The sequence below is a fragment of the Motacilla alba genome, chromosome 5, assembly GCF_015832195.1.
Source record: "Motacilla alba alba isolate MOTALB_02 chromosome 5, Motacilla_alba_V1.0_pri, whole genome shotgun sequence".
NCBI lineage: Eukaryota > Metazoa > Chordata > Aves > Passeriformes > Motacillidae > Motacilla > Motacilla alba.
The window spans coordinates 18,411,754-18,472,701 of record NC_052020.1 but is presented as its reverse complement, the minus strand read 5'-3'; the positions used below and the strand labels follow the sequence as shown (position 1 = coordinate 18,472,701).

Genomic DNA, 60,948 nt, shown 5'->3' with positions numbered 1-60,948 from the left:
ATGCCTTGCGCCTGTCAGAACCCAGGCTCAAAGGAGAAAACTCAAATGAAAGACCCTCCAGCCAGGGCTCCCGAGCAAAAGGAACCAGGAGGGAGAGCTGTTGCTGTCCTTCGCCTTCCTTTGGAAGCTCCTTCACACCCCCATCTGCACTTGCTCTAAGATCTGACCCCGTTCTTGCCGGAGCCCATTCTTGCCTTGGGCTGACGGAGGGGCTGGGGGTTTCGAAATCTCAACTTTCCTTGGCAGTTCCTTCACCACCAAACAGGTGCCTCTCGCGCAATCCTCCTCCAAGGAGCACGTGTCTCCTCGCCTCGTTTACAGCCCCGGATCCTCTCCTCACAGTCCCCGAAGCTTCTTTCCCGCGGACGGTTGCGAGGCCACAAGGACCGCGTTTCCCGGTTCCTGTCGCAACCCCAGGACCGCCACCCACGCCACTTCCCCGCGGCTCTCCCTTCTTGCGTCCCGGTTCCCCGCCGGCCGCCCGCCCAGCCCAGGCCACCCCATCCCTCCCACGGCGGCTCCCCGCCCATCGCTGCTCCGCCTCCGCGGGGCGTGCAGGGGAGCGGCCGCCGTCCCACCGCTGCTTCCCGAGCGGCCGCCGCGGCACTCGGCCCGGTCACCGCCCGTCGCCGCCGGTCTCTGCAGGTGAGCGGCACGGGGCCCGGGCTCCGGGGGCGGGCGGCGGGGCCGTGTGCCCGCCGTGTCCGGCTGATTCACCGCGGGCTGCCGCTCCCCTCCCCCTTCAGCCGGGACGCTCCCGCAGCGCGCCGCCGTCCGCCTGCCTTGGGGCTGAGGAAGGGCAGCATCGGGGACAGGCGGACGGGCTCGCTTGGTCCGGTTTTAGCCTAATTATTGTTTCCATTAGGTCGAGCACGAAGTTCCGTGGTGCCTGTGCGAGTGCGCTGGGTGCTGCTTCCTAAGCGGGGCTCGTCCTTGCTGGAGAAAAGGGTGGAAAGGCAGGGAAGGGTGGTGGGCGCGGTGCTGGCGGGCGCCGGAGAGTCCTGGAAAGGCGCGGTGTCCTTGGCACCGTGCTCGCGGTCTGCCCCGGTGTGAGGGATAGCGCCTCAGCGCTGCAGATAAGGGCGGGGATGGGGGCAGGGGAGCGGTGTGACACAGGTACACCGGGAGATTCGCTGAATCTGTGCCGCCGCCGAAACAAAGGTGACACGGGTGACCCGCAGCTTCGTGGGGTTTGACTCGTAGCCGGGAGGAGTTTCACGTCTGTGGAAGTGTGCATGCGGCGTGGCATCGGCGGTGGGTTTGCGAGTGCGGAAACGAATTTATTGTGTGTGTGTGTATGAGAGAGAGAGAGAGACTAGTCTATATGTTCTTATGATTCCAGCCTGTAAAACCTATAAAAACCGCAGTCACTACAAACTGCTGGAACTACAAACACAGGAAATGTAGTATCTTGTTCAAGGCGTGACAGGTTTACTGCATGAGAATGCTAATTACACTTCTTGTAAAAAGGTGGACCAAGATTCTCGCAGCATCACATATTTCTCGCCTCATATTCCCACAGCTTTGGTCTTTGCTCTGTGTTCTCTGTTCTAAAATAGAAAATTGAACTTAAAATATTACTTGGGCTGTGATTCAGTTATAATAGATGTGTACTAGTGTTGATGAAACTGTAACAGGAAGCACCTTTTTTGGAAAGAGAAAAGTGCAAAGTAGGACCAAGACGTCTCATTCTTCCTCTTAACCTGGCAGTTTGTCAGCGCTTAGAGGACAATCTGCAGTCTAAAGGAAATTACAGTACAGAAAACTGCTCATTTCCTTTTCACGTGTGTGTAGGGGAGTAGCTCTGAAAATGGAGATCTGATTCCTCCGTTCTTCTTTCGTTATGTTTTCCCGAGTGCCTGACGTGTTCGGTTTCCAGATCTGCTAACTCCTTTATGCTTTTTCTGACCATCAGGACTGGATGATGCGTAAAACAAGTGTTGTGGGCTTCCGTGGTAACTAGCAGGTTCTTTTCCTCTTGTAAGCATATCGATATAAACTATTGACTGCCAGTTTACAGTAGCACGGGTGGTGCTGTGTGGATCTTTGTTAGCGCAGGAAATGTCACTTCACATGGGTACGCAGGAATCGGGCTCTGTCACAGCCTTGGCTTAGTTTGAAAGTTAAGTTGACCTGAGTGCTTTTGAAAATTCTGGGGTGTTTCAGCCCTGACTGAAGAGCCTCTTCCAGGAAGAAATCAGTATTCCTTGTTCAGGAAAAGCGTAACCTTGAACTACGGAGGCTTTTCAGCGCTGAGAGCCGGACTGGAAATCGCTGGGCTGCACGAGCCCCCCTTTTCCCCCTGCTCGCTGAGAGGTGCGCTCGGCTGCTCCCACCGCTCGCCGTCCTTTTCTCTGGGAACTTTTGTTTGGCAGCGCCTTCCCGGCGCGCGTGGAAAGGCCTGGAGCGGCCGGGGGCGCGCGGGGCGGGGCCGCGGCGGCGCGACCTTTCACCCACTTCTCGGCAGCCGTCACGTGAGCGCGCCCGCGCGGGGGCGCGCCGGGGGCGGGGGCGCGCCCGCAGCCCGGGGACGGCCCCGCTCGGCGCTGGGAAGCGGCGCTGGGAAGCGGCGGGAGCCGGAGCAGCCAGGGGGTCCCCTGCCCCCCGGGCGACGGTGAATCCCGAGTCTTCTCTCCAAAGTCTGGGATGAAAGGTGACTTAAGCAAATGTTTGTACTAAAAAGGCAAACAAATTACACCCCCGCCCCCCGAAAAAAAAACACAAATAAAACCTCAGCCAGTCAACAAAACTCCTAAACTATGTAATTTTTTTTGTATTTTTTATTTTTTTTTAACATTCCAAACCCATTGTCATTGCCCTGCAGCATGCTTGTGTCGTGGTCGTGAACTCCACGTTTGGAAAAACATGATCTAAAGACGGACCCTTCTTTCTTCGAGTCTGGGTTAAATTTAATGTGAATGTCAATTTAAATATTTTTGCAAATCTTTGGAACCGGTTCAGATTTGGAATCGGTCAGTCTTAGAACCTCATGCAAGCTGAAAGACTTTACTGAGATCTTTCAACCTTATGCAGTAAATGGTCATTGAATTACTGTGAGAGCAATTAACTCAGTTTGCTTCCTCATCACCACGCATGGTTGTCCGTCGTCCAGCATCTCTTAAGTTCTACAATGTGACATCTTTTATGTCTCATAAAAGTCCTGTCACTCCAGAAACATTTGTTGTCATAGGGAAGACAATAATTCTTCTTTACTGCAGGAGCACAGAAGCTCATTAAGTTCAAAGAGAGAGAGAAGGGTTCAGCTTGTATATTCTAAATGTCTGGGTATGGATTTTATAGCAGTTAAAAAGAAATGACCAGGTCTAGAGCCTAGTTTTTATGAGGTGGGGGAGGTTTCTGCATGGTATGATAACTACACAGTGTTTTAGCAGAGTATGCTTCTCTCTTAGATTATTCCAGATTTCTAGAAGGTCAGAGGATGTAGCTTGCTGGGACAATATAACATCTATTGCAATAGAGGCTAGAATGATCTAAGAGGCCTAGGAACAATATAGTATGTCCTGTCTAAGGGAAAAAAAAATCCCTAGAAATAATCCAACAGTCGTAAAAGTTTCTGGTTTGATTTTGGAGAGTTTTGGTGGTTTGTGTTTGTTGGGGTTTTGGGGGGTTGTTTATTTGTTGAAGTGTACATTTTGGAACCATCTTCTAGAGGAGCGTGCTATTGGGAAGAGGAGAGAGATCATATGATCCAGAAACTGTAGGGATTAATATTCCTTAGGGTTAGCCTAGTAATTAATTAACAGATTGTTTGCAAATCTCCTCTGCTTTGCCTCTTTCCAGATCAGGTGAGAAGACAACTTACTAACTATAGCTTTTCTCCTTGAAGTGCTGGTGAAAACAGTCTGCACTCTGAGAAATCTTGATGGCCTCTGTGTTGAGTCTAATGGAAGTTTAAAGCCTGCAGACAAACACTTGGTTAGATGTCTCAAACTGGATACTGAGCCTAGCATTGGAGTCTGGCTCCTGAAATTAACTCGCTTGTCACAGGAGCTGGCAGTCACTACTGGAGCCCTCAGAAATGACTGAGTGGGGAGCACATGAACTTTCTGTCACTCCACAGTTCCTCACCATCCTGGACGTGTTCAGTGTAAACAGTGTCATTCAGTGTAATGGAAAATAGTGTTTCAGAACCACGGTCTGTGACTATTTTCTCCACTGGCATCAGTACTTCTGAAACGGTTCCAATCTGATCCAGCCCCTCTGAGCAGTTGAAAGCTGTGTGTGAATCAAAGCTCACAGTGTTTCTCTTGACTTTCTGTTTGGGAGCTACAAAACTGAATGACTGCCATTGCTGCAGTGTAGGGTCTGTTAGGAGCTAGGAGCATTGGAATGAGTCTGCCTCTTGCTGTGTCCGAACTTATTCAGGATCTCAGGGGCAGTGAGCTTCTGGGATAGAAGGCTTGTGTCTGGCAAATAGATCTCAAGCCTGCTTTTAAGGAAGACAGCTGTTGGGGTATGTTTATGTTGCACTCATTGGCCTCTTTGTCATTATCTCTTTCCATCCATATAGACCTGTTGCTCCAGTTTGCCACCGAGGAAGGGAATAAGAAAATTGGCCCAAGATTCCAAAAGAGATATCTGCAGAGGGTAATGAACATATTCACCCACAGGTGATCTTGGAAAACTGCTGAAGTCAGGACATAAACTGTCTGTGGGGCCACAGGTTACTGAAGCCTTCTTAGCTGTTCTGATTTCAAACTCAGGGTGAGGTTTGCTGTGGGTCCCAGTGTTGCTGTAGCTGGGCTGATACATGTGTTCAGTTCTCTACCTTGGCTTGAGCCACAGCATTTGTTCATCTCTTAGTTGTGAGAAATCCTTAAAGACATTTGCAATTCCAAGAGACCACACCTGTCAGGTGTAGGTGAGGGTGGGAAGGATTGGAGCCAATGATTAGCAATAATCAAATATGAGAACTTGTCCCAACTTAAGTGTCATGAGAACACCTGTCAGGCTAATTTTGTTTTCGTCAGTGCTATGTTAATTCAGCATTTAAAGGAGAGTGACTCTTTGGTTTCTGTTTTATTTGTGTGCCATAGTCATTAGGTTCATCTGAGAAGCCTTGAGTAAACTTAATCCTTGTGGCTAATTTTTGCACAGATATGATATGGCTTCACTCCTCTCATATTTCTCTTAAAGATTTTTTGTCTGTAAAATATGATTAGTCATTGTAAGATAGCTGAGTTATTGGTAAGACTTGAAAGCAGCGAGTATCTGTGTCGTCCTGTATACTGAAGCATGATTAGGCATTATTGAAGGTTAGTAGGCAAAGAAGCAATTTAGAAATAGAAATTCTCAAGCGAATCACTGTGCCTGGTTAATCTTTATAGTAAGTTCAGAAGTGAGCACCCTGTGGAATGTCACATGAGCTAAGTATAAACTCAATAAACTGCTCTTTTTGAGGCTTTGGTATCTTGATACCTTTTTGCATAAGTGCAGTATACAGGAAGGTGCATTACCTGACAGAATATCAAAGAAACATATGAGAGATCAGGCAGTCTTTTTGTTCATGTGTTTCAATGTTTCAGCTACATATTTTATACTGTTTACTGAAGATTCTATAGAACAAGACCTGAATTTCCTTTGAAAGGCATAGAACTCTAGACAAATTTGCTGTTTGTTTAGATTTCTCCTGAACAGAATGCTTTTTCTATAGCTTAAATTTTGTTCAACTATGCATCGAAGGAGCACCATATGCTCACAGGTGAAAGCATTTTTGGCATCCTTTTGGCATTCCCTGGTTAGCTGCATTACCTTATTGATCTTCTTGCAGTAGGGCAGAATTTTGGCATTTATGTGAGTGACTGCCTCCCTGCCACTATCTGACCCAAGAGTGGATGGGACCTTGAGTTACTGGATGCTGCTGTGCAGTGTATATTTCAGTGCCTGAAATGATTGTATTTATAGCAAACCCCATGAAAAACCTCCATATACTTTACTGAAGTCACATCCATTTCATTATTGATGATACAGTGATTTTTAATTTGGTAGGAGCAGTCAGTGTTTTCTCTAGACAGGTGTATATACATGTGACATTGAATTTAAAGCTTCATTTTTTACTAGGAGCTTGTACAGTTTCCCACCATATCACTGCAAAATACGGGGCACTCAAAGTCAGCTCTGGAAATCTACCTGCTGCCTTAAAACTGGCAGACTTTCACTGGGCACGGTAGTGGTGTTTAAAATACCAATATGCATTTGAAAACCTTGTATAATAAAACTGTGGTGCTTTTCAGCGAAGGCAAAGTTACTGGAGTAACGCTGAAAAACTGAGATGAATCATTTTCTAGAGGGTTCATTCTTCAAAGTCCAGCTTCTTTTATCCTCCAAACTACTGGCATATTTTTGTCAGTTACAGAAAACTTGCTCTTTTTAAATATTTGGCTGCTTCTACCCATTTGAATTTCAAGGTATGCTGTTCATTTAAAGCAGTTGAAGCACAAGATTTCTTGTTCAGGCCTTAGTGCTCTGTAAGTTTATTTTTTTGCGGCAGAAGTCTTATGAAAACTCCTACATCAAATTTCTTAAAGCATCTCTGCAGGTTTGATAGTTCAAGCCCTTAATCCTCTTACTGGCTCTTCACTGGACTCTCTCCAGTAGTTTTATTTCTCTCATTGGGGAGCCCAGAATTGCATAGAGTTTTTGAGATGGGACCTCACCAGCACTGAGTCGAAGGGCAGAGTCACTTCCCTCAGCCTGGTGGCAGCAGTGCTCCTAATGCCCCCAGGGTTCTGTCAGCATCCTCTGCAGCCTCGCTGCCAGGGCACCTTCCTGCCCGTGTGCCACTTGCTGAGCTTTGCTTTCCAGCCACTCGGTCGCTGGTGTGTGGGGTCAGCCCTCCCCACCTGCAGCTCTTTGCACTTCTCTTTATTGAACTTCACAAGGTTTCAGCCTGCCTGTTGCTCCAGCCTGTCAAGGTCCATCTGGATGGCACTGGAAACCTTTAATTTATCAGCCGCTGCTCCCAGTTATAGTCCCTGTACTTGTGAATCCATCAGCAGTTTCGGTTTGGCCCTTGTTTTCCTCTGGTGGGTGGGGGTTTCTGTTGGTTTTATTTTTTTTTGGTTTTTTTGCACCCACTTCTGGGATGACTGTATGGGTCAGTTAAACTGTAGCACGTGGCAAAGTGTGGAAATAAATGAACAGGCTAGGAAGTTATTTGAGGATGTTGGCACTGGCTTTGCTGTGCTTCACTGTGTATCATTTCATTGCAAACACACTGTCTGGGCAAAGTCAGCTGCCACAGTTTCGTCTGAATACTTTGTGTAGGTGGCACCGAAGGCTTGGACTGACGGGACCATCAATAACAGAAATCCAAGTGAAACGTGTAATAATGCATGAGGAGATTGGATAAACATCTCAGTGTTTGGAATTCTCTTGCTTTTGATTTAATGCCTGGTATGAAATCAACAGATTTGAGCATACAAAGTTCTTTAGTGATCTGTGAAAAACAAAATACATTCATAGTTTTGGCTTGCTGGGAGATAGAAAATGCAAATTGCCATAGTAATGGCTTACACAGCTGAGAGAAAATACTTGGTCACTGTCTCAGCACAAACACAGCACTGCTGTTTGAGTGTTTAAATACTGACTTTAATTTCATTAAATTAAATGAAGAGTCCTCAGACTCTTAAAATTCAGTGACCTACCCTAAAGTGTCAAAATATGTTATCATTAAACATATAAAATACGGCTTTTGGGTGTCTGTTTTCTTTTAAAAGCTGTAGCAAGCTGACCTCCTGAAGGGAGATTTGGACAGCAAAATACTGGATAAATTTCTACAATATTTTCAATATTTAAAGAGGTTTCAGACTTGAAGTCTTTTACAAAAACTTTTGAGAACTCCAGAATTATTTTCTAGTTTTCTGTGGCTGCTTTTAACATTCAAACAGTAACTCTTACTGATTTGCATGTTAATAGAAATAGATTCCCTCCCCCTCGCTTTTCTCTTTTAAATTAACTGGTTTGGGGTCAGACCAAGACTTTAGGGTACTTGCTTGGTTTTCCAAATTCAAGGTGTCTAGCTTTAACTGGAAATTTTAATATAGTTTTAAGTATGTTTACTAAATAAAATTTGGTTTCATGTACTTTCGTCTGATATTTTTCTCCACTTCTCATCTTGAAAGCTTCCTTAAAACAATGTCATTTTAAATAGTTTAGTATCACACTTTTTTCCTCACCAGACTCAATTTGAAACTGGAGTGCCAAGCTTATCGTAGTAAGTTAGTTTACTGTAAGAAACAAATGAAGAATTCTTCAGGGTCAAGTTTCTGTTGTGGTTCGTTGGATTTTTTGTTTTGTTTTGGGTTGTTTTTTTTTTCCTTCTAAGCTTGCCTAGTAGGAACTTGGCAGGAATCAGAAGACAAAGCCATTGTCATAAAATGCTTCTCATTGCTTGATCGGTGGTGCCTTGTATCTGCCTGAAGTTATGAGGGTTTCTGGGTAATTTTGAATTCAGAAATGCCGTGATACAGGTAATTCTGATTTCAGAATTGCCATCATACCTGTAATGCTGCAAGTCTACCCACCATCTATGAACACTCTGTGCCTTGGGTGCCAAGGATGTCTGTCTGAGAGCTCTGACAGTATCAAACCTGTGTGTGGTGGTACCTAGCCATGTTCTCAGAAAAACTATATGCAGCAGCCATTGCTTTTTGTAGAAAAATGTCAATTTTGGATTATCCGAGTAAAATAATTGGAGAGAATTGTTTTGTGGTCTTGGTTTGGTTACTGACAGTCATATGCCCTGCATATTAAAGCTAATCTATAAATAGGTGTCAGAGACCTGTGAGGAGAAATTCAAACTGAATTATCAATGTACCTTGAAAGTGAGAGTCGTAGAATGAAGTCTTTCATCAAAGCTGTTCAGGATCAAGTGAATGAGCCCTCTTCAGCTTTCCTCTGCATTTGTTAACTTCCTTTGCAGAAAAAGGAGTATTGATGTGAAAACTGTGTTTAAGTAATATGTGTCTTTTTGTTAGATGTTTAGAATCCTGACAAGGAGAAAGGACATGGGTTTTCTATTTAAGAGGAAGAGGAAACAGGGGAAAAGTGAATTGCATGAGCTAAGCAATGTATAGGAAGCAAGTGACATGCTCTTAAAGCCTAAGATTTGCATTTGTTGTGAGGTATAGGTGTGACTTTATTCTTTTTAGCACTGTCACTTTATCCATGTAAAGTGTATGAAATTCACAGAAAGATAAAAAAGATTCATACTCATTAGTGTTTTCAGGAGTAACTGCTTCAAGAATTAATTCCTTGGTTTGTGCAGCTGTAATGCAATTAGCTTTTGTATCGTGGCTTGCTGCTATTTTAAAATGCGTATGGCAGTTCTTTCACTGTGCTTCAGAGAGACATTGCCAACCGCTGGTAACTTCTTGCATGCCTGACTTAAATGGAAGCATCCTGCACATGGGACCTCTCTTAGCCTCAGATTTTCCAGAGCTGAAGCCTTTATCTCCTTCTGTGATTGTAGGAACCTTTAAGTCCCAACACTGACTGTTCAGTGTCTGCAACCTGAAGTCATAAGGTCTGTGAGTTAAACCTCAGTCTTTGTGGTGTAAATGTCCTGAAACTGCAAAAATGACAATGTGAGGATGCTTTTTGCATAGCAGATGTAGCAGCATAGTTTTGCAGACCATCAGCACATAAGCTTTCTAGTGTGTAATGTGTTTTCTTGACTTAAAAGCAACATCCAGCCTAGCAATGCTTGTTTATAACAATGAGGAAAAAATTGTGCTTAGTTTAGTTTGGCTCAAGCGGAGGTACGAAAGAGGAGAAACATCTGCAACTGTTACAGCCTGTTTGAATTTAAATAAAGCCAGATAAGAGCAAGGAACAGGCAGCTTTCTTCTTTAAATAAAAGGAAAAAAACTCGCAAAGAATCAATAAACCAAATTTTAAGGGGCAAAGTCTGTGTTTTTAAGGTACATTAATATTATAAGAGAACACTGCAAGGAACGAAAGCAGCCATTTCAGATGAGTTGTAGAAATTACTGCGCTGAGGGTTTTTTTCCTCCTTTGAGTAAGACTCTGCCAAGCTGCTAGGAAAGTCAAGAGCTGATGTTGATGGCTCTCCGTTGGGAGCGAGGTTAATTAGTGTGTGCTGTGCAGAAATATGCTGCAGACCCGAGTGCCCGCGGTTGGAAGGAGCTATTGTAGCAGTGCTGCTTGAGTGATTGATGTGGGTGCTGCCTCAGGAGCAGTGGCAAGTCAAGTTTAAAAGTCCAAGGCTCCGCCTGTGCCCTTTCCCCTACTTTGCTGGCGAGCACGTGGCAGCGCAGGAATGCAGCGAGGGGAAGTGCACCGCGGCTTATGATTAAATTGGCCTTTAAGGAGGAAAACAAGTGCTCAAAGAGGCGGACTTGGGGAAGCCTTTGGTGTTCCGCCGTCATAATTCAGGGCAGTTTTAAAGGCTTATGGTTTTTAAAAGTAAAGGAAAAGAAAATTAAAAGAAACAAGCTGTTTTATTGTTTCACATCTTAATGCCAAGCAATACAGTCCTAGAACTGGACTGTATTTGTTTTCAGGGCTCGTTTGCTTTATTCAGGACTAATTCTTGGTGGATTTTTTTTTCATTTGAGAATAAGGGATATTTTCCTTAATGAAGCTTATTTATTTTTATGAGAATGCTAAATTTTGGTTCATTAAAATGTCAGGTTGACTGTTAATGCCTGATGCTATTTAGAATATTTTTCTGCCTTGGGCAGTAAAAAAAAGCATGTGCATAAAAACGAAAGGGTTCCTGAAATTCTTTCCATTCAGAAACAAAGAGGAGGTTAATTAAAAATTTCTAGGCTGAGAAGTCACAGTGGAGTTGAAGGGTAAGGGAAACTAGCTGATCTTGTACTTAAGACACTGGCATTCCAGAATACAAAATTCCATGAGTGAACTGAGCAGAACCTGTTGGCCCTTCTTGAGACAAATCCAGGTTCCTCATTCTCTGTATGCAAATACGGTTCTTTGTATGTGTTTGTTGGGGTTTTATCATCCCACTCTTAATAGTGCCACTAAATATATGATAAATTCTTAACTTTGAAAGCTTTTGCAAACCCTGTTGGGTTCAGGTTATAGCGTGTATTACTGCTGCCTCTCCCTGCTTTATTGCTGTCTTGTCAGCTGGTGATGACCAGTTTAAATGAATGAATGGACAGCTGACTTTGACTTCCTCATACTTGCCTACAGCAGAGCCCGTATAAGTAGTTGTTAGTGACAGAGTCATTAAGTACTACAAATTGCAGTTGTTAATCGGGCGCACAGGGCTTGTGTTAAAGCTTTTGAAACTGATGTTCAAAGCTGGTTTGTGTTCTTCTAATTTGCTCTTCCTTGTTATTCTAATCAGACACTACACACACATAAATCAATTGCATACTATCTGTAGGATACTGCGAGCTTTAGGTGCCTTGATTCACCCAGCTTCTAAAACCTGAGCAGTGGCTGATGGATTTGTGAGATCTGTGAGTTACCATCAGGCACTGTAGCAGTAGTTATATTGCAGAGGTGGATCACTGTAGGCTGGTCCAGGAACAAGCACGTTACATATTGCAAAGAATCCATGCCCGTTGGTCAGCAACCTTAGTGGATGATGTGCAACAGCATTTACCTCATTCATCTCTGCCGAGTATTCCTTCTCTTTCTATATTGTGTATTTTTTCCTAAGCCTACGGTTATTGTTGCATCCCAGGCGCCTGGTTGCTCATACACATTGGCACCCATTCTTTGTGTTTCAGGTAACTTTGGTTAAGTAGAGTATTTACAGACTAGAGGAGCAGCACTCTGGTCATAATGAACTGCTTTTGAAATGCCCACCTAAATTGCTCTGGTTAATCCTCATGTGCTGTTCAACAGGCATTAAGAGTCTACCACAAATTAATAACTAGCTTTAGGTTTGCAAACAAAATGCAAATTTTAGCTTTTAGGATTTAAAAAGGGTAAAGTCATTGTACTTTTTTTTGATTTTGCTTACATAGAAATGTCAGTGCAAGGTTAAAACACTTGGTATTGATAATGTGTTTTGTACCAATCTCAATCTAAAACTTACCCTTGAATCCCGACCTATAGATGGGGCAATAAATTCCACTACTATTTAATCATACTTGTAGGAGGATATTGGTTTTGGGGCTATGCATGAAAATTTTGGTAAGCTGATAAATTAGGTTGGACAAGAGACTGACTTTGGAATCATGATGGTCTCCTCAGGAATACATAGTTTTGACCTTTTCAATGTTATACATATATTCTGTCTGCAAAAATCTACTTGCTAATTGTAAGTGCTCAAAAAACATTCGTCTGAATCAATAATTAGTAGGAGTAACTTTCAGGGTGTTTATGTATAAATGCTAGTTACAAGAACTAAGAAAAGCTATGGAATTACCCGCAAATTTAACAAGGACAAGTGCCAGATTCTGCGTTTGTGTTGGGGCAACCCTGGATGTTTGTTCAGACTGGGGAATGAGAGGCTGCAAAGCAGCACCATGGAAAGGGACCTGCGGGTCCTGTTTATGGGAAGCTGGATCTGAGCCAGCAGGGCCCCTTGCAGCCAGGAGGGCCAGCCCTGTCCTGGGGGACATCAGGGACAGTCAGGCAAGGGAGGGGACTGTCCCCTCTACTCTGCACTGGGGCGGCCTCACCTCAAGTGCTGGGGGCAGTTTTGGGTGCCACAACGTGATAAAATATATATAAAGCCCTTAGAGTCCCGAGGAGAGCTGTGGGGATGGTGAAGGGTTAGAGGGGAGAGAGGGCAAAAGGAGCAGCTGAGGTCACTCACTCTGCTGAGCCTGGAGAAGAGGGGACTGAGGGAAATCCTCATTGCAGTTACAACTTCCTTGTGAGGAAAGGAGGAGAGGCAGGCACTGATCTCTTCTCTCTGGTGACCAGTGATAGAACCTGAGGAATGGCCTGAAGCTCTGTTGGGGAAGTTTAGGTTAGATATTTGGAAAAGGCTTTTCACCTAGAGGATGGTTGAATGCTGGAAGAGGGTCCCAAAGGAAGTGGTTGCAGCCCCAGACCTGACAGAATTCAAGAGGTGTTTGCACAACACTCTCAGGCACATGGTGGGATTCTTGGGGCTACATTGGGTTTACATTTCTGTTTTAACTTCCAGTGGGTTTGGTTTGAGTCTTATGTGGCAGCTTGGTATAATTGTCTTCTGTCTATATTGGCATGGTTGTTGATACTTATTTGGGCAGTTAAGCTGAGCTGCAATTCCATGAAATTCCATCATGGTTTCAGATTTCTTTGGGGAGGTAATTTTTCTGACAGTTGTGATTTGTTTTCCTCAACTCTGCATAGTTTTGATTTTTGCAGTTATTTGCCAGTCACAGCACAGAGCCACAGGGACTGTAGTCTCTTATTGCTTTGAGTAATCATCTTGAAATTAGGATATGGAGAAGATATGGCCAGAAGCAGCTTTGTTTTTTTAGCTGAGGTGAAAACTTTCAATACCTTTTGTTTCAAATATAACATTTTCTGAATCTCCTCTGAAATGTAAGATGCTCTGTACCTGTGATATATTTTTTCTAAATGTTTTTGCTTTCACTTTCTGTTCTGCTCTGATTTTTTCTATGTATTGTGTGTATAGGTGATATGCAGCTATCTGTGATGCTGTCAAAATGCCCGAGTTACACAAGTGTTTTCTTTTCATTTGCAGCTGTTTTGTTAAAAGACGTGCCTTAAATTAACCTTCAGGACACTCAGACTGAAGTGCAAACAGAGCCTGTAAGGAAAAGGCAAGTACTATATATGAATTCTTCATACTTGGAAATCATTGCCAAAATCATGGCAAAGATTTGCCATATCTTGCTAGAGATGGACTTGGTCCTAGTTCCTCTGAACAAAAGGGAAATGCTCTTCCTGAACTTTGTTTTTTGACAGATCTCTCACTGAAAATGGCGGAAGCTCATCAGGCAGTAGCTTTTCAGTTTACAGTAACTCCAGATGGGATTGACCTGCGGATGAGCCATGAGGCACTCAAACAGATTTACCTGTCGGGTGTCTATTCATGGAAGAAGAAGTTCATCAGATTTAAGGTATGCTTAAGTAGTCCACTCCACCAAACTTATGGGTTGTTTAATGTTTCATTAATTTATTGAAGTTTTTTTAGGGAAAACTGATTTTTTTTTCCTTTATGGTAAATAAGGTTCCTCATTGTGAAAGATTTAGGGGGTTTTATTTAAGACAAGGGGTGCTGAGGAAGGTGACAGAGGGTGATACTATAAAGACTGAAAGTGTACATATTTTTTATTTATTCTATGGAAGCAAGATGAAGCAGATGTAGAAATTAACTGACTTCATTCTCTTCCTAATGCACCACGTAATAATGTAATCTTTTAGCAGAAGTCAAAAGTACAACTAGTTGCAATCTTTAGCGTCATATGTCTTAGAGGTACAAGGCTACACTCTTTATTATAGCTAAGTAGTATTGTTTCTGATGAGGTATTTGATAAAGATTGTTTTGTTCATGGGATTATAGTTGTAAATATCTGTTTCATTAGTAGCAATCTACATAAACTACAGGTTATCTTCAACATCTCTTTCAAAACCATTAACATATTAACAGAAATCTCACTAAAATTTTCTAAAAAGCCATTAGAAGAACTGTTTAAATTCTATAAAAAAGGTAATTCTGGTTCTCAGGAGGATATTTTTATTTGGTAGGATATTTTTGTCATGTATTCATGTAGAAGGGTCTAACTCAGTGTAAGTTGAAATTATTGAAGTGTCATTTGTTTTAGAGTTGTTAGTTTCGCTATTTGTAGTAAGACTTGCAGCAGGATCAGTGGTGTCTATAAGAGAATGTAAAAGTTCCTTTCATTGTTGATATCATTGTTACAATTTTCTGTAGTAATCAAATTTAGGTAAATCCATTCCCTACTGCTGAGATAATCTCATGTAAGAGAATGTTGGATAATCTTAACTACTTGTTTATAACTAAATGACTTAAATGTGTTGATTTTTTGTTTCTTTCCATGGTTATATGAAGTCAGTCACTTTGGTATGAAAAAATTATGTGAAGGCTTTTCTTTCCAGAACGGAATTATCACCGGTGTTTACCCTGCTAGCCCATCTAGCTGGCTTATTGTAGTTGTGGGTGTGATGTCAACCATGTATGCTAAAATTGATCCTTCCTTAGGGATAATAGCCAAGATCAACCGAACACTTGATACAACGTAAGTAGACTGAAATGTTAATGTTTCTCTAAAGGGAAATCAGCTTTATTTGCAGTTGCTCTTAAAGCTATTTCTGTTAAAATGTATCAGTTTTGGAACAGTATGTTTGTGACGCCATAAGCCAAACAAACGGCTGTATGAGGATATGAAATAGGGAGGTTGTACCAGTATTGCTGCATAATTCTGGGTATTTGGGAGGGACATTTGGGAACTTTTATGGCCTTTGATGTTGCTGCATGAAAAGGTCTTTGGAAAGAAATTTATGAAATCAGGGTAAGCAGGCATAAAGCTTGTGCAAGGCCTGTCCATACTACCATTAGACTTATGTTTGCAATACCAGCTTCTCTTTGTAGCTTAAATGGACACTAACTGGCATATGCTGGCTTTTGTTTTAAATAGTGGCTATATGTCAAACCAAACACAGAACATTGTGAGTGGAGTACTTTTTGGCACAGGGCTTTGGGTTGCCCTTATCGTCACAATGCGCTACTCCCTGAAAATGCTGCTCTCCTACCATGGTTGGATGTTCTCTGAGCATGGCAAGCTTAGTGCTGGCACCAAGTTTTGGATGGTAAGGATATGTTGGCTTCGTTTCATCTTAACTTGTAACTCAAATCAGTACTTGAAGCCTTGAAAGAAAATTCTGTAGTTTTATTTCTTTCTTGTGTTTTTAGTGTCATGGGACAGGAGGCTGTTAGGTAGCTATTTCTGCTGTCACCCTTCTAATGCTGTAATGAAACTATTCATTGTGGCCTTCTAGAAGGAAGAATAAACACTTCAAGAGTAACTTCTAAGTTGTCCAACGCCTTGGGCCTGTGTGACTCAATACCTGCTTTTTCTCTATGTGCAAGTACAGTTAAAGATCTTCAGCTGCAGCACCAAAGAATCTTGTCCTCACAGAAAGGGCTCCCCTAATTATTTGTTGTAATGTTAGGATTTCTAGTCATCCATTATAAAATTATTCTTATGCTTGAAGAACATGTTGCTGATTGTTGTTTCAACTGATTTATTGGCATGCCTCCAAAATTAATTGGGGAAGAAGCATAAGGTGTTGGTAGCATGTTACACAGTTTTCAGATAAGGATGAGGTGAGAGTGGTGTGTCTGCTGTGGATTGTTGTGGTGCTTTGGAAAAGGATTCTTAAAGGATATGATAGGTATAAAGTGAGGAAACATAGATATCAGTGCTGCAAGAGATGAAGTGAGGTTTTGCTACTTGGACTCGGTTGTTTCATCTCATTTTTGCCTGTATTGTGATAGAAATTGCTCAGTTTCTGTACTGTGATAAAATCAGTCTCTGTAGCCTCAAAAATTAACAGATGTGTGTTAAACTAAGCACAGGTCATTGTTAAACTAAGCACAGGTTTAATGATGGGAGCTATTCAAGCATAGGTATCCAGAATGGTATGCACTAAAATTAGGTTTAATGTTTGTCTGGTACAAGTGAAATTTCTAATTGATGGTTTCTCCTGGAAGCAGTAGCAGCCTCATGACCCAAATTGGTACCAGAGTCCAGAGGCTCTGAATGGTAAGGCTTTCTGTCAATTGCTTGGAGCTGTAGCTGCCTTGGTTTTCAGCATGCCCTACCAGATAGATTCTTCAAAGCTCTTAATATTGCCTTATCAACCTTAAAACAGTATGAACTGTAATGCTACTTACCATGCTTTGTTGCATATTGTATTTATCAGTTTTTGTCTACCATATGTGTTGCATATGTATTTTGTTGTGTATTGTATGTGTTTAAAAGTACAGAACACTGAAGGTGTATGCCCAAGTGTCTCATCTATACCTACTATGAAGGGCCATTTAACTAGACCCAGCAAAACTAGTGAAAGAGCTCCAACTACCCTAACTGTCTAGATTTTTATAATACTGTTTTCTCTTCAAATTATCATGCAGATCAAAAACCTGAACTCTGATTTCAGTCACAGTACAAAGTGATTTTTCAGACTGGTTGCTAGTTTTAATCAGCATATTTCACCTTGTAAAATCAAATTTCCTGTATCAGTGTTAGGGGAAAATCCAAATATTAGTTGCCATTTTTAAAAATAAATTAAAAAGTGGTAATTGTATGTGAAGAGGTTCAATATGTGTTAGAATGACATTATTTACTGTGTCTGCATATGAAGTCAGTGATGTAATGAAACGTGTGTGTCTGTCAGAGCACTTTATTGGTCTCAAGCCATTATAATTTCTCTATTACAAGTTTTTTTTAGAGATAAGTGCTGTGATATGTGTTTGCTGGTTTTTGTCAGTTGAGCAGGTACTCTCTTAAAATAATTTTATCCTTTTCTGGCTTAAGAGTTTTGGAATAAAATTGTCTTCAAGTATGAAATTAGATTTCCAGATGAAAAGCTGAGCTTTCTCTTTCCCACCTGTTTCCAAAATTATCTTGTCCTGAAGCACAGCTGGATTTCAGACCTCTGTGGTGCATCTCATGTACATCTGATAGCTGTGATCCATTTGCAGGGAGGTCTTTGTTGCTGGTAATACTCTGCAATTGTTAGTCGTTTTGTGCTGCCTAAAACTGTCTCCTCTGGCTGTGCTGACCCAGGAAGCTGAGAGGGAGGAAAAGCTCGACCTTCTAACAGTTTTGTAAGGAGAAGTTTTCAGAATTTAGTAGTGAAATGACGTCCTCTGTTTTATTCTATCTTGTCCGTTGGCTTATATCTACTATCCTGTGTATTGGACCAAGATTACACTTTGACAGTAAAAGTTCCACTGGGTTGTTGGAAAATTAAGTCACTTCACTTGACTTTCATTCTGAAATAGGGTGGCAGTGTCAAAATCCTTTCATGAGTAGCCTAGAAGTTGCATGGCCTAGAATTTCAGCTTAGTGTGTGCTGCAGCTGAAAACTAGTGGTGGACAGAAAAGTTGCTTCTGTTTTCACTCTCCTGTGGAACACAGGAGATTCTGCAATATCTGAAGCTTAAGTTCTCTCAGGCTTTTTTGTTTCATTGCTGGGGTTTTTTTTGTAACACAAGCACTGAGTGTACCACTGGCATGCTTGCACAATTTGGTATGTTCAAATCATGCAGTAGACTACCTGAGATTGATTCATGCTTGAATTAACTCCCTGTAACATCGATCCTATTATTGATGTTGAGCTGTAACTTTGGAAAGCATTAAACCATGATACAAAAGCATAATTATTATTTTTACAGATTACTGTAGTTCTCTAGAAACCTTAGCTGAGTCACAGGCTTGATAATGATTGTGTTTTGAAGCACAATTTAGGTATGTTTCTGCTATCTGCTATGTAATATAGTAAAAGGTCAACTGGTAGATGTGAGTTTTTTAATCTTTCCGGAGGGGAATGTATGAAGAAAAGAAGTGCTAAGTAACTGTATTTATATTGAGATCACAGTGTGCCCTACATAAACAGCAATATTGTCTGAGACAGGGTGATAACTGGGAAGTCAGGAATGACCATGCCTATCTTGCTCTTCCGCTGCCATGTTGTTTAACCTTTAGGAAGTTAGTTTCTGTCAAGGCCTTTTTTTTACATGTGAAACCGTGATAAATGGGTTAGCTTCCTAAATCTAGTGCAGTATAATTTACCAGTGAAAAGGACTGTGAATTACATTACACATTTATTCTTCCATTGAACCTAATAATTTGGTGTGTGTATTTTGTTCTTGCTTTTCTTCAGACCCTTGTAAAACTTTTCTCAGGGCGTAAACCCATGTTATACAGTTTCCAGACATCTTTACCACGATTGCCAGTTCCAGCTGTTAAAGACACAGTTAATAGGGTATGTACATTCACCAGTTTATTTTCTTCAGTAGCACAGAATCCATACCTAGATGCCTTTTGGGGTGTTTTTGCCATGCCTCATGAAACACTGCCTAGTAGTATTAATATGGTGAAACAGATTCAAACTTCTGCATGGAAATGAAAATAAAGATTGTGACAAACCAGTGAAACTGGTGACAGTTTGAAGCCAGTGTGATTCACACTGGGTGACATGATGCCTGTTGTTGTAGGGCTGTGCCGCAAAGTGTGATTTCCAGGGTGTTTGAAACACACTACTTCTGTTATCCTCCCCAGTTGTACAGTGTTATTAAATGTGTGTGCTATAACACAAAACCTTGTGGCACAATGGGTAAACATGGCAGTATGTCACAGAAACTGAAGGTTTGATTTTTAGAGAAGGAAAAAAAAATCTCTGCTACTGAAGAAGCAGCTTGCCTTACCCTTTGGAGTGGAAAATATTTAGAAACGTTACCTCTTCCACTTGTGTTTTGCTCACAAATGTCTGAAAAAATACTTTATTTTTTGAAGTTTGCAGCAGACATTTAGAAGAGCATATACTCTTGTTTTAAAAACATGGTATTTGCAGCCTTATGGGTTGACCCTGGATAATCTCTGTTTACTGTTGAAGTGCTTTATGTAGGAATGGTGAGAAGCTACGTATTAGTTCCTGTACTGATGCTAATTCTTTTCTTGTGTTCTAGTATCTGGAGTCAGTTCGACCACTTATGGATGATGAAAAGTTCAAAAGAATGGAGGGTCTTGCCAAAGATTTTGCTTATAATTTGGGACCAAGGCTTCAGTGGTATTTGAAGCTAAAATCCTGGTGGGCCACCAATTATGTAAGTAGATAAATAGGAGGCTCAGTTGTTCAAATTACATTATTTGTTCCCTGGTGCTCTTTTTGGCATAAACTGCATTTTTTTCTTAAATGTAAAAGAAGGAGATTGAAACTGCTTAATATTTTTTAAAGTGCATGTGACTTTGCATGTAAATAATTTGTGGGATTTGGTAAACAGCATGGTGAGCAAAGGTGAATAGAACTTGAAAAAAATGAACCCTTATTTTGTGTTTTGTTATTCTGGAGAATTTTGCTGTTAGGATTGCTTTTGAGGTTTGTTTATTTGTTTGTTGAGCTTGATAACTCAATAATTGGCCTGGCTACCCAGATAGATTAGAAGAATGATTTAGAACAGTTTTTTTAATATAGAGCAGCTGAGGCAAATATAAGAAAAATGAAGAACTGTATCAATTGAGTTAAGCTGTCTTTTCTTTTTTTTTCTTTTTTTTTTCTTACCTAAAATAAAATAAAATTCTACCCTCAACATCATAGTATGAACTGTAATGTTAATTCCTTCTTCATATATTATCTAACATACCCAGGTAGCCTAACCTGTCCTGGCAAAGGCTGTAAAGCATTCAGGATATCCGATACATTTTAAATATTATGTGGAGACCATGACTTCTTGAAACCTTATCAGAGAGATATAGCTGAATTTCATTTAGTTCTCTCACCCTTTTTTCCCTGTTTTCCCTGAAGTCTGATAGAAATTAGCAGGGCAGGGATTATTGTCTATTTAAGTGCTAGCAGTTTCCTTCCCACTTCTGGTTGGAATGTTGTCTTGTGGAGCCATCAACATAGAAGACAAACTGTGGAAAAGATGAGATTTTACTGCTTTTGTTTTTCCTTCCTGCTGCAGGTTAGTGATTGGTGGGAAGAATATATCTACCTTAGAGGACGTGGACCAATCATGGTTAATAGCAACTATTTTGCAATGGTGGGTAAATCCTTTAAACACCTTATGTTGCATGGAAACTGTAACATTTCTGGCGGGCATCTTACTTCATGGTGTCTTTCTGCTTAGAAATCTATTGCCACTGAGGATGTAACCTTTGTTTTTCTTTCTTCTGGTATAACCTGCAGCCAGCACCTTCAGGTACCTTCAAGTACATCACATACTTAAGTATGTGACACATAGACCTATCTTAACAGCCCTAGCACAGCTGCCACTTTGGCAAACTCATGCAGTAATGACTTAAACAGTTTTGTCCTTACTGTGAAGAGCAATCTTCCAAAAGCTCCATGTAAAACTTCATAGGTAACACAGCTGAAGGAGGCGTGTGCTCCTACTAGCAAATGTATGTACAGGAAGGAAAATTGTAAAAGATTGGAAATAAAAAGGAAAAAAGAAATATGATGGTCTTGGATCAAGTTTTATGTAGCCCTGTCTTTTCTACTTAAATGATTAATAATGTTTAAGGAGATTGTGACTACTGATGACTACTGAAAAGTTTCATCAGCTCACTGCACTTGTGCACTTCACAAATTTTAAAGCCTTTTCTACATTGTCCAGAATAAACATTTAAGTACATGGATGAGAAGTACTATCAGCCTTGGGTTTTTTTAATGTAGCCTGGTAATCATTAACTTACGATTCTTATCTACTTTGCAGGACTTCCTTTCTTTATATCCCACAACCGTGCAGGCAGCTAGAGCTGGTAATGTTATCCATGCCATCCTGCTCTATCGGAAAAAACTGGACAGACAAGAAATCAAGCCAGTATGTATATCAGCTTAAGTGGCTTTTGATCTTTTTCCAGCACAATCTGTGAAAAGCTGACCAGTTTTCAGTATGGGAGAGGAGAGGAATGTCTTAGTGTTACGAATTTTTGTGGTCCAAATCATCTTGGCTATCACTTGAATTGCACATGGGCAGAAACTAGCAACCATCAAAAATACAGAATTGTATGGTACAATACAGGATGGTTGGGATAAAGGTCTGGAGGCCACTTGACACCAAGAGTGGGCCAGCTTAATATGGTGATAGCATCCTGTGTTACACTAATTCCTAGGTAGCAAAGATAGGCAAATCCCATTTGAGTTTCTGTACTATCCAATGGCTGTGTATTGTAGTAAACAAAGACTGTGGAAACAATTAAGTAGTTTTTTTCAAGATCATTGAAGGGATATGATTAATTGTATGCACCTACAAATCTGAGAAGTGTGAACTTTTGTTCCTACACAGCCATAAATAGCTTAAAAGAATGAATTAAGGGGTAATGCATGCTGCATGTGTAAGTTTTGCATCCAGAACACCCATGGAGAATTCTTTGGATTTCAGGTGCTAGCTAGCTTCAGTCCTCCCTCATGGAGGGTGAGTTTTTGGTAGAAGGGGAAAAAAATAATGGTTCTGGAATGTCCATGGAATATTCCACATGTAGTTTAAGGAAAGACCATGAACAGGGAGGAAAAAACTCAACACGGCATTAATGTATTAGAAATCTTACTCTTCTGAAGCCTTTGTTTAACCCCAGATCTTGGGGTTTTCCCTTTACTTTTTAATTTTCTGATTGTATATGCAAAATGACATTTCATGTACTACGTTTGCTTCACAGATTCTTTTGATGGGATCCACTGTTCCACTCTGCTCAGCTCAGTGGGAAAGGATGTTCAATACTTCCCGTATCCCGGGAGAGGAATCAGGTAAGCAAGGCCAGCCAAGGAGAATAAGCACCTTGATGGAATTCAGGGCTTGGTGTCTTTTCTACTAAAAATCTGGTTTTCCAGATAAAGATCTGACTCTACTATAAGTGTACATCAATACTGTGTTCCAAGACTCAGAATGTAATGGATTGCTGCAGAGTTCCTAGATGTTTTTCATTTTAGGGACATCTTGAAGCTTTTTCAGTGGTTTTTTGGGTTTTTTTTTTTGAATTTATAAATAAGTAGTCTTATATTTTTTCAAGATCAAGATGATTTTTGAGATCTTTTAATATTAAAAGTAGCAAATTTTTTTGTTGCCTTTTATTGTTTTCCTAAGTTTTGTCATTGTAAGTGGAGTCAGATTGCATCTAGAAGAATTTATCATTTGTAATCAGCAGGTGGAAGAAAACATTGCTACTCACTTCCCTACTCTTTGAGAGCTTTGCAGCCGATTTTAGTGGAGACTTGTGCTGGTGTGTTTTTCTACGAAAGCTTAAGCTGTGTCTAGGCTTCTCTGATCATGTCATATGCTGAAGAGCCTGTTAGAACTGATTTCACCTGTTTACCCAACAGTGCATCATTGTGGCAGGATGACAGTGAAACACAAGCAGGAGTTATTGTTTAGTCACCTCCATTGGGAATGCGCGTACGGGCTGCCACTTGAAGACAGGATGGGGGTTTTTTTTGCTTTCTGTGAGGCCTGTAACTCACTCTAATATTTCAAACTGCCTTCAGACTTGTTACTCCCACTCAACTACAGAATTCTAAACAAAGAGTTTCTAAACAGATGCAGGGATCTGCCCACTCTTCCCTGCTGGAGGCTGACATTTTCTGTAAGAAGCTGGATAAGAGGGAGAAGTGGCATTGGATAGTGGATAAAGCAGTAGGTGCATGTGTCAGATAAGGACTTTGCTTTCAGTTCTGCTGCTGGCCTTTGCTAGATTGTTGAGGAGTTTTTTTTCAAGCTATGTCTCAGACAGCTTTATCTGCAAACTGAAGGAAAGGACATCCCTGGTGTCATTACTCCGTGTCATAACCAGTAGCTTAAATAGACGAGCAGGTTTTTTAATCTCCCTTGGACAACTTTAGTCTATGAGCTACTATTATTTAGAAGACTGCAATACTTCAAGTACTGAGAGTGCAACCCTTGCCCCTTCCCTGTTGTCAATAAAATAAAAGGTACAAACAGTTTGCATTCTTTCAGTCTAAAATGAGTTTTGCAGAGAAGTGTAGAAGTAGCTCATTCTAACTGGCACCTGATTAAAATACATCCTGTGTATCTTAGTGGTTCTCTTCAGTTTCTCCCATTTAAAGTCTCTCAAATTAAACTACAGTCAATATAATAATTACTGTATTTTTCTCCTAGGCTTTTCACATTTCCTATTACACTTTTTCCATTTTGCTTTGTTTCTGTTTTTTTAAAAGGAAAAACAATTGTGTCATTCTGTATATGTCTAAGTGAGTTCCAAAACCATTTTTCACACATTCTCATGAGCAGCTTGACTCCTTGTCCCCTGATTTCAATTATTTTATGTATATTACAGCTCCTAAAGAAAAAAAAAAAAAGGAAAAAAACAGTTTTCCTAATAATTTGTGATAAAATCTTGATAAACATTGTATCCTGTCACTTGAGCAGTTGTTAAATAGTCATGATTTTTGACAAAGCATGCTATGGAGTAAATGACTTCACCTGTGGTTTGATACAATGCCTTCATGACTAAATTTAGGTTTATCCCAGTTAAGCCAAGAAACTAGTAAAATGAGGAAAAAAATGTGGGCTAGTTTTCTGCTTCACATAACATTACACATTTTGGCCATATATGGAATATTCACTTTGCATCTGCCAAGACAAATGTAAACAAAAGCTGATGGTATAAATTGTGAGTTTCTTAAGATTCTGCATGAGTTGTCTAGGACCTGAGTGCAAATTATTTAAAAATACCTTTCCTGTTACTCATCTAGCATGTTCTTTGCTGACTGCTTCACCAGGCTACACAACTAGTGCTCATTTTTCAGATACAGAAATATTGATTTAGTTGCTTGATAGTGGTCTCCAGGGTGGAGCTGGTGGTGCTGTATGTGCAAATGATTGTCAGATCTGGTTATTTGACTGTTTCATGTGGGCATCTTTGTGATGAAATACCATGGGGTGCTGAAATAACTTGTAGTGCATGCAATAGGTATCTGAAGTTATTTAGTGCATTAGTGTTTTGAGACTTCAGCTTTGTGTTCACCTAAGTGGTTACATTTCTAGATATCCTCCAGCATGTGAAAGACAGCAAACACATTGTTGTGTATCACAAGGGCCGTTACTTCAAAGTGTGGCTGTACCACGATGGCAGATTGTTGAGACCCCGAGAAATTGAACAGCAAATACAGAGGATTCTTGAGGATGATTCAGAACCTCAGCCTGGTGAAGAGAAACTTGCAGCTCTTACTGCTGGAGATAGGTATGGTGGTTATTACTTTTTAAATAAGTTTAGTATTTAGAAATCATTACATAACATAATCACTGAATATTGGCTTTAGAATTTTAAAATAGTCTGCAGTTAGTTGTTTATACCGTGGTCACTGATTTTGTATATTGATGGTGTGTAACTTGTCAGTCACTTGTGTAATTGTGTGGAGTTAAAAAAATTTTGCAGTGGCAATCCTGTATGCAGATTATTATTTTTACTGTTGTCCTCTTCCTTGTAATAGACACTTTCTTTTGTTTAGTTTTAAGTGAAGATGATCTATGCTGTAGGCATTGCATGAGCAGAAATGTTGAATTTCTGAGGACGAAGTTTTGCAGGTGTGTGATGATGAGTTGAGTGGTTCCTAGGATTCCACTGTACAAGTATCGTCAGAGCTTTTCACAGCTCTCGTAGTTTAAATGCAAAGAAAGCAGCTGTGTCAAATTCCACAGAAGTAGGAGGAATGTCTCATAGTGATTTTAAAGATAATCAAACACTGACAAATTTATGTAATCTGGCTATAAACCAATTTTTTTTCTTTTACAGAGTGCCATGGGCTAAGGCTCGTCAGGCTTATTTTAGCCGTGGAAAGAACAAGCAGTCCTTAGATGCTGTTGAGAAAGCAGCATTTTTTGTGACATTGGATGACATGGAGCAGGGCTACAAGAAGGAGGACCCAGTGAGGTCACTGGATGCATATGCAAAATCATTGATACATGGCAAATGTTATGACAGGTGCAGTATTGATGCTGTGGAAAATGCTTTCCTTTTTTTAGAATTTGGCTAATACATATGAATTAATGATGACTTTTAAGTTGATAAATTCCATAGAATCACAGAAGGGTTTGGGTTAGAGGGACCTTCATCTAGTTCCAACCCCCTTTGCAACAGAAAGGGACAACTTTCACTACATCAGATTGCTCAAAGCCCAGTACAACCTGACCTTGAACATCTGCAATGACAAGGCATCCACAACTTCTCTGGACAATCTGTGCCAGTGTCTCACCAGCCCACTGTAAAGAAATATTTCTCCATTATAACACATCTAAATTTGCCATCTTTCAGTTTATATCTGTTGCCCCATATCCTGTCACTATGAGCCATGATAAAAAGTCTTTCTCAGTTTTTCTTATAAGCTCTCTTTATATATTGAAGGGCTGCAAGAAGGTGTTCCCAGAGCCTTTTCCAGACTGAGCAACAAGCCCAACTCTCACCCTTTCTTCACATGAGAAGTATTCCAGCACTCTTGCCATTTTCATGACTCTCCTGTGACCCAGCTAACAGTTCCATGTCCTTCTTGTGCTGAGACCCTCAGAGCTGGACACAGCTCAGCTCTCTAGGTGGGATCTCACCAGAGAGGAGTAAAGAGGCAGAATCCCCTCCCTCACCCTTCTGGCCATGCTGCTTCTTAAGCAGCCCAGGACATGATTGGCTTTCTGGGCTGCAAGTGCACCTTGCCAGCTCACGATGAACTTTTCATCCCTGAGTCCTTCTCTGCAGAGCTGCTAAATCCATTAATCCATCAGTCTGTTGAACGGGGCATTGTCTTGATCCAGGTGCAGGGCCTTGTAGTTAACCTTGTTGTACTTTATGAGGTTCAAATTTCTGTCTATTTATTTAAATGGTCTCATGAAAAAAGGATAAGTTCTAGTGCATTTGAATGTGAATTTTAAAGAGGGAGGAAGTTACAATACAAAAATGCTTTTGAAATGTACAAAACCATAAAGAAATCTTGATTTCTTTTGTAGATGGTTTGATAAGACGTTCACTCTTATAATATTCAAAAATGGCAGAATAGGTCTGAATGCAGAGCACTCCTGGGCAGATGCTCCTATTGTTGGACACCTGTGGGAGGTAGGTGTTTGGCACAAAGAGCTAATGCAGAAGATAATGTGATAGGGGCTTAAAGCAGCCCTGAAGGTCAGCAGCTACTTTCAATCCCTTGCATTCGCATTGCTGATGGGTGACCTGGGGCCTCTATCTGCAGCAACTTAGAATTTCAAAAAGATCTCAAACCCTTGCTTAAGAAACTGCTATTTTTTGAAGGACAGCATTTCAGTGAGCTTAGATGTCTTCACAGAAAAGTGATACAGCTCCCCAGCTACCTTTTCTTTAATGCTTTAAATCCACAGATTATTGCCTCTTTGATATGGCATTGTATTTTTTGTAGGTACATTCTCCTGAAGCTCTTAAGTTTTCTTGTGCTATAAAACTCCCATGCTTACTTTTAAAATTTAAAAAATTATACACAGTTTACCTTTTTGTCTAAGTACTGTTTGCTAAGATGCAGACTGATAGGCTGTTGACATTATCTCTTGTATTTATTTGCAATTAATGCAATAAATTCACTTTGCTTTGCATTCATCATATGCTTAGTTTAATTCTTGAAATCCTATTTGATTTTTTTCCTTTTTTCATTTTGAGGCTTAAACCTACAAACAGTTGTGTGACTCAAATCAATTAAAACTATTTCAAAAATGTTATTTAATTTTGATTTTGTATATATTTGTGCAAATGGGTCTTGAGTCTAACTGGTCCCCCAAGTAATTTCTGAGTTTTGTTGTAGAAGTGTTTCCATGTGTATAAGAACAACAACAACAAAAAAAAGCCTCATTGCATTCTGTACCCAGGGAAGAACAAAGGCCAGACTGATTTGAGAGTGACATGACAGTGCAGTGTAGACTACCTCAATGAAAGAGGGGTCTGTCCTTAATATTAGTTGATACATTTTCTGCTAAGAATTAAGATTACTGAAACAAGATTTAATTTTCTAGAAAGTTGTCTGTTGTTAGCTCGTTACAGATTGTTTGTTTTTGGAATTGAATGGATTAAGCTTTATTTCATAGTTGTCATGTTCTGACCAGTAAGTGAAATGAGAAAATGAACTTAAAATAAGAGATTAGAAATAAATAATCAAACTTTTTCTTTCCATATTGAGCAGATTCAAATCTTTTGGTAGTTCTTTATGTTTGTATGTGGGTTTGTTGTTTCTTAATTTTTTTTTAACATGGAGGATGCTTAATATCTTATAGGACAGGGCCTTTTATGTCTGTTCAAGTTGTGTTGTTCATCTTGGAAACACGCTTCTTTCCCACGCAAGAGCTCTAGTGCACATGTAAAATAAACTGCAATTTTGAAAGAGATACAAATCTTAAAAATAATTCAGTTCTTGCAGGGATTTGCGCTTACTCTGAAATAAATCATTCCTTGATGAATAAGTTCTGACAAATAACAAACTTGAAGAAATTCTCTAGAATCTAAATTGAACAATGATGGTGAAGTCTGAGTTCAGTTTTTTGCTTCTGCTTAGTTTGAGGTGGGTTTTGAATTGAAAAGGTTTTCATTCAATCAGTAGCATCTAACAAAAAGCACCAGTGTAATTGAATAAGTGTTTGGTGCACATCTGGTGTTCTTCTTGTAGCACTGGGGACTTCACTTACAGTTGTTTTCAATATTTGGAAATTGATTGTATATTTTATTTCATGTATATTTTATTTCACTGTGTAGTGAAAATAGGTTATATTGCTTTCACAATGAAACCCTAATTCCATGGCAGTAAGTAATGTGTTGCAATTCTGAAGAAGTATCATTGTTTGCAGAATGTGATGGCAACTGAGTATCTTGAACTGGGCTATTCAGTAGATGGACATTGCAGAGGAGATCCCAATCCGAACATTCCCATTCCTACCAAACTGCAATGGGAAATTCCAGAAGAAGTAAGTTCAGAAGATTTAGTGGTATGAGGAAGAAACGCCTCTTTTCCCCAGTGGTCAAATAATTTATGTAATTATTGATACCCCATAAATCAGTTTTGAATTCCTTTGAGTCCTGTAGGTTGTATACCTCATGTGTAGCCATTGCTCAGTTTGCTTAGAAATCAGGGGATTTTGATGTCAATCTTTAGAAATTCTGACTGGGAAATGCCAACATTTTACTAGAAGCTTTCTTGGTTGGCAATATGTCCAAAATTAGTGGCCACCTCTTTTAAATAGTGACTGTATTAAAATAAACATTTACTTGGTAAGGTTTCATTACTGTTGTCACAACAAATACTCTTGTCTAATAGTTCCTCTAGAATAGCTTTTTTTTTGTGCTCATAGTTCATCTAATAAGATTTGATTTTTCTAAGTTGTTTTGGGTTTTTTTTTTGCCTGAGTTTCTAGAAAAACTGCCACCACCTATTTGGATTTTAATTTTGAATAAAAAGCTAATGGTTGGTGATTTATTTAATTAAGCATGTATGGAAGCTTGGAAGCCACACTACTAATGCCATTCTGAAACTGTAGGCCATTCTTTTATATTCTCCTGATCTGAACAGTTTTAATGCTGGTGGGGTTTTTAAGAGTTATTTTTGGATGTGTACTGGCTTAATACATTTATATTAGCTTTTTTAATTTTAGCTTTCTAGCAAAAATAGCTTCTTTTCTTTCTCTAAAGGGAAATTATTTAGCTAATGATGTTCCTGCATGCATAAAGGCGAGCATTTCCTGTTTAACAGTTAAAAATACTTGTACTTTTTTAATAGTTCTCTCAAATACCATGAATGCATGTTTATATACATACAGTTGTTTGTTTGTTTGTTTGTTTAAGTGCCAAGAAGTGATTGAGAAGTCTCTGAGCACTGCTGTAGCTCTAGCAGATGATGTGGACTTCTGTTCATTTTGTTTTGATGCTTTTGGGAAAGGTCTAATAAAGAAAGTGAAAACCAGCCCTGATGCCTTTGTGCAGCTTGCCCTGCAGCTCGCTCACTACCGGGTAAGAACAGATGTTTCTGCCTTGCAGCACCTCGTTAGGCTGGGTGTAACGTGTCTGTGACTAAAACATGTGACTGTGTAGGGTAATCTTGCACTGCTTGTACAAGGTTGTTAAAGACATTCAATGCAAATTGATACAAACCCTAAGCAGATTACTGGCTGGAAATCAATTCTACAATAGTTCACTTATTGATATATTTCTGAATTTTTCTCTTCTGCTTAGTTGGTCTGCCCCTAGGCATTTTGGACGAGAAAGAACATACAAAACTTCTAGTAGCTGTGTTTATAATCTAAACAATGCTAAACTTACCTTCTAGATTAGACTCACACAGGATGCAGTAGTCGTGGACACTCCCTAAGAGGATTAACAGAAATGCCTACGTGTAATTTCTTCTGTTAGTTCTCCTTTCCTCTAATGTGCTGTCATAAAAGACCAGTGTAGCAACATTCAGCTTCTCTTATAAACTGAAGAGGATTGAATATGAAATGCAGAGAGTAGTCCTTGCTAGTCTGGTTGTTCTGTTATTGTTTATGGAATCCTGCTACTAATCTTATTTTTGCCTTTATTATCTTCGGGTAAGGGGGCTAATGGTGGGCTACTGAAAACTTTAATGTTGAGTTTAATTTGTGGAGTTATTCATAGCCTGTGTGCTTAGCTTGGACTGTTGATTAGGAAAGAGGGGCCAAGTCTATCTAAACCTTTAAGTTCTTATTTTTCCCTTTTTCAAGGACATGGGAAAGTTTTCTTTAACGTATGAAGCGTCCATGACACGCCTGTTCCGAGAAGGCAGGACCGAGACGGTTCGATCGTGCACGGTGGAGTCCTGTCGTTTTGTCCAAGCCATGGAAGACCCCACTGAAAGTGTAAGTTCATGGTGTTGGTGCCCTATACAATTGGGAGAGTGGGTTTGGATCGGTTTTTAGGAATAAATTCTTCCCTGTGAGGGTGGTGAGGTGCTGGGACAGGTTGCTCAGAGAAGCTGTGGATGCCCCATGCCTGGCAGTGTTCAAGGCCAGGCTGGGTGGAGCTCTGAGCAACCCGGTCTAGTGGAAGATGTCCCTGCCCGTGGCAGGGAAGTTAGAGTGAGATGATCTTAAAGGTCCCTTCCAACCCAGCCAACCGATGATTCTGTGATAATTCATAAGGCACATGAGTTGCCACTAGACAACCATGTAAGTCCCCAAATAGTTTTTAAGCATTTAGAGTGATGCGGTGTTTTTCAGAAGGAAGAGCTACTTAAGGTAATTGTCCATGTTTTCTGTCAATTAAGCAGAAATTCTGGGCCATACCAAAAAAGAATGGCAGAACTTAAGCAAGTATACCCTTATTTACCTGTTTCTGAACTCCAGGAAACTGTGATTACGTGTGAAATTTTTGTGACTTGTAAAACTCAAACACAGATTTGTAGAACAACTAATCTCATACCAGTTAAGCTTTCCTTTCTGACAGGGAAGCAAGAATAATTCACAGGAAGGAAGTGGTTGCTCTTATATGTTGATTTTGATGACCAGCATTTATGGACCTCTGTACCTTCAGTGTTGGCATTTTGCCTTCTAAAATAGCTCTGGCAGTTTGTTTTCTTAAATCACGTTGGGATTTGCTCTCTATAACTCTTTAAGACCAGTATCTATCGAAACTATAAATAATGCATTAAACTTGAGTTGTAATCATGTTTGATTGTAGGGTTAGATAACACTTAAAATAAAAATTTGTTTTCTTTATGCAGTTTACAGCAGGTAATAGCAGACACTTGCTAATAGCTGAAATTAAATACATGAGGTTGAAAAGCCAGGGGACATTGTTTGAGGTCACTTGTCTTGTACTTGACCTTGAAGTGCTCAAGGCTTGAGAGTCATTGCTGTAACTTAGTTTCTGCACCTTCATCCTTGATGCAGTTCACTTAACTGAGTTTTCTTCATCTTTTTTTATTTGTTAGAGAGAAAATACGCTGAAGTTCTTCCGGCAGGCAGCTGACAAACATCAGCACTTGTATCGCCTTGCCATGACTGGGTCGGGCATTGACCGCCACCTCTTCTGCCTCTACGTCGTGTCCAAGTACCTCGCTGTGGATTCTCCTTTCCTCAAGGAAGTAGGTGACTTCTATTAGTAACTCTTCATTACTGTAAATAGTCCTTTGGTGGTGTTTTGTGGTATCTGCTCAAGAGATGTGTGCAGCTCTGGTTTTCCTAAGAAAAAAGGTAAATTTGCAGCTGGTGCTGTTTAACATCTGCAGGTAAATTGTTGAGTTAGTTTCATTTTCCTTTATGTATGCATTTGTTGATAGACCTAGAAGAATGCTTTCAGTGAGCTTTTTAGCATAATACATGTTACTTAGAATTGCAGAGAAAATATAGTCAGTGTGGAAAAAAATTTTTTTGCTTTGTGCATTTTCAAGGGAGTACAGCAGAGGCTGTGTGTTTTATCTGAGAATTTTCTTGTGAAACTGACAAATTCAATTCCTTTTAAGTTACTAAGAGTTAAAGGAGCTGTATATGGCATTAATGTTGTTGTATATTACTCTGAAAAATTACTAATTCAACTAGATTTTAAGGTTGGATTTTATAAAAGTAATTATGCTGCACTTGTTCATTTTTTCTGGTTAATAAAAAATGTGTTCCACCTTGCTTCAGAATTAACCTGCTCATGTGTGTCTGCTTGCTCTCCTAAATGTGGCTAAGTCAAGAATAAAACAACTTTCTACAGTTTCCACAAACTTTCAAGATGTGTTGTTAGAGATTTTACAAGCTTCTATCTTGATGTAGGATCTTCCTGGGATTTGAATATGACTAAAAATTGTCTTGTTAAAACAAGACCTTTTGTGTGTAAGTTACAAGGCTGTAGACCAGATAATCTTGTTTAAAGTAGCATTTCTATTGAAATTCTATTTTGTTCTCTTTGGGGAATTGACATCACTTCCTCATATGATAATGGTTTCCATATCAGGACAAGTTTAACTGTTCATTTAAGCTTCTTAGTTTTTCATTCCATTGAAATGGGAGTTATCCTTAATATTGCTTTATAACGTGTTTTCTAACAGTTAAATAAACAATATTACACTTGTTATAACACCAGCTATCTTGACTAGTTTTTGAGAAAGTTGCATGTTCTTAAACAGTGCTTTCTATTTGTTAGCATCTCTTTCATCTCTAATACAGGTTTTGTCAGAACCTTGGAGGCTGTCAACGAGTCAGACACCCCAGCAGCACATTGATTTGAAGAAGAACCCGGAGATGTTGTCCTCTGGTGGAGGGTTTGGACCGGTATGTTTCCTAAATACAAGTACCCACTAAAAAAGAGTTTTACTTTCAAGACACCAGTCAGAAAAATTCAGATCTGTAATCCCTCATTGTTGCATATCAAAGGTGCAGCTCATGCTTTTAAATGCATGTACCTAATACTTTCCCATGATGTGGCTGTGCTCAGAAAAATCTGCGCCACCTTTTTCTGGTGTCCCACTACAAGAAGGGATTATTCCTAAGGAAGTACACAGTTATGAAATGTGGTACAGGGCTCCGTGGCAAAGAGATCTGATAAAGTTGGGGTTCTTACCACATTGCCTGTACCCAGATCTTCTGTACATCAGGCTGTTATTGCAGTGACAAATGCCTTGTTACTTAAACTAGATTTTAAGGTTGGGATTTGTTAAAGTACTTATACTTCACTTGTTCTTATATTTCCTGCTTGATGAATAAATGCGTTTATACATTCCTCCAGATTAAGCTGCTCACATTGTTCTCCTTGTTATAAGTGTGAATAATGGCCAAGTCAAGAATACAGCCATGTTCTATGGCTTCTGTAGGCTTTCAAGAAAGCAGTGTATTGCTAGAGATTTGACAAGCTGCTTACTTGCTTTGGTATTTTATTGGTATTTGAGCTTGGCCATTGCCATTAAGCAGCCTTTATGGGGCTATTATAATAGATTAATAGATCTATTTTCAAAAACCATTTCTATTGAAGGAACAGTGAGAGGTATCACAGAGCTGCTCTTTGCCCCACAGAAATTAGGGTGACAAATCCAGTGTATTTTGTCTGGTTTGTCAAGCTGGAAGATGGGGAATGGGATGTGGGGTGTGGTAAATTGTTGATGTTAATTTACTCATGTTTCTGATACAGCTTTCAGTAGTTTTTGAAGTTGGAATGAATTTGACTTGCAGTATCAAGGAGGCGTAGCTGTGGCTCATTCTTGAGAAACTGACTTCCTCAAGGCATTATAAAGTCAGTATTCCAAAAGCCCAAAAGGCAGTAGAAAAAGGTTTTGGCTGCAGGAATTTCTAACACTGTTTTCCTCTTGGTTTTCTTTACAAAAACTGTGCTTTGGTTTGCTGAATTAGCCCAGAGATTCAGTACATCAGCTTTCCATGCCTGTGATTTTTGTTGGTTTTGAATGTTTTTTTTAAGCATTCGGTAGAGTTTATCTCTGTAGCACTAGCAGTGAGAAGAGTGAGAAGACTGTCAGACTGTTTAGCAGCAGTGGCAGCAAGGACATGGAAGGTTGTGATCCTTTGAGTTAGGAAAGACATGAAGAGGGGTGACATCAGGATAATCTGTGTTTACCAGGCATAGTTGGAATATAACATCAGTCTGAAACTTGGCACAGTTAATGCTACTAATGTTGAAATTGGACCAGACCTCTGCTCGTGATACAGGTGTTCAGAATTACATGTTTGCTGAGGAGTCAGGGGAAAACTTGGATTTGGCAAGTTTTCATAATGTAAGGCTTTTACACTGTGTTTGTTTACATCTGCAGAATGATCCCAGGAGGCTGATTGTTTAAGTATACAACTGAACTAATTTATTCCTTGCTCCTTAAACACTGGAGCTCTATAGCTGCTTAAAACCAGGACTTCCTATTGCCTTTCTATTTCCAAAAAATACCTGAAGAAGTATTTTATTTCAAACGTATAAAGCTGAGAAATATTACAAACATATATTCAGAAAATGGTTTTTCCATGCACTTCAGATGAGACTAGAGCTATTCCTTAAGTGGAGCCAGTCTTCAGAAATTATCCATTAAATATAGAAGTTTAAATTTTACTTGAGAAAATTGCAACTGATTTTAAAATAACTGTAGCAACTTCTTAATTGTACATAAGTTGATTGGGAATGAAGGAGAAAGAAAAAGGTTAGAAGGTGTTTTTCTCTTCTTTCTCCCCCTAGGTGGCTGATGATGGTTATGGTGTTTCTTACATTATCTTGGGTGAAAATTTAGTCCATTTCCATGTCTCCAGCAAAATATCCTGTTCTGAGACGGTAAGAGTCAGTCCTTTGCTATGGTTTAATAAATCTGTTCTGCTGTGTGCTTCTAGAACTGTTCTACTCATTGTCTAAAATATAAATAATGTTTTTTCTTTCTCAGTGTGTGCTGCTTTGTTGGAGTTTTTTGTCCCCAGTTGTATAAATTTAATAGTTTCATGAACCAAGGATAGCATGTTCAATTTCACTTACACTTTCAAGCATGAAGAACACACGTGGCCCAGGATCATCTTTACACATGTGTAGTTCCCTGCAACTCTCACGAAATGATCACATGTGTCCCCTAAGCAGAAAGATGGGCATATCTTGGTTTTTCTTATTACAGTTTTGGTTTGTCTCAGGCTGCAGCTGTAAAGACAGAATAAAATGTATGCTGTCTATTTAAGCCTTCCTGGTTTAAATAATACTGAATGAAGCTGACCCATAAATTATAATCTGTGCTTAAGAAACATAATTAATCAAAAATTTATTAAAATAACACCCATTATTAGAGGATAGTAGATGTCATATGTTGAATATGCTGCTGTTGTGGAGGACTGCTTTGAGTTCAATTCATTCTTCCCCTTTATATTTTTGTGGCCTTACTGAATATGTTGAGTTCATTCAGGGTTACATAGCTGACCTAGTTTTCCTCTTTTGACCTTAACTTGTCCAGAAGATCATGGTGCTTCTGGTTAATCATTAAAGATTAGGAAATACAACTTTGTTTTTTTCATAGTTGAAATTGTTCTTCAGATGCCTGTTAGCTTGTACTTTAAATTTCACTCTGTTCTTTTTACTTATCAATCAAGTCAAAGGTCCATACAGAAAAGGCAACCATTTTGTGTGTGTGGCCTTGATATTAGTAGGGTCATTGTAGTAGGACCTGTAATGTAGCTAATAACTTACATTTGTAATCTTAATTTCTTTCTTGTACCATTCATCTAATGCTTAGAATAAACAAAACAAGTTCCTGTTCTGTTTACATGTAGAAAGTTGTCATTTTCATTTCCAATTATTTTTTCAATGGCAAATGACTCAGGATTTCTGATAGGAACTCAAACAGAAATAATCTTTCTGCTCTTTTTGTAGTTCTTGGTCATTAGTCATCCACTCACTGAACACGCCTTTGATTTCTGAAAATGAGCTTCTGCAAAATCTTGTAGGAAAAGCAATATCAAAGCCCAGCAGAAAGCTATGCATGCATCTGATTTCAAGAGGATATGATGTTATTTCTGACTGTAGGAAAGTAAATGCATAATGAAGAACTCATTGGTCAGTACTAGCATAAACCTGGATTAATCTGTATAGCATTAAAAGTGCTGTTATCAAAATCCCCATTGTATGGTAAAATAGATGCCTGAATTTCAGAAGCTCTGAAACTACAAAATATTTGAAAGTTTCTTCTTTTGCCTGAAAAATATCTGTTGATGGACAGTACAAGTATTTGGTTTTGGTTTTTGTTTGTTTTTAAAGGATTCTCATCGCTTTGGGAAGAACATCAAGAAAGCAATGGTCGACATCATGGCTCTATTTAACCTCAGTAAAAACTGTACTAAGTGATCTGCTTTCTTGATGCCAAGCAATCTCCTGTTGGTGGGATAAGAGCTCTGCTGCACAGTGGACAAGAGCAAGGTTTGTTGAAGAGTAGCTGGAGAAGAAACTGAGTCAGCACCTTCTTGATCACCTATTAAAACCTTAGCAGTATATTAAATGTGTCTTTTTTGTTGTGGTTTGTTTTTGGGGGTTTTTTGTCAGTAGTATGGAAGAGCTTATTTCAACAAAGGATGACTTCTGAAATATTCTGTGTTTCTAGGGAGGAAGCATAGTATCATTGCATGAAGTCATGTATCTTCTAACTTCTGCAGTTTTCTCTTAATTTGTGTACACTTTCTCTTTTTTTTTTTTTAACTTTAAATTAGTTTACTTGTTTCCAGAATCAAAGGGATAAAACACACCAACTTAAATACTAGAAAAAGTTAGATTTGCTATGTATTAATGACAGAATGTTCATCAATGTATCTGCTGCTTTATGTAGGTGAGTGACAAAACTTGTGGCCATTTGCCTTCCTTGGTTTCTTTTTAGAGGTAAATTCTGTAAAACATACCAAAAAATCCCTGCTGTAACCCACCTTAACACACTGAGTTGTAGAAATGTTATGGTTTCTGAAAAGCATAAAAAAAAAAAAGAAACCCAGTCATTGGATAGTACAATGTGTCCCCTCATTAGCAGCTATCACATTTTTCTTACTGCTCGCAAGCCTGGTCATGACGTTGATTTTATTTCTGTATAAATAAATGGACCTGTGTGCTTGTTCATGCAAGTGCCTTAGAAAAACAAAGATCCTTAGCCCAGGAAAAAGGCATATGCTGGGAGTTGTTTCAGTGGTGAAAGAGGGAAGGTTGTAGTACTGCAGATCTGGTTTTCAAATTACAAATTTAGGATAAGTGGCATAAGCAGAAGTGAATATGTTGCCAAATGGTGCAGTCAAGTTTAAAATTCTAATGAAATGCTCCTGTGTTAAATAGCAAAGGTCGGTCCTTAGGAAGGGCAGGACTAACTTTGTTTGGGATTAACAGATATTCATGTGTTTGTTTGGGTGAGTGGAATTGGTGGTCACTCGGGGTTCTGGGTGCTGGGAAATGTTAACTGAGTTGAATGCACCCTGTTGGAAAGCCTGCAAAGCAAGGCTGCCCGTGTGGGCTGGTGGATTGCAGTTTGCCTAGAAGGACCACTGCTGCATGGCCAGGCACCTGCATGACAAGGGCCAACTGCTAAAGCCATGGGAAATAGCTCCAGAGTGGGAAAATCGTGGCCTTCTCAAACCCCTCCTGGGAGATGCTCTTGGTCAAGCAGTTTCTAAAGGATACAGGGAGGGAAGGGAAGCTTTTTCACTCAAAAAGGAGCATGGTGTTTCCAAGTGCAGAAATAAAAATGGCTGCTACCAAATGGAGTAACTTTTGCACGATGCCTTTCTTCCCCAGGCTTTATAGGTGTGGTATCTTTTTTACATCCTGCAGTGCAGTAAAGTGTACTTGTTAGCACAACCATTTTTTTATTATTATTATTTTATATAAGGTACATGATGGTTACTAATGTAGTGAATGATGCTCCTGAGCCCTGCTGAGTTTAAAAGACCCTTGGGGTGGATATAAAACTTCTCATTAGACTTTGAATGTTTTCTGGCCAGTATTTCTAACTTTCTTTGCCTCTTCATGCTTATTTTTACTCTGATATAGCTATTAGAACACCTGTGTATGTATGCTTGGGGTGGGAACCCTCAAAAATCCAAGATGCACACTTAAGCAACTGCATGCTTACATAAATGTGGGAATCCTCACAGGAGCTGGTAAAAGGCACTCATTATTTGATTAGGGGATTAGGGTACAGTGTGTGGGAAAGGACACTTGGAAATAAGCCTTACTGCATCTGGCAGGCCTGGCACTTATCAAGCTACTGCAACAATTTTATAGTGATCTATTTTTGGAGCTGCAGAAATAATGCACTGGGGCACTGGGAGTTTTGGGGGTTGTTTTTGGTGTTGGCTTTTTTTTTTTTTTTTTTTTTTTTTAATTGACCACTGACCAGTCTGTGTTTAAATTAACATATTAGCTTTTAGGATTTTCTTTAAACAAAAAAGGCTTAGATTTGACTCTCAGGTCTTAAGTGTTTCTAGTCTAATTGTAGTTAGTGCAATTTTGCATTCTTGGAGAGTAAGTATGATTGGCACAGAAAGCTGTTTTTTATTGTAAATGTTTAAAATGTTTTGTGGTGTTAAATGTATCTTTTTAAATTTTGGAATAGATCTAGTTCCTGAACAGATAATATTTTATTTCTTTTTCTTTAAAATGTCAGCAGCATGTAAATAAAGTATGCTTTTTGGGTGTAAATCTTAGAAATCCACAGTGAATGTAGGTTATTAATAAATAATTTAAATCTTGATGTTCAATATTGTGTACATACAGTAAAACTCCTTGGGGTTTTTTTTTTTTTGCTCAAAGCCATAGGAATGTAACTGAAATTTACTAGATTTGAATGAATCTTCTAGTACAGTGTATTTTATTGTAAAGTTAAATGTTCATATTCCAGTAAAACTGCTAATTTGATACTAAAACCTTGAATCATTGATTCTCAATTAATTATTTAGGAGATCAAACTTGGGTTGAGGAGGTGGCTAAAAGCCAGATTGGATGATAATAATTTTTTCTGTTTGTGAAATGGCAGTGTGGAACTGGTGGAATATACCTTGAGTGAGCATTTTTCAAATTTATTATTTCAGCTATTTCATGGCAGAAATTAGGAAAGCGTGGAATCCATTTACAGGGTACCATTGTTCAGGATTAATACTGTTCCCAGCTGAATATTCTTTTAAGGCTTGAGGCTTTTGAGGGACTAGGGAGGTGTGTGCCTGACCTTGAAAATCATGGTTCTAATTCAGCCTTTGTACCAATCGTTTTCTCATGTAAAATGTATTAATTTAAGGTAGTGGATTTTTTTATCTTGTTTAGTTACATTACATCTGTTGTTGGTTATTTACATCCAACACTTTGTCTCTATTTTCTACTTTCTTCTGTGACTTCAAAAAAACAAAATAAAATTTCACAATTACCACTACTTAGAACAATGTTTGATATCTTTTGTATCTTCTTCCCAGCTCCCTTGCTGTAGTTGCTTGAAATTCAGGACTTGTGAATCCATTGCTGTTAAATCCAATTAGAAACAGTAGCAGTGAGCTGTTCCGTTTATTTCAGCAGTGATTTAAGCATGTCTTCTAGTTAACAGGGAATGTGTTAATGAACAATTAAAACTACAAGGAATTAAATCTCCCAAAAGAAGCTGAACATGTGGATTCACCCTTGTCTGCCATCAAATTGTATCCACTTTCTATTTTCTATATAGTGATGCCACATAAAAATTTCAGTGTTCTGACTTCAAGCATTCTCCCTCCAGAAGGAAGAGTCATACAGATAATAAAGATGTGATCAGGTGGAACAGTTGCTTTCTTGAAAGTTAAAGATAATGAAAGTTTGTTAGTCTGTACCAGAAGCTGAAAATTAAATTTAGAAAAATCTTTCTGACCAGCTCACTTCCTTACAGTTTATCACCCTATAAATGAATGTTTCCATCCTTTGCCCTTTTTCTTGAAGGTATTAGAGCAAAATTCTGATCAGGTTAAAAATAATTGTATTGAAACAGAACTGATTGCTTGTTTCTGTGCTGCTTGCTTGCCTTCCTGAACTGCTCTCTATGTAAGGAGGAAGCACAGCACACACAGGTGGAGAGCAAATTGTCAAGTTCAAACAAATTCCAGTTTGAAACTAGAAAACCCAGCTGTAGTTGGTTTCTGCCTTTGTTCCATTTTCTGTTTGGTTGGTTTATTTTTAAAAACACAAATGTAGGTATTAAGTGTGATGCTATTATAGTTGTGAATGCATCTGAACCAGAACTGTGCACTGAACAGAAAAAAAAGAAATAATATTCAAAATATGTAACAATATCTGGGCCACAGCATTTATATGTCTTGTTATGTTATGAAAATATATGTAGTTTCCCATTTTAATGTCAGTAAGTTTTTATTTGGTCATTTGGCTTTTTAAAAATGAATCATTTAATACATAAAATAGTTATAAGTAAAAGTTTCTTTTCTTCAGGTGTTCATATCATTCCCATCTGGAGTTGCAGGTAAGAATAAATGTTTTTGTTTCAAAGACATCAAACACTCAAACTGTTTCTCCCAGCAAGTCTTTTACAAAAGAACAGTAATATTTCTTTCACAAGAATGTAATGCTGCAGTGACATCAAAATCTTTTATTGATGCTGCAAGGGAGTTCTTGGTTCAAGCACTTAATCTTTTTATAAAAGAGACATGCATTATTTTATGTACTAGAATTCTCTCAGTGATATCTGTGGTTTACCTCACGCTTGTGCTTCTGTGTATGGTTAAACAGTAAGTATCCAGGCAAGGTTTTATGCTGATTGGAAGAATCTGTCCAACCACTGACTGTCTAAAATGGGGCTTTATTCTAAGTGCCAGAGGGTAAGAGGTGCTTTCAAACACTGTCCTATCTGATCTGCTCTCAAAGGAGAGGCACGGAAAAATGCTGCTCATTGTGGAGCAAGGTAAAATAGCATCTGGAATTTTTGCCATGTGTCTGGTCCTCAAGGCTCAAGTCTAATTGTCTCCTGTCTTTCCTTTGCACATTCTGATTCCAGTTCAGGACAGTTAGGAAGGAGTCTTCTCCTAAGGCCACCTGAACCCAACCTGCCAAGTGGGACTGCACCAAATACCCTGGGCAGCTGATTCATTAGTATTTGAGCTTTTTCCCCATTTGCAGTCTATGTAAAGGAACAGGGCTGAGTATTCAAATTTGCCTCTGACATCAGCAGCCCCTACCTATGCAGAGATGTTCTTTACAACTTAATTATTCTCTTAAAATTCTTGATCAAATACAAAATTCTTATTCAAATATAAATTCCAAGGTATGTGCAAGACAAGTTATAGAAATTTGGGCTTTTCATGAAAGATGTTTCTGAAAGAAACTGGTAATTAGTAAACAGGATGTTTGTCTATTCAGAGATCAAAGTGTGTGCTGAGAGCAGCAAGGCTTAGTCTAGAAGTGTGACTTTTGGGAAGATGACACTGTAATTGTAGAACCGTAGAACATGCTGAGTTGGAAGGGACCCATCAGGATCATCAAGCCCAACTCCTGGCCCAGCACAGGACAGGCCAAGAATGCCACCCTGTGCCTGAGAGCATTGTCCAAACACTTCTTGAGCTCTGTCAGGTTTGGTGCTGTGACCATTTCCCTAGGGAGCCTGTTCCACTGCCCAGCCACCTCTGGGTGAAAAATCTTTTTCTAATATCCAACCTACACCTGCTCTAACAGAACTTCAGGCCATTCCTTTGGGTGCTGGCACTGGTCGCCAGAGAGAAGAGACCTGTACCTGCCTCTCCTCTTCCCCTCAGGAGAAAGTTGTAACTGCAGTGAGGTCTCCCCTCAGTCTCCTCCAGGCTGAACAGACCAAGTGACCTCAGCTGCTCCTCACACGGCTTCCCCTCAAGGCCCTTCCCCATCCTCATGGCCCTCCTTTGGACACTCTCTAATAGCTTCATGTCATTTTTATTGTGGCACACAAAACTGCCCCCAGCACTCAAGGTGAGGCCACCCCAGTGCAGAGCAGAGGGGACAGTCCCCTCCCTTGCCTGGCTGGTAATGCTGTCCCTGATGTCCCCAGGACAGGGCTGGCTCTCCTGGCTGCTGACTCAGATTTAATTTCCATTAATGAGTTGGTGGATTGGCAAGGTAGGTGAAAGATTGGTTTCCAGTAAGTGCAAGTGGCACCACGTCTGTGATGAAATGACGCAGCACCCAGTTGTTCATTTTGGAGCAATCTGATTTATGGTACAGCTGAATTTGAAGTCCAGTTTCAGAGGACTGTTCCTTACTTAGACTAAATCCCAATTATGCTCAGTCAATTTATATAGTTCAAGATAAAGTCTCTTTTTACATACTTGGTTGTGACTATTGCCTAACTTCTTCCATTTAGAAATAAGAGAATGCTTCCCGGTGTTGAAAACACTGAATGCCACTGTTACTGTGAAGTATGTTACTGTTCATTGTCATTCTTTAGGAATATTTTTACTTGAAATACAAGCAAAAATCATTCTGCAATTGACAATTAAATTGACCGTTCACAGTGTTACACTTGAATACAATCCATGCTCTAAAAAACATGATTTATGCAGAAAAATTATGAAATTCATTGTGTTTGTTTGGGATTTAAAGTAGGTTTTAAAGCACACCTGTTAAGAATTAAAACTTTATATTCCAGGCTGAAGTAAGAGAGACAATGTTGTCACTGAGACAGCAATTCTTCAGAATACAAATGTTTACAAGTCTGGCTGCAAGTTATTAGCATTGCACAGTGTAGCAGAGGAATCCAGATGTTCAACAGAAATCATTTCAGCCCTGTGGTAATTATATGCTGTAACTGATAACAAAATTATATGCTCGAGAAAATTGACTAATTTGTACTGTGCTAGCATGGAAAGTCACACTTACTAAGTGCCATATCAAGAATAATAAGGTGGTTCCTTGAATTTGCAATCTAAGTTTTGTCGAGCTATGCTGCTACATATCTATATCTAATCTATATATATATATATATATAGTGCTATTTATATATATATAAAACATCTTACTTTCTATTCAACAGCTGTTTAACAAACAAACAAACAAACAGAAAAACCTATGTGAAGATTGCTTTATCCAAAGGAAAACTCTTGATTTATCAACCACAACTAAATATATTAAGTGTTACAATGGCATGTTAAGGAGCTTCAGTTTCAGATCTTAATAGGTGCTTCCAGAAATTAAGGAGGAAAAAGCAAACATCTTAATGCACAATGATCTGTCTGTTTGAGAGATTCCAGTCTGTGATTATGAAGCTTTATTGGATAGGTGGTGCTCTTAGGAAAATCTTTATGTGCTTGCAATTACATCTCATTAGATTGAAGCTAATCATCAGTTTTTCATTCCAGGTTATCCACCAGTTGGAAGTAGGTACTCAAATACAATTCATATGAACAATTGTGGCACATAGAAGCCAAAATTATTTCATCTAATTCCTGACTATCACGACCAAAATAATTATCTTCAATCAGGTACAATAAAAACAAAAAATGTCTCTAGATAATTTGATGTTATATTGGTACAGATTTCTGTATTTGTCTAGGTAAGATACTGTCAAGTAGTAGATCACAGATTGTTAATTTCCATCTGCTTGTTTTTGTGTTCTTAAGCAGCAACAGGGCAGATGAGCCAAAGGTAATGGAGACACCACCACGTATTATTTTAATTTACTTTTTAACTGAAAAATTGCTAGGCACTCCAGGGACAAAAGAGTGATGGATATGTTAAAATTATTGGAAGTTCTAATATAGATTTCTTTCCATATAAATCATATTTAGCATAAGTCCCTGAATACTTCTGCATTTACTCTCGTTTGCCACCAAGGGACACTGTTCCTCTATAAATGAGAAGCCTTGAGGGCTTTGGGATTTTCTTTAGTTTTGGGATTTGGAATGTCTTTGTAATATTTAGATAATTATGTGAACTTGAAATGCCATCAAATTGTTAAAAACCCCTGGGTTTTGAGGTCCTAAAGTTAGTGCTATTTAGATAGAGTAGCGTGTTTTCATTTAAGCAGCAACAAAATATTTGAGTTTAAGTTTTAATGTACAAAAGTATTTCTTTACCTAAATATAGCTTCCTCAAAATATTTTTACATGCTTTATTTCATTATTTATTATTATAATTTTATGTACTGTTTTATTTTGATAGAAGTTGAAAGCCAAAGCCTTTTCACATTATCACCACACAAGCACAGATATTGCTTCAACAGCAGCAGGTGCTGAGTGTGGACATCTCTCAGCAAATGCTGCAGGTGTGGAGCCTGTTTGCTTTTATTTGTCAGAAGCCATCAGAAGGGTAATACAGGCACATTCAAGTTAAAGGTCATGTTCCCCTTTAAAATTCAAATTGTCTATTTTTTGCTGTAACGGTAGGGAAGAAGAACCTGAGGGGAAGCACGAGGGAATATGTTCTTTAGTTTTTATTTGCTTGAGCTTTTTTTCTGTTCTGCTCATCTTCACAGTAAGTACAAGAATTAAGACAAGGAATTGAAAGTTTCTTGGGATTATTCTCTTCAGCTTTTGAATTGTCCTTTGGTTTCCTTTTTTGTTTTCCTCTTTCCTTAGATGGGAAGGAATTAAATACAAGTTCAAGATTCATCTTATATTCTTACAATGTAAAGTACAACATACATTTCTTTTCTTCCTTTTAAAATGGGTTGTTAAGGCTTGGTTTTTAACAGTTGTGAGTATTTTCTAGTTCACACAGTAGTTTAGTTGGCACTCTATACTTTCTGCATATAATGGTGTCTGGTTTCAAAATGTGTTAGAAGTAACACCAGAATTAAAAATACACTTTTTGGTGAGAAAAATACATTTATTTCACTTGTGGACCTTTAAATTTCGTATTATACAGATTATATTGTTTCTGAGAACCCTTTTAAAACTCTTTTGGGGTGAACAAAAGCACAATGACTTCTACAAAAAAAAAAGGAGAATATTTTCTTCTATTAGGATTTTTTTACACATTTTTCTTTTTATTCAGGTTTCTTAATATGAATGTGCAGTTCATTTGCCTCAAAAGCATTTCATTATCTTTCTTAATTGAGATGTTTCTAAATGTAATTAGCATGTATCTAGCCTGTATTTTTTACACTAATGATTTCCTTTAATATTTAATTGCAGATCCTTTTTAAGTAAGAGGCAGACTTCTTAGGTAGCAGCAATTTTAAAAATATAAAAACAGTACTTACCATTTCAAATCTGTAGAATAATTTCCTTGTAGTTGTATATGTTTTTTTCTCCTTTTTTTTCAACCTGTGCAGTTTACCTTTTGTTTTAGGGCTACAAGGTCCAAGGAACCACATAACTGCACAAAATCTCAGTGCCTTTAACTGTAAGTAAAAATGTTTCAGCATTTAAGGGTTACTAATTGCAGTGTGTAGATGAAAGGACAAACACAGGACATGTGCTTTAAGACAAACATTATGTTTGTGTTGAAAATTATTCATCTGATACTGAGATAGAAAGATCCACAGTTGATGTAGATTTGTGTCACAGAAGTTCAGAATTTGGTGCAGGCCTGAAGATGACTTCACATAATCCATAGCTGGAAAAATAAGAAGTGAATCTGGAAGCATGTTGGGAAAATCCTGTGTGGGATTGCAAATGCTGTGTGCAAAAATGAAATTTCCCTGTCTTGCTGATGCTTTCATATATGAATAATATGCACAGAGATGTATACACAATGATTAGATTTGATTCTTTGATGGACTAGGTACATTTTACAAAATGTGAATTTGATAGAGAGATCAGTGTCTAGGTTTGGATGTGATTAAATTGCACAGAAACAAACATTTTTCTTTAGTAGAAACTGAACATTCTGCTTAAAACTAGAGCTTAAATTTCAAAACTTAAGCCAGTTAAAATATTTTTTGTTATTTTGCATGGTTAATCATAAATACTGTGATTGCTTTCCCAATGGTGATTTTTGCAACTGCAACTGCAGCAATTGTTACAGCAACTGAGTTCATGAAACTGAGTGATTAAAAGCCAGTAAGATTAAAAAAAAAAAAAGGAAAAAGAAAAATGTAAAGTACACATTGGTATCAGCTTCATGTATAAAAAATACAGGGCTTTTTTCCCATTAGTTACAGTATTTGAAATACATTATTTTTAGCCTAAACAAAGCTGAGTGTTACCTCTGTGTTATATTTACATAATGAAATGTAGGGATGTCATTCTTTCCCTTTACAGAATGTTGGATTAAAACTGGTCATATGTTAACTGAATTGTAAATTTTATTCTTTCAAGGAAGCATTCTACCCCAAAACTAATTTCAGAAAGTTTTTTGCTTGAATGAAAATACGTTGTATCCCAAAGTCAGACAATAATTAAAGGACGTGAGGCAGGATCTGACTGTTGCATGCAGATGGAGTAAGAGAGTTTTTGTTTAACCTTTCCCTGTCTGCACCCATTCAGCACAATTGATATAGCTTAATTATGTAGTGAGAACACAGTCTTCCATATGATAAATCAGGAAAAACTCAGAAGCAATCTGTTAGAAGTAGAAGCTACTCAGTATAGAACAGAAATCCACTTCCTAAAATTCCCAGTATGATTGAGTTTCAGTAGGATCATTACCACTAAACAAGAAAGTAGGGTTAGGACTAGTGACATAAACATGGATTAAATGTAGAACGAGGAGCATAAATCAAAAATAAGATTTAAAATTAGTGGGAGGAGTAGGAAAAGATAAACACATTATAAGGTGAACTTGAGTTCTTGAAAGGCTGAATTTTGTGTAGCATGTTCTCATCATCAGATGCATCTTTATTTGAGAGCACACAGCAGGGAAAAATGCCAGAATATAAAGTGTCAAGTTATTAAATTCAAAAGACAGATGAGCTCAAATGATGATGGGGAAAAAAATAGGAATTTTGAAAATTTAAAAGAAATAATACAGAGAATTGAAACCATCTGCTCCATGAGATATTTACATAAAAATTGAGAGCTGCTATTAGCTGCCCTTCTTATTATTTATGTTTGAAGTTAGTCCCTGCTTGGTTAGACCAGGTGATATCAAATTTAGTCAACTATACTTAATATTCTTAGGGATTAAATATTTCCCTTTCAATGTAGAGGTTATAAAAAAAATGTCACAAATTCTGACAGGAAACCCCTTCTCTTTAAACACTACCTGGCCCATTTGAAAAGCTGACATATATGGACAGAAAAAGAAAAGGGTAAATGTCAAAAGGGCCCAGGTTTTAATAAAAAGCAGAATGCAGAGGAACATGAAAAAAAATGGAAATATGAGAGACACACCTCAGGAAGAGTGTAAGCTGGAAGAAAATAGCAAGATGTAAGAAACAGCTTCTAATTCTGTATGAGTTTTGTACTGGTGTGAGGCAAGGGGAGGCAACAAGAGAGATGTGAATTAAATGGTGAATCAAAAGGTCACAGTCAGCTACCACTATTTGATCATATCATAGGGCCATGAAAAAAGCTCTATACTGTTCTAGGGCATACTGGAAAGTATATTTTTAGTAGAGGAAGGAAGATGTTTGTAGTATTTCATAAAATGCTGGGAAATCTTCATTTGGTTTGCTGTGTACAGTTCTGGTCATCTGTGCTCACAAAAAATAAACTTGATTTGGAACAGATGCAGTCCTCAAAGTCTCCTGGGACAAATGAGAGAATGGAATATGTGTCTTTAATGGAGAGAACAGAGGAGTTTGATTTAGTCTAGGCAAATTAAGTCTGAGAAGATATATGCTTCCTCTTCATAACTGAATTCAGGAAATGGATATTGAAGAGGACTAGAAGATGCTAAAGGATACATATCACTTAAATTTGGAAAGGAAAGGAAGTTTTTTTAACTGTTCAAAGAGTAAGGTTCTGAAATGTTCTTCCAGAGAGGATAGTGTGAGCCAGGAACCTAAACTAATTTAAAAAGGAACTTCAAAAATTGTGTAACTAAAACAGATTTCCTGGAGACAATAAATCCGTGGTACAAAGTTTTGGGTGTCTATACATATTGTATAGGTATATTCATGGGATTCTGAAAGGAAGGACAGTAGATGATGCCATTTTTCCTTGCCTGAATCTCATACTTCAGGACTTTTACTAGTTACCCATGGCACCCAAAAAAATACTTCACCTCGTTGAATGTAATTCTTAAAACCACCAAGTACTGAACACTAACAGATGCTGAGGAAAATGTAGGCAGTGTGTATTCACCTTCCTGGATATTGAATAGTCCTGTTTAAATGCTTTAGCTTGAACTTGAATTGGTCAAACACTCTTTTGGATCATGAAAGAATTTTCAATGACAAAAATAGGGACTTTTTTTCTTTAATTTTTTTTAATGATTGTCCGTGAGAGAATTGAGAACAATGTTCTATCAGTTTAAAGACTTACTTGATGTTGATGGCCTCTGGCACAGGCAGCCGTGCCCCAGGAGGGGCAAGGAGGTTGTGGGCTCTCTTGGTGCCCTGGAGTCCTGAGAACCACGGGTCTGTTGTGCTCTCCAGGCTCTGCTGCTGAGGCAGAAACCTGTAAAGCAGGTGCCCCTTTCTCTCCCTATCTAATGAACAACTCATCCCCATTTTACACTTTGAATACTCCCTGTTTTGTTAGGTTTTGTATTTCGTTTGGGGTTTGTTTTCCTTTTTATTGTTTGAAGAGTTGGGGGGCTGGAGGTTGCATCCTGGCTTGGTCATTTTAGCCTTTTGTTAGTGACCCCAGTAAATCTTTTTATTCTTCACTCACAGGGAGTTCAGGATACTCCCTTTCAGTATTTTTAATCTAGACATTTTCTCCTTTTGCTGCCATATTAATACAGCCCCACATTGGCCAGCTTCTGTTATCTGCAGAATCTGATTGTTTCTCACAACCTGTTGTGTTAACCCTGGTCAGGTCTGGCCTTCTTTATACATACCTGTTTAATTAATATTGCTGAAAGTGATTAATTTTGTACTGATATAAAATTATTATGTTCCTCTCATTCTGGTATGCTGCATTCTTACTTCAGTAAGAAGTCACTTCCTACTGAAAGACAAAACCCTACTGTCATGGTTTAATCCCTGTGTTTAGGTGATTTTAGTTTATGTTTTTCAGTTGCAGGAATGGCAAAAAAAAAAAAGTGGGGGAAAAAGACTTACCATAGCTGGTGTAGTGACAGCTCTGTGTCTGTTTGGTGCTCTGGGTGTGTCTGTGTTTCTGCTTCTGCCGTAAAGCCACGGTAAATCAGCTCGTTCTGTGGGCCATCATTTGTGAGCTATTGATCTTCACCCAAATGGTTTTCATTCCAGCTGTTGCAGAGTGGCAACGTGCTGTGGCATATTTTGTAGTGTTTATTCACTATGGTGGTTTTTTGCAATCATGGTCAATAACTAATTAAGCTATGTCTGGCCTTTTGAGATGTGCTAGTAAGTTTTAAAATGTACTAGTTTTAGTACATTTGCACACTGCAGACAGAAATTATGTGGTGAGGGGCTGAGAAGCCAAAGAGGGACTTTAAAGAGTTCACTTTAGCACTGTCACATGCTTCTGCGCTGGGCTTGAGGTACTCACCAAATTTCCATGGCTTTGACTCAGGAAAATACTGGAGCAAATGCTGAATAATAAAGTCAGTCATGTTGTCAAGAGCCTTCTTAAGTCAAGACTCTTGGAAGTGGGATGACAGGCCCCTACCTCCACCTCATTTTCCTGTAGTCTGTCATCTATGAGTCCATAACTCGCCCAAAATCTCCCCGTTCACTTCAGCAAGCTCTGACTTGGCCTTCTAAAGGAATAAGGAATACCAGGTCCTGACCAGGTACCTCACAGCAAGGCACCCTGAGCCCAGCTGGGGGTCTCAACTAGAACATAAATTACATGTTTGGAAAGAGAAGAGGTGTATAGGTAATTTGCAAAACCCAGTAGCTGTCCTGTAACTACATGCCAAAATAATGCTTTCATAAATCTTCATTACAGAGTGGATATTTGCCATTCAGTATTACCCACTTCAGAGACCAAATGTGACTCATTATTAAATTACTTCAATCTGTGCTGATGTAGAAGCACCCCTGACACATCTCTTTGTGAGCCATTTCTTCAGAATAATTGCATTAGTAATAGCCGATTACACAGCAATCTTATGTTCCTACAAAATTAAGGTAATTACTGTAGCTAAAAACACATCCCTCTGTATTCTGTCCTAGCAAGGAAGCTGGTAAAAGGCAGTGTAATGCTTCAATTCTTTGTAACAAGAGAAACATTAAGGTGTAATTACATTATTGATGCGGCGTAGGAGAAGTTTTCATATTTGAAAGGAGCATGGAAACAAAATAAGAGTTTGAAGCTATAAAATCTTAGTCTAGAAAGGGGGAAAAAAAAAGATCTTTTGCATGTAGATGCCTTAACAAGTATGGAGGAAATGTATTTGAAATACATGAATGAGTTTGTGTTTTGAACTTTGAAAATATTTGAAAGATGTCTGTCTTTGAAGTAGATTTTATTATGCAAAAGTGCAATTTTCTTGGTTCCAGATGTTCCCAAGAAACTCATATGGTTAATTTTTTATACAAAATTAATGGTTATTAATTTTTTAATTTAATGGCAAACCTCCTGAATGCTAGGGTCAGATTCTAATTAGACTGTGTGCTATAGAATTTAGTTTTTATTTCAATTATCACCTTTCTTTATGTCTTCGAGGGAAACTTGACATTTGACATTTTCTTTAATACAATATTAGAAGTTTAATATAACAGCTGTGGGAGAGCAGCCAGGCCATTCCCAGTAAATGTAGCTAAGTAATAAAAACCTAAATATTCTGGGAGGGATAGTGAAAAATTAATCTCTCCAGAGACGTTGTGCAGTGTCAAAATTCACTGACAGAGGGATCCACCAGGTGATGGGAGAGTGGCAGTTTGTCTTTGGCTGGGGGCTGATGAGAGTCTGCTGCATGATGTAAGTGCTCCTTGCAGATTTTGCTTTCTGTAGGATCAACGTGCCGTGGTTGAAATGCTGATAGCCCTCAAGTAGAAAGAAATGTTCAGCTGTGGAATATATCTTGCAATATATCATATGCAAAACTCATAGGATTAACATGGTGCTCAAAATTGTTTTGACTACTAAGGTAGATCCTAGCAACTAAATATTTATTTTTCAGTTGACACAGCAGAATATGAGAATGTGTCAGGTTCAGCTAAATTCCTTTTATGCAAGTATCTTAGCAACTGTTGTATATACTTTACATCTAATAGGGATATTCATGGTGAAAAAAGTGATTATTTTAAAATGTTTACAAATTAGAAATCCTAGGATATCCGAGTAACAACTTCAAAAACATTTTTTGCAGGATGAGAAATTATGGAAGATAAGACTGCATTTTTCTGTTACATACCAACAGCACTGGGGACAGTGGCAGTAACTACAGCAGGAAGCTCTCCAAAGCTGCATTTTTAAAGATAATATGATCACAGGTGGGAACATTTTGTGTTGTAAAAGGTATTTTTCATCTGCTGTGTCAGGTGATCACAAAGACAGTGTTTACATGGAGACACCTCACTCCCTTTAGCAGCCAAGCATGTGAGAGTGACAGGCCCAGGAGCAGAGAGGAGCTAAATGTAATCATAGAGTTGAATTAATATTGTTGCATCACATGAGAGGTTTTGGGAGGAAGCTCTCTGAGGATGGCAAAGATGTATTTATCTGATATTTTGAATACTGGTGCTTCCTACAGACAATTTTGGAAATGATATGGGGAGCTGTAAGCTTTTCATTTACTTATACTGTCTCATGCATAATGTAAGGAGAAGAAAAGATGAGCCATATGAGTAAGCCTTTAGCTTTCATAACTCTCTGATGTAACGTTAATGAGATAAAATGAAGTTTCATCCTGGAACAAATTGATTTAACACTTTCTGGTCTTTGAAGAAACTTACCCTGCAACTTCACAATGGTTACATTCAGTTGACTTTTCCAATTATTGATTTTCAGTGTGAGGAGAGGTTTGCAGCAAACATCAGGAAAGCTTTGTTTTATTAAAAGCAGCTTATCTGTGCTTATTGTACTGTAAATCTTCTTTTGATGTTCAGAACTTTCCTTGGTGTTGAACTCAGGTTTTTTAGTCTAAAGCCCAAATCAGAAAAAAACCAAAAATGCATGTATTTCCTGGGCATTCTGCAGAGAGCAGTGCTTGGTATCTATGATTAGTTTTCCTAACCAACTATTGCCTCACTGAGAAGAAGTTTCCTCTGACATAAGCAGGTGTTGGGTTTGGGTCCTACATCTGCACAGCAGCTGCTGCAGACATAGCTGTTTATCTTACAAGCCTGGGGTATTGTTCTTGCTAAGCCTTGAAAGCATCTATTTATCTAGCTCCATGCCAGGAGATGAATCCCAAATCATTCTTTGATTCTGTGATATTTGCACTGCTTCACAGCATCCTTATCTTGTCAGGGCTGTTTCTGTTTTCTGCTGTCATCCTGCTGCTGTTCTTGTGGATGTGAGGAATGCATTAAACTGTTGACAGCCTCTTCTCTACTTTAGATACAGAGAAAAATCACAAAACTTGGGTCGTTTTGGTGTTTTTTCCAACAAATAATTGAATTCTTGGAATACCACTGGTTTTGGAGAGAGAGCAGCACAGTGTGCTTAGTGAGTTATGCTCTTTGAGAATTCAGATTGGCATTGGCAGCAGAGACAGAATAATTCAGACCACTTTGAAAAATCCTGACCTCCCTCGGTTATCCTGGAGATTGCAGCCAGCATACCAAGCCAAGGAATGGATTCTCTGTAGTGTGAATAATCCCATGCAGTTAGAACTACTCACACCATCAGAAAAGTATTTTTTACTTTTCACGTGATAAAAAGCAATGGATATATAGCTTGTATATTGGTAAATTATGTAGAGTTTTTCTTTTAAAATTGCTTTTGAAAAGCAAAAGTCCTCCAGAATAAACTTGTAATATTGTCCATCACTATCAGAGGCATAGCTTCTGCCATCTAGTAATAATGGCAGCAAGAAACAAACAATTCAAGAAAACTATTCCATCAACACAGAAGCCAGTTCAAGGTAACAGGTATTAGGCTGCCTGCTGTTGGCCTGCACTGGTTTTCTGCCAGCACAGATGATTCAAAATTGTGGAGAAGATCAAAACTTGCTGCAATTCCAGAAAGTTTTTCTGACACCTGGGGCAACTGTGGAAGAATCCTTTACTTCTTATCCTGGCATTCAGTGTCCCAGTGAGAAAGAAACAACTGGAATATGGCATTATTGACATCTCAATTCTAGCTAAAGATGATCCTGCTTTGACAAATAATCCCATGGCTGGTAAAATTCACCTCAGGATTAAGGTGTATATACATCTTCTAAGTATTTTGATTTCAAGTTGAACTGCTCCAAGATCATTGCAGCAATGTCTCAGTCTAGAATAGAACTCCTTAGGCAAGACTGACTAACTTTTGAAAAACCAGAAGATATAGAGAATTACAGGGGTGACTCCTGGATCGCCATTCACTCCTTGAAATGGTTCCTGAGATATTGTACATTAATCTTAAAAGTCAACAGTAGGTCAGATATAATCCACAGTCTCTAGAGCAAATGCCACCTGAATAATATCTGAAGTAGGTGTAGCATTGTCTGTTCTTTAAGTGACTTATTAATTCAAATGTCTTGGTTTCAAAGATATTTGTAGAAGGACTGCCTACTCAGTGACATTCTGTTGTCAAGCAGCAGCAAACGTCACATTCCACTCAATCATTACTCACAAGCACTTGTCTTTTTCAGTTAATATAATAATATAAGTATCTTCTTAATATAAGAAGAAGACTGCATACCATGTAGGTTCTTTTAAGTATCTGTAAGAAATAGACTACCTACTTACTTGGAGGCCTTAAAAGGCCTCAGAACTGGTGTTTTAAACCCTGCAATAAGAGGCATAGTTCTATTTCCTGGTAAAAGAACAGGTAATTAATTCTGTTTGTCTGGTTTTGAAAGCTTGACTACAAGCAGAAACTTAAGAGAAAAGGTAGGGTTTAGCTGTGTGCTAATCTTCCCATTCTATGGCATCTGCTGGCACTCCCTTCTGTCATTCAAATACTGCCCAAGCATTTAACTTGTAAAACAGCTGAAGATCATAAAATATATAAATCTCGGGTCAGGTGGTCTTGGTTCTTCCCAGATTTTTGTCTCACGGTGTTTGTGTGCAGATGAGTTTGTGAAAATTAGGTATAAGGTACAAAGCTGCATTTGTGTTTGTGTGCCAGGCTCCGTTATATCAGGGTAGTTAATGGGAGCTGACCCCAGGAGATCTGGAAACAATCTGTACCTGAAAGGAAAAAAATCTCAACAGAGAAGTTGACTAAATGTCAGGCATTCCCCACGTGTTTTAAGGATGTTGTGTGCTGATGTGCAAGGTGACACTGTGCAGTGATTGAACACTTGTAAATAGTGAAAATGGGATCACTTTCTATGTCTTAACTGCAGCAAGTGAAACTCTGCACAGCTTACATTTTTATTTCTCAGTTAGCAGGCCTGGCAACAGAAAAAATACCAAAGGTGAGGGAGATACAGGAATATCTTCCTCCCAAATTTTCCACAGAAATCTAGATATCTAGCTGAAGTTCTGAAAATGAAGAAACGAACTTTTTTCTTTCTTTCCTGTCTTTTTTTAAGCAAACTGTAGTGATCTGTAACAACTTGTCTAAACAAGCTCCTATAGGTCATTTCAGTCACAGCTTTGATAATTTATTAAAAATTTAATCTCATTTAAATCCATCCCACACACTAATGATAACCTAATTATTACACTGAATTGGCAGGGCTTTCCTCAGTATCCACTCATAATTTCTTCTTTAGGTTAATTCTCTTTTGATACCCTTAATGCTGGAGTGAAAGAGGGGTGATTATGTTACTGTGATGGGTACAGAAGGAACATCAGATGCGTTAGGACAAAGGAAGACACAACTTTTTAAATTGATTTCTGTGAACTAGCTATTTCACAGCATCTCTTTTGGGATGACCATTTCAGGACAATAAGCAGTCTAATAACATAATGTGGCACAATACCGATGTATTCACTGCACAGAAGAAAGATGTGGCATTTACCTGTACAGAATATGCTTTTATAAGGAAAGAGCCAAGGGCATTCACAGCCCCTTTAATCTCTGTCAGAAATGTTGCATCCTGAACGAACTCCACAGAGCTGTTGTTTGATTTAACCTTTTCCAGGTAGCCTAATTTGAATATGTATAGACACAGTGATGAATAACATTTATGTTAAAGGAGAAGCCTTTACCTGAGCAGTTGCACACAGACCACCACAGAACTTTACCTGCTGTGGCCTGAGTCCTTTTGCACTTCCTCCTTTTATGGATTTGACCCTGGGTCCCCAGAAGCAGAATCCCAGGATTTATAAAAATAAATAATTTAACAGCATGGTACAGCAGCAGGTCAGCTCAAGTTGGGTGCCATTGCAGACGGACCCAGAACAAAGAAATAATTAAGGCAATTATACCCTTATAACCCATGTACCCACCCCTTCTCTGCCCTTCAAGCGCTTTGCATATACCCCTTGGTGGAATGGTAATTTTTGCTCTGGGATATTTTAACACTTTTTTGGATTTTTTTTCTCTGTGCTCATGCAGGCAGGTGGTACCCTGTTCTTGCCTTGTCAAGTTACAGCTCCTGCTGATGGTTATAGCTCCCTTATCTTCTTGTTTGTGCTTCTGGTGCCCCTGCTTGTAGGTAGAGCATGGAAAACTAAAAAAGCCCTGGACTCAATAAACATTACTTAGCAACAACCAAAATGTAAGGGTGTTGCCAATTTCCTTCTCATACTAAAGACAAAACACAGCACTGTACCAGATAGTGGCAAACTTAGTAAGAAAATTTACTCTATTCCAGCTGAAAACAAATCTAGATGTGATATCCTCACACCTAGATACATCCTCACACTTTGCAGCCTAAGGTTTGAGCACATCACACTACCCCAGCTGAGCAAATGAAGCAAAGCAAAGAACATACTAAATCACACAGTGTTATAAATCTGTGTAACTCATTCTACTTAAAACTTAATTATGCTAAACATCTCTTATTTCTCAACAGGTGGACAGCTCTGTCTTATTAGCAAGCACAGGGATTATGTAAGCTCACTGTTACTAAAAGCAAAGGACTGAATTTGGGGGGACTGAGGAGTGTTTGGTTTGTACCATCCCTGAGAGTGAATCCGTGCTGTGCAATTCTGCATGCCCACTGCCCAACACTAATGTCTGCCTCTGCCTTGCCCTACCTAAAAGTTGTTTATTCTTGCTTTAGCCGGCACTCCTGAGAATGGGAGGTCCTTGTTCTGAGAACTAGTCAGGGAGTTCAAATTGACACCCCACAGGTAGTCTGGTTTCTCCCTGTTTACAGGCTTGAAGGCCATTGTTACCTCTTCTACAGAAGGAGGTATTGTAAACCTTAGAGTGGTTAAAGCCAAGATCTTTGAATGGGTCAGGGAAGTCACAAGAGGGAAAAAGGGTTGCAAAATTATAATTAAAACTTTTTTAAAAAATATGATTGGAGAGAAACAGCATATATATGAGGTCCTTGTAAAGAGAGGAGGAAAAAAAGAAAACCCCTTTTGATAAAGTAGACTAAATGCTGTCCTGTTATATTCTTAAGTGAGAATCTCTTTGTACCAAGACAAAAGAAAATTGCTTTGGGTCAAGGTAGTGTGATTTAGTTTTTTTTCCACTGACTTGCTACCTTTCGCAGAGATGACAAGCATAAAAGTCACATCATCGCAAAGTCTGTTTCTTCAGACTAAATGAACTCCCTCACAATTGAGTAGCAATTTATGAGTTGAGTCCTTTTGGTGAAGGGTGCATGAAGAGCATTCACTAACCATGGGTTAGACAGCCAGAAGATGAGTGAATATTACTCGCACGATTCACTAATCTAACATCACAGGCAATTGATGCAATCCTTCTTCTTTATTTGGCCTGATTCTGAAACTTTTAGTGGAGGTAGTATCTAGGCTCTAGTGGAAATAGTGCCCTGACTTTACTTTCTGGGATGATTTAGAAGTCTGGACCAGAAGTGATGGCAAAATTCAAATTCCTAATTTTCCTTTTGTTTCAGCCTGTGTAGAACACTGTGCTGTAAGGTCTGCCATGGCTAGCAGCGTTTAAGTGGAACTCAAGAAGAATTACAGATTCCTTGTGAAATGATGTGAAATAAATTTCAGATTGCATTGCAGTAACGTTCTTCAAGTATCATCTTAGAGCAAGTAAAACCTTGTAATGAAATTGCTTGCCCACATAATCCTTGCTGAGCTGTGTGATTAGAAATGGAAGTGTCACTTTGGATGTGTCACAGTGTTTATTCTGCGTTAATACAGCACACATCCATCGTCTGGATATTTTTTTTCATGCAACTTTAACACCAGGGTGTTCCTTGGAGTCCACAGACATATGCTATATTTTAGAACAGTGTTCTAAATCAGCAATGTTTCTATTGATTTATGTGAATGATCAGACAGTTGGTTTGTGCCTGGGATGGATAGACTGTCTACAAGCCCAAAAATCCAAATTTATTACTCTCTAAATCAATAGGTTTGCCTTGCATAAAACAGATGTATATAATTAAATATGTATTTTATATGTATAGGATTTTTTCTTGTGCTTTTAATAACTTTTAAGCTCAGCAATAACAAAAGCACCTCTATATTATCAACCCTTGTGTTCAGCAGAAATTCGAAACACAGCCTCATATTAGCCACTGGGAAGAAAACTAACTATACCTCAGCTCACATCAGAAGAGGCTATAAGCTTACTTATTTCTAATGCAAAACTTATGAGAGTTTTTTTTCCCTGTTATTTCTCACTAAAACTTTGGCAATTTACCCAGACAGCCGCTGCACGACTCGTGTGGCTTTTATCACCTGACTTTACTCCCATGATGTTCCTAATGTTTGTCGTGCTCCTGCAAGAGCATTTTTGAAATCACAGTTTACTGGCAGTGGGTATCACTGAGCCAGGGCATTTTTCTCTTAGCCAGCACACAGTGTTCTGCTGGAAGTTTTCACTTCCTCATTTCCAAAGGCTCTTTGTAATGATCATTTTTAGCAAATCAGACACCTCTATAGAGTTAACCCTGCTTGCCTGAGCTTTTCCATGAAGAGCACTATTACCACCTTGTGGCTATTGAAGCCATCTATTATTACACTCAGAAGAATAGTGCTGGAGTATATTGCAGCCTTCTAAATTGTCAGCCTTCTCTGATTTATCTTTTTTTTCACCTGCATGCACAAAAACTAGAGAACTAAAGCATTAAGAACAAGCAGCCCTAACATGTTCAATGTAATATTTTAAATTGAAGGGAAAAAAACCAAAAAACAAAGAAAGCTGTAAACCTTGATCCTCCAAATATCTGAAACTTCTCTTCTCGAAACCCTTACCAAAGTTTAGCAAGTTGTGGTTTTTTACCTTTAGGGAAAAAAGTCCAAAAGTGTTGTGAGACAGGGCACAGTGACTCTCATGAAACATATTGGTTTAGTAACAGCAAAGGGAAAAAATTTTCCCATGTTCGTGGTCAACAAAGCAAGTGCTTGGTAGAAAAGGCACAGCTGAACAGAAAATGAGCCCAGCAGTGTAGTGTACCTGTCCCCTCTGGTTGTCATTTTGCTGGCACATGGCACCAGGGAGCTCAGAAGGGAAGTGCCATAACCAAAACCAGAGTGTCCTGGCTCTTTTCAGAACTCAGATGTACATTCAGTGTTCATTTTTTATTCATGCCTTCCTTCTTCTAGAGGAAGGTCCTTCCTGCTGCAGGCTATAGTATCAGCTTTTTATGTGATTTTAGGACTATTAATCCTAATGGGATTCGAGAGCTCTACAAAATTTTTCCCATTCTGGATAGCACAAGGGTAAGGTTTTCAGAGGGTGGTGCAAGTCCCTAGCACAATTTTAAGCATTGTGGCGTCAAAGTCTTGTCATATTTCAGAGGAAGTTCAGGTGATGCCTGCCTCCTCCAGCCTGCTGTCAGGTGTGGGGTTCCAGGCAGAGCCATAGCACAGCCACCCCGGACTGCCTGTGGCTGCCAGCCCAGGGTGTCCTGTGTTGTACGGCCCAGAACCTGAAATTTCATTGCTCTGGACTTGCCTTGACATTTTCCTGGCAGGTTTTTGCCCTTGAGATGCTGGTGAGTTTATTTATTTGCTGTATAACATCACATTTTTGCTGAGAAATAGGTAAACCAATAGTAACACAGACAAAACTTTGATAGCATAAGTTATTAGTGTTCTCCATGCTGTCACCTATAGAGGTCATTTATTTTGGCATCCTAAGATTAAGACATGTATAAAGTTGGGTTTTTAACAGCACAGAAGTTCTTGCTTTAATAATTGTTCATATTGCATACAACTAATTACAATTTCAAATCTTGTAGGTAATTCAATACTTGTCTTCCTTGCAGAGTCTAATAGATCCAATCGAGTGTGTTTCTGCATCTTAAAATAGCTTAACACCTCCAAAAAAATAGTCCTCAACTCATTCTTGAAAATAAATCATTAAAATCCTTTATTGCTTTAACTCTTCTGAAGAATGTATCCCAAGTCTGTCAACAGATGTGACTCTACTATGAATTCACAAAAGGTAATGTGGTAAAAAATATTAGGGTTTTTTTCCCACAAAGGAAAAAACAAGTCCTTTTTCCTTTCAGTCTGGCTGAAGTGAAGAATAATGCTTATGCTTAATAACTACTACAGATGATAGAAGGAAAAAAACAAGTTACATCTTCTTCCCTTTATCCAGTCAGCAATATCTGGCTTATCAACACTGTCACAAATATTAAATTTTGATAATTAATATGTTTTGTGCTAAAACATAGGTAGAGTGGGGAGAAGAATATAAAAATAATTATTTGCATTACATAATTATTGTGTCTAATTAAACAGATGTTTGAAGGCTCTGGTGAACAATAAAATACCATATATAATGTGCACTGCAAAAGAAATTCAAACAAAAATGAACTAGATGGCAAAGAAAAATGTAAATGTTGGGGGTGGGGAAAGTGTTATATAGTTTGAACTGCATAAAATTAATTAAAACTTCACAGATGTGGAGATCCTTCTAAATAATACACAGACAGAGTATAATTTCTTTAATGGCTGAAATCAGTAGATGGTTCTGATACCACAAAGTGACAGCAGCAATAAATGAACAGCATGCTTTGCAGCAGGTGGAAAGGAGGAGTACTGTTGATGGAATAAGGCTGACTATAGTTTTATTTCTGAGGTTTCGTTTTTTATGTAAGATCTGAGATTTGTTAAAATTACTTTCTTTCAATAACCTTGCTGCACTGGATGAAGTCAAACTTTAGCTAATATAAGTAAATGTACTTTCAAGGTCAACAGTACCACTGCAGTTAGTTTCATAGGTCAGGATTTAGCCCTGGTATTTTGTATTTGATGAGCTTTATTTTTAAACAGTGGCTAAGTGGGTAATCAGCAGGAAAGCCAAGCAGGGATAATTTGCAAAACTGCGTTTTGAAAATTGGTGCAAAAATGTAACGTTTATCTGTAAAAACATGGTTATTTTTCCTGCCTGCTTCGACTGGATCTCTAAGCCTTAGGGCCTGGGTTCATTCTGCTTGAATTGAAGAAGGAAATCCAAATGCCTCATTCAAAAGGTTGCTCTGGAATCAGAGCCAGCACCCACGCTCTGCTAGCAGGGAGCAGATGCAAATTTCATTTTTCAGAACTGCCCTCTTCATTTCCAGAGCCCAGAGTGCCCGTGGAGAGCCCTAGCAGCAGTTGCTCAATCTAAATGTCCTCAAACCCTGATTTGCAGAAAAGATGCATCACATTCTCACAGAAACCTTTGTTTAAGTAGAATACTTAGGTAGAATACTTTCCTACTTCAAGTAGAATACTTCAAGTATTCTACCTTTAAGTAGTATACTTTATTACTTTACT

At 38.8% G+C, this 60,948-nt stretch overlaps 1 protein-coding gene across 4 annotated transcripts; it reads left to right on the top strand.

The window, feature by feature from the left end:
* The first annotated feature begins 502 nt into the window (after nucleotides 1-502).
* Nucleotides 503-37,758, top strand: CPT1A (carnitine palmitoyltransferase 1A). 4 transcript variants are annotated; one of them, XM_038137659.1, is made up of 21 exons: nucleotides 598-645; nucleotides 4,532-4,608; nucleotides 13,667-13,745; nucleotides 13,891-14,045; nucleotides 15,046-15,185; nucleotides 15,585-15,756; nucleotides 18,838-18,939; nucleotides 19,643-19,780; nucleotides 20,639-20,716; nucleotides 21,392-21,499; nucleotides 22,335-22,422; nucleotides 24,677-24,872; nucleotides 25,425-25,613; nucleotides 26,627-26,732; nucleotides 28,478-28,594; nucleotides 29,469-29,633; nucleotides 30,362-30,496; nucleotides 31,570-31,722; nucleotides 32,789-32,893; nucleotides 34,791-34,883; nucleotides 36,342-37,758. In XM_038137659.1, exons 4-21 carry the CDS (start codon nucleotides 13,905-13,907, stop codon nucleotides 36,426-36,428), a joined length of 2,313 nt encoding a protein of 770 aa, XP_037993587.1. In that variant the 5' UTR covers nucleotides 598-645; nucleotides 4,532-4,608; nucleotides 13,667-13,745; nucleotides 13,891-13,904; the 3' UTR covers nucleotides 36,429-37,758. The 4 variants fall into 4 exon arrangements, with proteins under 4 accessions (XP_037993585.1, XP_037993587.1, XP_037993586.1 ...); XM_038137657.1 differs by lacking the exon at nucleotides 4,532-4,608 and having other exon boundaries at nucleotides 503-645; XM_038137658.1 differs by lacking the exons at nucleotides 598-645; nucleotides 4,532-4,608 and adding an exon at nucleotides 668-1,254.
* The last annotated feature ends 23,190 nt before the right edge of the window (nucleotides 37,759-60,948 follow it).

Bases quoted from the DNA above. Each gene is read 5' to 3' on its own strand.
- CPT1A (XM_038137657.1), top strand. From the start codon at position 13,905: ATGGCGGAAGCTCATCAGGCAGTAGCTTTTCAGTTTACAGTAACTCCA. The intron at 14,046-15,045 runs GTATGCTTAAGT...TTTTCTTTCCAG, and splicing joins AGAAGTTCATCAGATTTAAG to AACGGAATTATCACCGGTGT. The intron at 30,497-31,569 runs GTAAGTTCATGG...TTTATTTGTTAG, and splicing joins TGGAAGACCCCACTGAAAGT to AGAGAAAATACGCTGAAGTT.